Raw genomic sequence first — 72,089 nt, forward strand, 5'->3', positions numbered from 1 at the left:
TTAATTCCTCTTACAGTTATATGCTTTTTTTTTAATAGTTATGTCACAAGATGTTTCTCATTATCTAAAAAAAAATCATCATCAAAAGCCCTTCATTGGAAACCATAAGTCCAATCTCAACCGAAACTGTATCGTTTAACCATCTATTAAAAAAACAAACAAACACACGAAAAAACCAATTACATGTAATTCATACACCGGGGCTGTTTCACTAAGCTCTGAAATCAATTGTAAGTGCAATGCATGCAACTGATCTTAGGGACAAGTTTATAGTCCTCAGAGGTTAGGAACTGTACCACTAAGTCATTTTGGGAATAAATATTCATGTATTGCGCCTAAATTAGCCACGATGTTTTAGAAAACATCTTTAATGTGAGTTCCTCTTTTCCAATAATGCAATTATTTTGAACAATTTATTCCATAAAATATGCACATTTATTGTCATACTGTACATTGTACGTTTTGTTTTCTTTGAATCCGTATCGATAACAAACATGATTGTGTCATAGGAAATTAAATATTTCATTTGAATTTAATTAAATTGAGTGTCTATGTGTCCTTCGAAACTAGATCTGATCTGACTCTGTCCAAACTTTGAGTTTACTGCTCGGCTCGATATAGTTCCCATGTTGGTAAAACAGGGCCCAGAAGTTTAACAGACTAGAAAAAAAAAAAAAAAAAAACGAACCAAACCAAACGTAAATAATTGTGATACGCACAATCATGCACACACACAAACGCACATATCGTATACTCGCACTCAGATTTTTGCAAAGAAAACAATTATGTTTACTGGACCCAGATACTGGAATGACCTCTATCAAGATATTACTTCTTCCCTATCCTTGTTCACCTTCAAACTCAAATTAAAACAGTTATTACTTAGTGGCTACACACTAGGCTTTTAACAACTTTCTTTTAATATTTCCAGTCTTTTGTATTCATCCTCAGCACTAAGTAATTTAATGGTAGCTATATGATTATCATATAACATTCTTGTTTTCAAACATTTATGGCGAAATCTGTACCGTCCGGTCGGAGCAATATACATGTGGTCTATCATAGTTCATGCTTTGTATTGATTTTTGTACCGGAATAATTATAGTTGGTCAAGATATACATATCCGTTCTCCGTATAATTCCACGCCGATGAATTTGGGGACCTACAGTTTTACAAGCGTTATAACTTTTATGTAAAGGCCCCATCATATTTCTGTTATTTCCTTGTTGCACCTTTATATAAAATGATATGACCATATTATATTTATGTAATACTGTGTGTGTATATTCTCACTTTTGTAAAATCATTTGTAATTCAGCCTCAGGCTGCGATCAATGATTTGTTGAATAAAGATACCATTAATATTATATACATTTGTGTTCAGTGTGTTTTTTTTTCAATCAAAAGACATGGCTGTATATATTTTGTATTCTTACTTGTTGTATCATACTGTAATTTTATTGAGAAAGTGAAAATTGGACAAAAATTGAACTGAACTGACCTGAACAAGTACACAGAACACACTCAAACACACACGCACAGCTTGCACTCTTTATAGTTCTGCATTTCCTGGCTCTTAGTCTTGTCCTTCTTCCTGATCAATGTGGGGTCAAGGCAAGCGATTTTATTGTCTTAATTGGCCCGTCCATTGGTCAGTAATGTATGACGTAGCGTACGATGTCATAATAAAAGTCAATTTGTTTTGTGGAATTACATATACAGTGTATAACACACACACATGCACACACACGCAGACACACACATAAAACATGTACATACACACTTCTACGTACCTAAAAAGTCGCATTTTGAGATAATACATGAATATTGTTTCTGTTAGAATAAGACATACAATGTAATATACAATATATACATATATATGAAGAGTTTGTTCGCAAAAACCGATAAGTCCATATTTGCCAAATGGATATATTTGCGATTAAAGGTCAAGAAAAATAAAGAGAATAAAGAAATTTTTGCTTCTTTTGATCATAACTTCAAAAATGTACCTTTATATGTAGTGACCAATATATTATTTAAAAGGTATTATTTTATACTTTATGACAGAGACCGTACTTCAAAATCTTCAAAAATGGACTTATCGGTTTTTGCAAACTCTTCATATATATATATATATATATATATATATATATATATATATGAATACATATGTGTGTGTGTGTATACAGTATATTTATGCACCATATCGCAAATGCTTGATAGCTATCGTGAAAGGGGTACACAACCCCGCAACCTCCCCCTCTCCCACCTAACTTTACCTGTCTTATGCTTGTTCCTCCTATGAAAAACACACGTGTAAGGCAATACACTTGCATTCTATATTTTAATTTTCATTTCCATACAATAATTTATTAATTAGGGCACTCTTCTCAAAATTTTTTCTTTTATTTTTCATCCATTTCAACACAACTGTGACAGGAAATATGACGGCAAGCGCTGTTTTTGTCTCTCAATCATAAACACTTTTATTGCAATCTCCTACAAGGGCTGTAATGTATCTAACCTTGACAAAAATTTACTGAAACAATGTCATTCATGTTACTCAGTTGAGGACGTTGGCATGACAGGTGAATGGCCTGCACGTGTTCTTTATCTATGTCAAAACAGCACGATGCAGCGAAAAAAAAAATATGGTGAATACGACTTCTCTTTGTGAAACTAGTCAACTTCCTGTAAATCCAAAGTGACCAGAGAGAATAATTAGAGCTAAGGTGAATTAAAACTTTCATAATAGAATCACTGCATTTATACACCAACCAGGGTAGAATTTTTCATCAACTCAGCCAATTTGTTGACTTGTGGGGGCAACTGCAGGGGTGGGGAGAGGATGCAGGTGGGTAACGATCGGGGGGGGGGGGGGGGGGGGGGGGGGCATTTCATGAAGCGTTTTGGTTGGATATTTTTTTGACAAAATGTTACATCTGATTGGCCGAGACCAAATTTGTCCGACAACTTTGTCGGACAAAATGCTTCATGAAATGCCCCCCCCCCCCCCCCCCCCAGCCCATTCAGTGCTAAATAATGTGGTATGTACCCTAGAAATAGAAACTTATTATAAGTGCCGTAAATTATAAGAAAAACCGTGGGAAAGCAGTGCTTGAAATTATTAAAGTGTAGATCGTAGATTACGGTCCGGCAATATTTTTTTTTTTTCCGGGTCTCGTTAAGTAATGCACTCCCAGCCAGTACTCTTCCCTCTCATTCTCTCCTGTACCGTTGCACCCTTTATCTCTGTCCCTGAAAAAATATAATAAAATAAAGAAAGATAATACATATGTCTGTTGATGCTTCTTTATCAGAGACATTATCTACGATCTACACTTTAATCATTTCAAGCACTGCTTTCCAACGGTTTTTCTTATAATTTACGGCCACTAAGTAAGACCCCTTCACTCCAGCTTTCATTTGTGACATTGTGGTACTATATTCAAACAATGAAATACTATTAGTTATCCCCTGCTTGTTCACGAAATACGGGCAAATATCTACGGTCTGGTGCCATATTCCATGAGGCCGAAGGCCGAATGGAATATGGCACCAGACCGTAGATATTTCCCGTATTTCGTAAGAACAAGCAGGGGGTAACGATTTTATCTTTTAGTGTAAGTGCTAACCTTCTTCTCGCTGATTTCCCCTCGTGAATGATGTTGAAATCGCCGGCTGTCAGCCATTACCATGTTGACTTAGGCCTACCTAACGTCTCGCGAGCTGATTACTGTATGCGCGCATACAATGTACAAGCCATATACTGCAGTAGCCAGATACGTAAGTTGCTGTTGTCGTTTATCAAGCGTCTAGTGGTCTCAGGTTATGTGCGTAATACGCTTGAGGACCACGCGCTGTCCATTTGTTTTGTACAGGATTAGCGCGCACTTTCCTATAAGCGTCTTTGGTACACGCGCAGCTAGCTGTGTAATATGACGTCATATCACGGAATACGGAATATATTCAGTGGTGGATTTAGCGCATGCGCACAATATGACCTTATCACGGAATACGGGATATATTCAGTGGTTGATTGACCAATGAGATTACAGAATTCACGATCACTAAAAGATAAATACCATTACATTTTGTATGTCTGAGTGCATCTGTAGCGTTTGTGACTTAAAAACAAAAAGTAAAACAAAGTCCCCTTCTATATAAACTGATATTAAAATACAATTGTACCACACTGGGTACAGGAAAAGTTTCCCTATTTAGAGTAGTCTCTGTAGACTGCATGCATCTTTCTCATTTCAAAGCTATAACACAATCACAGCATTCCAAAAATCCACATGTACAAGTACTTGATTTAATAAGAGAAAGGACAGAGAAAACAGGTGGGGATGTGAAAACGAGAGGGAAAATCAAATGAAATCAACCCCGAGGAGCAAAAGAAGCAAGTTACTTTCAAAAAAGCAGTGGCAGAGACCTCTCAACCTTTCTGACTGCATGAAAATTAAGGGATGATTTGGCTTGTAAGTAGGAAAGAGCAGTTCCCATAGGAGGGAGTTGTAGAATTATCAAAGAAAAGACACCAAATGGGTACTAACATTGGAAAAAAAAGAAACCACAACAAACAAACACACACACACAAACTAATATGAATACAAATATTAATTCAAACACATGATCAATCACTTTGAGAAATTTCACTCAAACTGTCTGTTTATTATTCTGTGACACACAGAGCGCAACCCTTTCAAACCAACAATCTAACTTTCCTCGCCGAGTGCCATTCCACGCCTCACACTGAGATACCAGAACATATACAGTACCAGGTATACAATGTCATATCTACAGTACCGGTACATCAAATGAAAACAGTGAAACAAGTAAACATTGTAGTTTCACCTACACGATACGAAATGGACAACTTCCTTCCTGAGGTTAATCTATTTTGACCTTGCCAATGTTTACTACAAATAGCTTAATCTTTTCAGCTACATTGTACCAGATTTTGGTATTACCACCTTTTTTTTTTTTTTCATTTATTCATTCAAAGAGTTTATTGTAGCATTTCTAAGGAGCCAATCAAGATGACAAAAGGTTATAGGTCAATGGTTGAAACACGCCACAGATGAAATTATTCACCATGTATCTACATAAACCAATGGGAGAATACAATGTACATGTATTAGGACATGTATGTCACAATGAGACACATACTAACCCTTGCGTGTGAATGGATAGTCAAACTACCTTTGTATCTTTCAAGCAACAGTGGTAAAACAAGCAACCCCAAACTAGAAAAGCACTTGGAGGGCAAAGACCTCCGCCAAGATGCTAATTTCTGCCAATATTGTGAATTTCATCCTATAATATACATGTAGTCCTACATTCATATCATCTGCATTATTATATTTCTTGACCATCAACACATACCCTCAATGCTGCCTTGTCCAGCTGTTGCTGCCTTTGCCATACTTCCTGGCCAACCGTGCAATGGTCGAGGATCACAAAAGCAAGTGTTCTATCCAGTGTTCCTTATGATGGACCCTTCCAATGATAAAGACCCCTTCAAAAATTTGAACACATTCCTGTTTCATAAAGCTGTTATTAAAGTTACGAACGACTTGAGAACGACTGGTGATCAGTTCTTGTGCTGAATTATTGAACTTCTGATAAGTATAGCATATCAGCACATGTTCCAGTCAATCTTAAGTCGTTTGTAACTTTTAAGAACAGCTTTACGAAACACCCCCCTACATCCAGAGGATAATCTGGATCTTCACCAAAATTTAATCAAATGTTTCTCGTGTTACTACCAGCTTTTCCTGAAAATTTCATTCAAATACGTTCATAACTTTTGATTTAGTACACAAAGAGACAAACGATCAAACCAACGCCGGAAAAAATGTAACTATGGGCCATCTGTCACAGACAGTTGGTGGAATGACGTTGTGTTGGACAGATTACAGTACGAAGTCGAGCTGCAGGTACGTAAATATCTAATGCAGAAGAGCAAAAAGACCTTATACTGCTGTAGTATCTTTCACAGCATAACGGCAGCACATGCAGAACAAGAGCATGGATTTTTTTTTTTCAAGCCCTTTCAGATATGTGTAACCCATTCACAAACAGACTGCATAACTGCCGAATTCGAGAAATTGCAAGCATAGTAGTAATGAAAGTCTCTGAGATTGGTTAACTGCTCGAGATTTAGTAAGAATTCTTCTCTGCATACACCCTTACTTTCTACATAAAATACAGCACACACAAATATGGAACCTTTCCCCATTAATTGAAGACTTCTACAATGTATATATTACAGCAATGAAGCACACAGAGATGGGGGAAAAACCAAGGGGGGGGGGGGGGCGCTGGTGGGAGCAGGTGGCTGCAAGAGGAGAAACACAATACATTGTAATCTTCTATTCATGGTTGACTTTTTGTGCTAAAATAACGGAGTTTATCTTTTGCAAATCTTCTGTCACAAAATAATATCCAAGTTCTCGTGAAATCTGGCATCTGAGAAAGTTGAATGCTATCATTACAAAAAAAAAATCACTTGGTTACTCAAATAAAAAGCTACCAATATGGAGCACTGCAAGCAAATTCTGGACCACGGCCAAAACTCTTTCTACCCATCTCATTCTTTTGTCCATTCTACAACGATATAGTGAACATGATTACTACTTCTGCAGGGATTTTCAGGAATATTTGAAATTCTAGCCCTCACTTGGAAACAGAAGGGTAACACAGGACTGTCACAATAAACTGAAAAGGTGCAAAGTTCCACTCATGGCACATCTTGTGTAATATGGTTGTGCCAAGGTACACTGGCTGTCTGTCAATATTTTGGTCTTGTAAAAGATACATACAAAGCCTGTCTTGTGATTATACCCAATGGTACACCAATAGGCCCGTCTTGTGTATTATGGTTGAGCTGAAGACACACCAACAGCCCATGTCGTGTATTTCGGTTGAGGCAAAGGTACGCAAGACAGCCTGTCTTGCATATTATTGTTCTGTTATTAAAAGGTACATCGATAGGCCTGTCTTGTGTATTTCAGTTGTGCTAAAGGTACACCAACAGCCTGTCTTGTGTATTTCAGTTCTGCCAAGGGTACACAGAAAGTCTTGTCTTGTGTGTTATTGTTCCGCTAAAGGTACACCGATAAGCATGTCTCTCTGTATTTGGTTGCACTAAAGGAACACCGATAGTCCATCTCGTGTATTTTGAGTGTTTGTCGGCAAGAGAACTCTAGGCGGGATGAATAAGCAATGTTTCTGAGATATCCGCAACAGCACAGGGTTACAAAGTCCACATATGAAATTTTTAAAGATGATGTCCAAAGGAGTCCATGTTGCCTCCTATGCTCGGGAGGGAAATGTACGTCGCTGGATCGATACCGTCACTTCTCAGATGGCGTACTTCTTCTTGCCCTCTTCGTTGATGATGCATATGTGCTGAGAAGAGAACAAATACAACAATAAAAGATATATAAATAGATGCATCTACATGTATTAGAATAAAATGCTCTAATTTAACAATTCCACAGTTTACGATTTCGTGACTAACATGTTTAACATATATGACTTGACCAACCATCATGAAAGCCTTGTCAAATTTTGCAGTCCATTGATTTTTCTGACTCTGGAATTTTTACGGTGTTTTTTTTTTTTTTTCTATTTAGCTTTCAATGATAATTTGTCTCATTTTACTCGAAACACACACACAAAAAATGTGTATCACAGAAATGGTATTTCCAAAAGTGGGCCACCATACAGGCCTCGAATTACCCGGGAGGCAAAAGGCAATTTGCCGCAATGCCCCATCTACTTGCCGCAATGCCTCTCTCAAAGAATTACCATGCTTACTGCAACTTTTCCTTGCTGCCCATAAAAAATTTTGAGAGAGAGTGCCCCTAAAACCAAAAATTGCCATAGTTTTGGGAAAACAGTCTCTGCAGTCCAGAAGCAGTTTAGTGTGAGGGTAATGAGGGATTAAGACACAATGGATTTATTTGAAACACCAAAGTATTATGTTCCACAAAAGTTGAGGTGTTATCAATTTCAAAACATTCATAGACTTTGACATTTTGACATGATGTAGTAAGTCAATATATCAACCTTTTTTCTGTGTATTTATCAACCAAATGTTATCATTTTCCAGTTTTCTCAACATTGATGCCTATGACTTAAGGTATTGGGGCTATAGGCCACACGTGTAGTTGACTCTTACCATGGCAAACTACTTTGGACCATAGGAAATCACTTCATATCATAATTTGTGGGGATTAAAAAACAACAACAACCCCTCCCCCAAAAAACAAACAAACAAACAAAAACAATGAAAATGCTATAAAACTTTACTATGGAACTTTGAAATCTCCGGCCTTGAAGATGATTGTGATACTATCAGGGTTTGCTACATCAGTGCTCTACATACAAAGACCCCACTGTACATCAACTGGTCGATTTTCATCCTAAAACACATAACAAATCAACAAGCTGAACAAAGAGCTATCAAATACACGAATTCTCCTGCATTTTTCACTACCTTCTGCCGAAGCAATGAAATGAGAAATTAAGTACTATTCCTTTTCAGAAGAAAAGTAAGCAATTTCCCCACCTCTGACTACTATAATCATAAAGCACATTGTTATGATTGGAAATACCATGTGGTGTACTCACTCCCAAATCCCTGAAGTACTCATTGTAGTCCAGGGCATATCCAACCACAAACTTGTCTGGAATTTCAAATCCACAATCTGCAAAGAGGGAAAAGAAAAAAATACACAAAAATATGTCAATTAGACAGATAAACATAATAATTCATGTAGAGATCAGATTAATATAAATCCACAAGGTCTGATAATGCTAATGTTGCAATCTCTTTTTGGTACGGTACTCCTGTACAAAAACGGTAAAGAACTATCCTAAAATAAAACATCACCACAGAGTTTGATAAAAACTTGATAAAAGTTATAACATTTTTCATTTATCAATATTATCAATAAAGATATATCTTGCACTCCACTATGAAGTAAAGGCAACTTGTTCATGATATACAAAATTATATCTTTAACTCATCTTAGTTTTCTCAAAAAAAATGTTTACACAAAGCTATAATAGATATCATATGATGTCATATAACCACATACCAAAAGTGAAATAACAAAATATTTTGCTGGCAATTTCCCAAGACATACAGAAACTGTTTTTTTGAATGGGGAACTATTTTGTACAAAATGATGATAGTCTAGAGTTAGAGTAAAGATTAGGGTTAGGGTAAGGTTTAGGTTAGAGTTTGGGTTAGGGTTAGGGTTAGGATTAGGATTACGGTTAGGATAAGGACTAGGGTCAGGGGAAGGATCAGGGGTAACTGTCCCAGAACCAAGTTCAACTGTTATCCACTGCCAAAAAGTTGCTGGAGTCTGTAGGGCTGGCAAAAAATCTATTTCCATCAATATGATCCAGCATAGGTTAAAGGGATCGTATAGTTTTGGTTGAGACCTAATTTCATGATTCTATGATCTTTTGGCGAGATAATGAGAAACCTCTTATGAAATATGAAAGAGCATGTGATTCCATGAGGAATTCAATGTTTATTTGATGAAAATTGGTTTTGAAATGGCTGAGATATCCAAAACAGAGCGATTCTAATAAAGTTTGGGACCCACACTTCATTACGATCGCTTTGTTTTACTTTGTTTTTGGATGTTTCAATCATTCTAAACCCGATTTTCATCAAATAATCTTTGAATTCCTCTTAAAATGGTATGCTCTGTACTATTTCATAAGTGTTTTCTTGGTATCTTGCAAAAACTTAAAGGCCCAATTCTCATCTCCACTATACTGTACTATCCCTTTAACCCGTTGAGGACGAGTCATGAGTATACTAGGGCAGGTGTCTATGGGAAATGTGTGTTGTAGCAAAATCAGCCCATCCTGAAAAGGTTAAAGTTCATCCCCGAATGTATGGGACACTTGCATTTTCAATTCTGTCAATCGTACTTTTCTATTCTTTTTTTAATTACATGAGTCTAGGTGAAAGGAAAAAAAATGTGATTTACTGAGGAGTAGGTGTATGGGAATTCCTTGCTCGCAATTTTTGTTCTTGTTTTGAAAGCTTCACCACGGCTGTAGCTACATCAGGTCTTACTCACCCTGACTGAATTTACTCATGTTTGACCTTGGTCTTGAAATGGTCATAAGAAATACTACAACTAGACAGAAAGTGAGTAAGGAATTTCAAGTTTACTTTAAAAGCCAAACATTATATATGGGAAGTGTGACTTTGATACAATGAAGCAAACTTTATTTGCAGAAGACTACAGGTGCATCTAAATTGTATGTATTTAAACAACATTCAGACAGGAAAACTGCTTAAGCTTGACAGGTCAAAAAAACAGTGTCCTGAGTACCCATGTGCACTTGTAATCTTCTCTAAAATTTGTAATTTTCATTGGAGTTGATCATATTAAACCAATGAGCATACACTTAAACGCACATTTGCTAATCGGTGCTGTTCGTGATTTTTTAATATACCCCGGTGGGCAGTGAATGAATCGAGCCACCCATAAATCCCCACACTACCGGGTCTTTAAAGGGATGGTACAGTACTGGTGGACATGAGAATTGGGCTTTTAACTTTTTGCGAGATACCAAGAAAACACATATGATATAGTACAGAGCATACAATTATAAGAGGAATTCAAAGTTTATTTGATGAAAATCGGGTTTGGAATGACTGAAACATCCAAAAACAAAGTAAAACAACGTGATCTTAATACAGTGTGGGTCCCACACTTTATTAGAATCGCTCCTTTGTGGGTATCTCAGCCATTTCAAAACCAATTTTCATCAAATAAACGTTGAATTCCTCATAGAATTACATGCTCTTTCATATTTCATAAGAGGTTTCTCATTATCTCACCAAAAAACATGTTAGAAACCTGAAATTAGGTCTCAACCAAAACTATACGATCCCTTTAAGTCAGGGAGCTCATGACAGCTAGAAATTACTCAGCCAGCACAGGAGAACATGCATGTTTTGATCTGACTGAAGCCAACAGAACTACAAACAAAAAATGTTGCACTGTGTCTCAATCTTTGACAATGACTGTGAAGAAGAATGAGTGGAAGTTGGTAGGCTCGAGGGGTCAAGGTTAAGTCCTTATCATCCTTGCTACTCAAAATCTGAGTGACTGAAAACAAAACCTACATCAGATCTATATGTATAATACTGACTGACATGTCAATGACCCATGTGTTTTCTCAATAATTGGAGTGCATATCCTGTATCTACATGTACGGTTGTATTTTACCCGCTTTTTATTTCGATGGATGAAATGCTGTTGCCATAGAACCATTTATAGAAATATACTTGTAAGGTAAAATTCACTGATGCCATTTGCTGATAAATGAAACTGAACATAATGATCTGTTCGATTTCCCAATGCTTCTGTGGTTTTGTAAGAAGCACTAGACATTAAATTGTCAATATGATACCAAAAATGTACATGATTACTGTATTAGGCTAAATGACAGGAAAACAGAGATACTTCAGCACTTGGCTGGTAGTAACAATGAATTACTGAAGAAAGCAGTATCAAAAGCTACATGGTAATATTTTTTTAAAATCTAAATCAAGGTCCAGTTGCTGTGTGTGTTAAAACAATGACTGACTTATTTTACAAACTACTGTCTTTAAAGATAATAAAAAGTTTTGGTACCTCAAAAGCTTCCCTGAATTTCCTTGTCTTGGTTTGTGTTTCAAGTTAAAGTACGTTGTCTGTGAGAATTACTCGCCCCAAAGTGCTCTCATGTCTTAGTAATCATGCAATAATGGTTTCGTACCAGAGCCAACGCTGTACAGCGTCGATAAATATTGTACGAAACCACTGACTGCGACCAACAGCGTGCAGCCCATTGTACGCATAGCTAACTGCGACCAGCAGCCCCATACGCATAGCGTAATGGGGCTTCGCATTGTAGCATTCAGGATCATGACAGAATTAGTATCGCGGGTAAATGTCAACTTAAAATCCAAAAATTTCTTCGATTTGAAGACTTACCAATTAAGTTGAAGTATTGAAAACAGGCTTCGAATAACGTTTGGTTCTGCCAATAGCCCCTTTCTGTTCGAATTGATGACTGAATGTGACTCGGTCGAGAGGACCTTGGGAGAGCTACTAGTACATACACTGGATACCATGGCCAGCGCATGCGCACACAAACATCTTATCCGTTCATGGATTTGAAATTTGTGTGCATGTGATGTGTTCGCATGCACTGGCTGTAGTATTCAGTGTACTGTATGTAGCTCTCCTAAGGTCCTGTCGACCGACTCACATTCAGTCATCAATTCGAACAGAAAGGGATTATAGGCAGAACCAAACGTTGCCCGAAGCCTGTTTTCAATACTTCAACTTAATTGGTAAGTCTTCAAATTGAAGAATTTATGGGATTTTAAGTTGACATTTACCCTGCGATACTAAATCTGTCATGATCCTGAATGCTACAATGCGAAGCCCGATTACGCTATGCGTATGGGACCGCTGATCGCTATGCGTATGGGGCTGCTGGTCGCAGTTAATTGCATGATTACTAAGACATGAGAGCACTTTGGGGCGAGTAAGTCTCACAGTGTTAGTTATATGAAAGGTACTTTAACCTGAAACACAAACTAAGACAAGGAAATTCAAGGACACTTTTGAGGTACCAAAACTTTTTATTATCTTTAATACATACACTGTATTTATCATGCATGCTAGCTTTAATGGTCCAAGTATGGTGTCCTTATCATTAAGTACATGCAATCTAACTAAACGATTTCTTATGGTTAGGAGTGTCATGCTAACTTCAAAGTTAGCTACCTACAAATTACATTCATACAGTCCTTTAAATCTAAGTTACACGCATTTCAGGCACCGCTGTCATGAATATTAGCTCACTTTACATTCATACAGTCCTTTAAATCGAAGTTACATGTGTTTCAGGCACCGCTGTCATCAAAATTAGCTCACTAGAATTCATCCTTGTCAGCGTAACAACAGTTTAAAAAAACAAACAAACAAACAAACAAACAAAATCGCACATATGCATGTTAATCCAAGTGGAATCACATTACATATAAGTGTGCAAATATTAAAGCCCCACTACATTACTAAAGGCATTCCACGTGAATAGTAACGTGCGAGAGCTAACACTTACAGTCTGGCCGGTAGCCAATACTCCTGGGCGTTCGCTTGACGAGCAGGCTGCAGACTTTTATCATCTTCGGGTTGTAGCCCCCGACGATCTTGAGTAACCTCTGCATGGTGTGGCCCGTGTCGATAATGTCCTTCGGCGTAGACAAGGAAATGGTGGGAAGGAAGCGTCATGACTAAATGTGAGATTGAGGCTGTCACCACATTACTGATAAAAACCATGATAACCCGTTGTCACTTAGTCTTCACTTTTGTAATGTTGTTAGATTGTGCATATCTGGTTTTTTTACTCTTCAAATTTTGTTTTCTTTATTTTTTGTTTCCCCTAGGCTGTTAAATTTTCTGCTGGCAATACAGATTTGTACTCTTTAATGGTCCTCCTTACAACAAGTTTACCACAAAAAAAGAAAAAAAGAAGAAAAAAAGGCAAGTGCCAAAATGTGTCTCGCCCATTCGCGTATAAGAAATTAATGTTTTCCTAAAAGTTCATTGACCCCGCCTATTACCTTTGACCTTGTGGTGACCTTCAACTTCCCAAGGGACATTTCCCAGACAAGTTTGGTCACAAACGGACATATGGATCAAGTTTAGCCATAATCGAAACGCGCTGTAAAAAATTAACATTGGGCCCTAAAAGTTTGTTGACCCCTGCCTGTGACCTTTGACCTTGAGGTGACCTTCATGTTTTGTAAAATGTGTAACTTTGCATAACCACTCTTCCCTCCAAGCTTGATTGAAATTAAAGTCCTCAGTAGAGAGTTGTTCAAGTTTTTGTAGCGTTACGGACAGAAGGACGGACAGAGGGATGCAGGCGATCCCTTTGTCTCCCCGCACCTCAGGGAGACTAAGCCCTAAAAATAGCTGTCATCTATTCCAACCCCCCCCCCCCCCCCCCCCGCTCTAAAACCTCACAATGATTACATATCAACTTTGCAAAAAGTGACAGCATTGCATATTAAAGATCACTGCACTGCACAACATTGTTCTTGCGCTTACCTCTACAATAAGGACGTTCTTGCCCTCCAAGTCTGTGAGGTTGTCACCCCCGACGACACGAATCTCTCCTGTCGACTTGTCATTCTGTACAAAGCGTGGATGAAAAGGGGTGAGGGTAAAATATATTACATAATCTAGTTCCAAGTAGTGAAAAGATAGCATTTAGTGAGGTCCAAACTAATTTTCTTGCTAGCTCAGCAAAGATGCTCAGAGACCATAGTGTATATAGTACCTGTGAATTCCAACAATGTTCACAAATGTGGTGAGTGAATGAATACTTCACATAAAAAAAAAAAATGTGTGGTTTGCAGAGGGGAAGAATGAAGTCACACCTCCTATAAATGATGTACAGATTTTCCCAAACATCTTTATGAACACGGAAGTCATGTTGTTTGCCGATGCATATTTGCTTAAAATGATACCTGAAAAAAAAGAGAAGGTGTATTATGCATAAATCTGAATGCTATTTCAAGGAGAAGCTGGCAAAGGGCCAGGGAGCATCACAAACATTTGATATTTTGATGTCATTCTAGAACACCAACTGAATCCAGTGTTAGTTGATGAACTTTGCACTCTACATTAAGAGGCAATTGCAAAGGTAAACTAGAGAGGGGCCGTCAAAGGCGGCAGACCCACGCCTTGTACAAAGTCGGGGTAAACATACTGTGCATTCGGTCATCTACCAGAATTCGGTCACTTAATTGCCAGTGTCCTTTATCACCAGCCAGTGCGTTCTACCAAAGATCGTACACTGAAGTGTACGATCTTTGGTTCTACAGTCACATCACACGCAAATCACATCATTTCACATACGGTAACACTCATTCACCACAGGAAAGTCCTTTAGTCTCCTCCAAAAATCCATCGAAAATCCCAAATTCCACCGTCAAAAGTGCAGATTCGGAACTTTTCCAAGCGCGCGGGAATTAAGTCCAGTTTTAAGAGTATTGTCTACGCGACGGGTCGCCGAAAAAGCGCTAAAAATCGAGAAATACGCCGTTTTCTTGCGGGATATTTTGCTTATAGCAAGCCGAGAGTGTGTTGATATCAAAGGTCGTATGAGTGTACGATCTTTGATGGTATCCACAAAAGCGCAAAAGAAAAACAAAATTTACGTACCCCCTAGGCAATTACCCCTATGATTAGTGTCTACGGGAATTATTCAGTGCAAGGGTTAAATGCAAATGTCTACTGCACCAGTATTCGGTCACCAACGAGCGCCGCAACGTCCCCGATGCTATTTTGCACCAACAGGGTAGAGCGCGATGCATTTTCAGCGGCCTTGCACACGCATTGACATTGAGCGCGCATATCGTGCAGTGTGACTGCGACCAAGCAAATGCTCCTCCAACGAAAAAAACAATCAATTTTAATTTGAAAAATCATCAAAATACGGGCCAGTTTGTGACGACGGAGAACGAACTTTCATAAATCCAGAAGGACATAGTCCTTCAAATAGGCCTAAACGTAAATTTCGGAATTCTTACGAACATTTGAGCAGCGAAGTCCGATCGTTTGGGAGTTTATGTTTTCGTATGGTAGCGGAAAATCGCAAAGTGAGAAACGGAAAATTTTCGGAGTGGTCACTATACCATGGGGTCAAAACTTAAAGGTCGCACAGAATTTGCAAGGGTCAACCGATTATCACCAAAATCTAATCGATTCTTTCCTGTCATTTAAGTTACCAGGTTATTTGGTTGCAATTGATTTCGAAAAAGCCTTTGATTCCGTTGCTCACAGTTTTTTACAACAGGCCCTGTTATATTTTGGTTTTGGACCTGTATTCCGAAAATGGATTTCTACTCTTTATAATAATGCTCTTAGCTGTGTTTTTAACGGGGGTAAATCGACAGGGTATTTTAAGATAGAAAAGGGGGTTCGACAAGGGGATCCACTGTCACCATATCTGTTTATTTTATGTATCGAAGTGTTAGCGCATTCGATAAGAAAAGACAAGGAGATTTCAGGGTTATGTTTTGGAGGGAATGAAGTTAGACAAGTGCTTTATGCGGATGATATTACATTTTTGGTACAAGATTTTGAGTCAATCAAGAGGATTGAATTTATTTTTGATTGTTTTCAACGGGTCTCTGGACTTAAACTTAATAAAGATAAGATAAAAGTGTTAGAATTGGGAAGTAGTAAAGATAGTACTTATGATTTTTCTTTTGGACAAAAAGTGACGGAGTTAAAGATTTTAGGGGTATACTTTACTTTGGATCCAGAGGTGAAAGAAAAATTGAATTATAAAGAAATACTTAGTAAAATAAAGAAATTATTAATATGGTGGAAGCAACGAGATTTGACATTAGTTGGTAAAATTCAGTTATTGAAGACTTTTATTTATTCTAAATTGATATATGTGGGGTCTCTAACTCCTTTGCCAGAATGGGTATATAAAGAATTGGATTTGGTTGTTTGGGAATTTATTTGGCAAGGGAAACCAAAAATTAAAAAAACTGTGTTGGTATTAGATTATGAACACGTGGGAGTAAAATTTATGCATTTTTCATCATTGATAGACGCTCAAAGAGTAATGTGGGTTAAAAGGTTATTTTATGGTAAACAAGAAATGAAATGGAAACAATATTTTCAGTTTGTTACTTAACATATTGGAGGTAAATTTATATTTTGTTGCAACTACTTTATTTATCTTTTGAATTTGTCTATACCGGAATTTTACAGAGATCTGTTGAAAACATGGGTGAAAACAAGGGATTTCAGGGGTAATTATAATCAAATAAGGAAGGAAGTTTTGTTTAATAATAAAATGATTCGCATTGAGGGAAAATGCAGTTTTGATGAAAAATTGTTTTTGAAAAAATGTTTTAGATTGGAACATATAATGGATAGGAATGGTAAATTATTTTCGGTTGAATATTTTTATAATAAAGGATTTAATTATTTGAATATTTTGAGTATTCAAAAGATATATGAAGCGCTTCCAGTTGGTTGGAAAAGGAATACAGAGAACACAGAGGTAGAGAAGAATACAAATGTAGATGAAATGACTTTTATAAGAAATGGGAAGGAAATTCCTCTGGAAAAGATTACCTCTAAAGACATTTATGTTGAATTAGTGAAGAAAGTAAGTGATGATTCTTCGGTGATAGAAAAAATGAGAAATTTATATTTTTGTGATTTTTCTAATAGAGATATAAAATGTATATTTAGTAGGATAAGAAGTAGCACTTTGAGTTCTGTTTTGAGGGATTTTCAATATAGATTATTGCATGGAATAGTGTACACAAATTATCAATTATTTCAGTTTAAGTTCGTAAATGATAATTTATGTTCTTTTTGTCATAAAGAGGAAGAGACGTATAAACATATATTTTATACATGTGATTTTGCTAGGAAAGTTTGGGGAAAATGTAGTACTTTCTTTGAATATGTTGATTTGCAACAGTTGAGTTGGGAAGAGATCTTTTTTGGTATGGAGCTACCAGATAAAGGAAAAGCTCAGTTAGTTAACCATGTTATAATTTTGGTGAAGAAATTGCTTTTTTTAGGAAGGAAAAATAAGACACCCCCAACGGAATTTTTCATTAAAAGGTCTATAGAGCAGGATAGGTTAGAAGAAGAAAAATTAGCAGTTATACGTAATACGTTGTCAATACATTTACAAAAGTGGGAAAACTGGAAAAAGAATTGAGAATTTGCTTTGCGTTTATTTAACAGAGTATGGTCTGCCGTACATCCACCAGGAAATGCCTTTTCCACGCACTCGTATTAAATGTTATAATGTAAGTCAGGACACACAGGTTTCAGTTGCTTTTGAGGTTTTGTTGTGATGGGGGTTTTGGAAGGGGGAGGGGGGATGGGGTGGGGTAGTAAGAGGGAGAATGGACGGGGGTATTGAGTAGTGGGGGGGTGGCGAGGGGGGTTGTTTTGTTTTGTTTTATAACAAAAAACTTCAATCAATGGATATTGATATTTTAGGTTGGATTGTATGAAAGCTGAAAAGAAATTATTTTTGGGGCAAGTGATTCAGTTAATAGAATTTATTATGTAATGAAAGAAAAAAATTGTTAAGAGATTGAGGAATTAATAATGTAAAACTAGAAAAGAAGAGATGTTTATATATGGATTGTGTATATTGATTGTGAAAAAAATGTACCAGAGTGTATCAAAACATGTTAAATCAATGTTAAGTTTTGATATCAGTTTTGCATCCATTGATGAAAAGGACTATAAAATTGGTCCGGAGATTTCTGTATCAATTTATTTGTATATTATGTTTCCATTGATGAAGAATAAAATATTCTTTAAAACAAAACAAAACAAAACAAAAAAAAAATTATCCAGACATCCCCTGAACATTTCGTGCAAATCCGTTTACCCGTTCTCTTGTTATCTTGTACACAAACAAACAAACAAACAAACAAACAAACACACAAACAAACAAACAAAAAACAAACAAACAAACAAACAAACAAACAAACAAACATACGGAACCCTTTACATAACCCCCTGCCGATTTTCATCGGCGTGGGTAACTAGCCACTGCACTGGGCAGCCCTGCGTGACTTATCACCAGCCTGTGAGTTCTACCAAAGATCGTACACTTTTAGTGTACGATTGTTATCTTGTTCTAAAGTCACATCACACGCAAATCACATCATTTCACATACTAGAACACTCATTCACAACACGAAAGTCCTTTAGTCTATTCCAAAAATCCATCGAAAACCCCAAATTCCACTGTCAAAAGTGCAGAATCGGAACTTTTCCAAGCGCGCGTTTTAAGAGTAACATGTTAGGGTCTACGGGTCGCTGAAATAACGCTAAAAATCGGGAAATACGCCGTTTTCTTGCGGGTTATATAGCAAGCCGAGAGTGTGATGGTATCAAACGTCGTATGAGTGTACGATCTTTGATGGCATCCACAAAAGCGAAAAAGAAAAACAAAATTTACGTACCCCCTGGGCAATTACCCCCCTACGGCAATTATTCAATGCAAGGGTTGAATGCAAATATCTACTGCACCAGTATTCGGTCACCAACGAGCGCCGCAACGTCCGCGATGCAATTTTGCGCCAACAGGGTAGAGCGCGATGCATTTTCACCGGCCTTGAACACGCATTGACAATGAGTGCGCATATCGTGCAGTGTGACTGGGACCGAGCAAAATTATTTCATGATTGAGGAATGCTCCTCCAACAAACAAACAAAAAAAGAATCAATGTTAATTTGAAAAATCACCAAATACGGGACAGTTTGTGACGACGGAGAGCGAACCCCGAACTTTCATAAATCAAGAAGGACATAGTTCCTCAAATAAACGTAAATTTCGAAATTCTTACGAATGGTGTTGAGCAGCAAAGTTGGATCGTCTTACGAACAGAGTTGCATGCAGCGAAGTCGGATCGTTTGGGAGATACGCTTTTGTATATGGCGCGCCGATCGACCAACAACACTGTTTATCGGCGATAAACACTGTTTATCGAGCGATAAACACTGTTTATCGAGCGATAAACTCTGTTTATCAAGATGAAGCTCTGTTTATCACACCTTTATCAACTGATAAACAGAATTTTTCTCGATAAACACCGTTTATCGGCGGTCGATAAACAGTGTTTATCACAAAAAAACTCTGTTTATCGGTCAATCGATAAACATAGTTTTTCGTCGATAAACACTGTTTATCACTTGGTCGATAAACATAATTTTTCTCGATAAACACTTTATCACTTGGTCGATAAACATAGTTTTTCTCGATAAACACTGTTTATCACTTGATAAACAGTGTTTTTCGTTCGATAAACACTGTTTATCGCCGATAAACAGTGTTTTTTCAGTGTTTATCGCCGATAAACAGTGTTTTTTCAGTGTTTATCGCCGATAAAGTGTTTTTCGGCGATGAACAGTTAATCGGCATTATTGATCGAATGGCGCGCCATATTTGTATGGTAGCGGAAAATCGCAAAGAAACGGAAAATGTTTGGAGTGGTCACTATACCATGGGGTCAAAACTTCAAGGTCACACAGAATTTGCAAGGGTCAACCGATTATCACCAAAATCTAATCGATTCTTTCCTGTCATTATCCAAACATTCCCTGAACATTTCGTGCAAATCCGTTTACCCGTTCTCTTGTTATCTTGTACACAAACAAACAAACAAACAAACAAACATACAAACAAACAAACAAAAAACAAACAAACAAACAAACAAACAAACATACGGAACCCTTTACATAACCCCCTGCCGATTACATCGGCGTGGGTAAACATAGTTTGCATGTCTGCTGAAACTGTTGATTTTTGCTTTAAAATGGACACACACATGTACAATAGGTATAAGAAATGTGTGAAATAATGCTACGATAATACGTAAGTTGGGTATTAAACGTTTAAGTCATCTGCCTAAATATGACTTACTTCAGTTTTGGATTTATCACAGATAATACTGCTGCAGGGGTTTCCTTTCTTGCCATACTTCCTATAACTGAGCATAACTAACATGTGATGCCAAATTATTGTAATTGATACAGACAATAGACTGTTTGGCTCAATGTAACATTAGCTTGTGAAATGGGTCACTGGGAAGGAAAGATGTGCACATTTGCAAGGACTGTCAGAGCTGTTATTTTCACGAATGAGGAGGTTACAGTTTTGCGAGATGTTGTTTTTGCGATTTGACACCGCAGCTAATATAAGTGCACTTCTCTGTTCTGCCAGGCAATTTATTGTAAATGGCAATATACACTCAGCAAAAAAAGTAAGTTCCCCCCTAACATTTTTGGATGTATCTCAAAAAGTATTTTACGGATTTTCATAATTCAAACGGGAATGGATAGGGAATTTCATTACTCATAACATGAATGGCATATCATTGCCACCAGATATTATTATTGGTGTAAAAAAATGCATTTTATGTCAAAAAGCATGGGAAAAAAAGTTGCACTTCAGGCTGTATGAAGCATATTGTATACATTTCCTATGTAAGTTAGCAAATGACCTCTTTAAATTGTGCAATTCTCAGGAATTTCTTCAGGTTCAATGTGCTTCCCTATTCAACAGATATTATGCATACTTTTTAAACAATAGCCTTTTCAATATGAAAATGTTGGTAGAAGCCATGTGATTTGTAATTCCAATCTGGGTTGATCACATTAATGTGCCTATGGCCATTTTGCAGCATGCGCTCAAGTTGTAGATCAGTTTGTTGAGGGAAATGGCATCGAACGTATGGAGTGGCCTGCAAGATAGCCTGACTGTACAAAAGAGAATCTTTGGGATGTCATTAAGCGGAAAGCGAGCAAGAAGGTGAAAGATGACACTTCACTGCAAGAATTTAAGCGCATCTTGCAGAGAGCAAGGGCCAACATTGCAAAAACCAAACACTCACACACACAAAAAAAAATTCAGCTTTTACTCTACTCTTGCACCTCGGAGGGCTTGATCTCACCTCATAGCTCTTGAGGCGGATGAAGTCCACGCGCAGCTGGACCGAGCGGCCGGCGTTCTGGTTCAGCGCCTGAACGAAGTTCAGCAGGTCGGAGCAGAACTTGTAGCCTCCCTTCAAGACGCAGAGGACAACGAGCGAGGAAGCTTCGCCCATGTCATCCCAAATGTCCCTGGCAAGCCTCTCCGTCCTTTCCAGACAATTGAATGAAAGGTGATACCATCCGTAAAATCCATCACTTCTTTTACATATTGATGCAAGGGCATCTTAAAGGGAGGGTACAGTATTGGTGGAGATGAAAATTGGGCTTTTAAATTTTTGCGAAATACCAAGAAAACACTTATGATTTTATAGTACAGAGCATACCGTTTTAAGAGGAATTCAAAGTTTATTTGATGAAAATCGGGTTGGGAATGACTGAAACATCCAAAAACAAAGTAAAACAAAGCGATTTTAATAAAGTGTGGGTCCCATACTTTATTAGAATTGCTCTTTTTTGGATATCTCAGCCATTTCAAAACAAATTTTCATCAAATAAACGTTAATTCCTCATAGAATTACATGCTCTTTCATATTTCATAAGAGGTTTCTCACTATTTCACCAAAAATGTTAGAAACCTGAAATTAGGTCTCTACCAAAACTATACGATCCCTTTAATATCTTGCTTTGTGAATCATCTCTTTTGTTGTTGCTGTTCATTTTTTCCTGAAAGCACAAGGTCATTATGTGTGAAGTGCTGGAGCTGCATGAAGATAATCTTTAAAAATGTGCTAATTAACATTCTGATTTTGGCATTATCAGCAGGTTTTTCTTTCTTTCTTTCTTTTTGACATTCCACAGCTACAGTTGTACAAACATTACTCTCCAGTATTATGGCGATTTAATGTATCGTTGTATTGGCGCTCGAGAACCCCGTTCACAGAATAAGAAGTTTCATCCTACTTTTTGAGAGAAAAGTTTCTGATTTGCCAATTTGGAGATCAATGCATTTGTGTCTGTTTACAATTTCATGAATATTGGTCGACTCATGGAACTTTCCAATATAAACACTAAAATATACCATGTATACTAGTAAATACTATCATCTACAAAAAAAAAAGTGAAAATAGGGTATCAGCCCGAATATGGAGTAAGTACACAAATGTTCACAACACTACGGCCGAATGCATTCTTTTGGCGAAATGTAACACCAAAATCCTCACTACCTCAACCCACATTTCTCATTTAATAGAGGAAATCTCATGCCATATGATTTAGAAATAAGAGCGATGCATCGCACTTGCCTTTACAATATACATGACACAATAATATGACTAATTTTACAACTGACAGCTTCCATTCTTCATACTCCTCCTCATAAGTTAAATTGGTCTCTGATCTACCAAACACAACGACTATGTATTGTCAAAACTCGGTCATGCAACATCATAAAAAGAAATTCCCAACATTTCTCATTCCTGAACACAATAAAGAAAAGAGGTGTATTAGTTAAAGTATATCTGTAAGCTGACAATTAAGTCTGATGCATCTTTTAAGTATCATGTTTAAAACATATTAACAATATCTGAAAATTATGCGTAGGAAGCTGTAATTAGAAGAAATATTGGTGGAACTAGGTCTAGACATTCACATCTAATTAATTTTCTGTGATTGATAGCTATCCTTCTTTACCAATTGGGTTGCACACTAATGCACACACATGGCTTTAGACTTAACGTGAAAACATCTTTGTTTACTTTAAATAGGTAGCAAGACCATGACGCAGACTGATCCCGTGGCATTTTGTGCACTACTTTATCGATGTAATCTCATCTGCATTCAAATACTAACTATCCTTCACTTTCATCTTTACTGGCTCTGTCAGTTTTGATTTGTAGTTTGAATGTGGCATGTCAATCTCTTGATTCACTGAGGTGCTCAACTCCAGGGTGGGGGGGGGGGGGGGGGGGGGGGGGGGCAAGCAGCCCTGGATCTGCAATGAACAAACTTGGAACTACACGTAAAGTCATCAATGTACAAACTCATGGTATTAACTATGCTTTATCATTTCTGGTTCTAGAGTAGAAGATTTTAAATATTCCTTAATGTGGGAGGGGGGAGGGGGTGGGAGGTGGGCCCCATAGGGGCCCCCAAGAGGGACATGGCGCCCATTTGAAGGAATTGAGATTCTATCCCCCGAGGGATAATACCTGCTAAGTTTGGTCAAAATTCATCATGAGGTTTTTAAGAAGAAGATGAACGTGTACAATTCAGGCCCCATTACAACTGTAGTGTAGGACTTCTCTCCATCCCCTCTCCTGGGTCCCAAGGGAGGGGGGGTGGTACCCCTGATTCCGCCAATCCCATGAACAAACTTGAAACTACAGTCATCAATGTACTAACTCATAGTGTTATCTAAGCCCTATCACTTCTGGTTCTAGAAGATTTTTAAAGATTCCTTAATTTTAGGGGGTTTGGGTCCCCCTGGGGGCCCTCCAGGTGGGCCATGGTGCCCATTCGAACAAATTGAGATCCTATCCCCCTAGGGATGCTACCTACCAAGTTTGGTGGATATCAGACATGGGGATATCAAAGTGAATATGAAAATGTACGATTTAGGCCCCATTAGGACCCCTCCCCATCCCCCTCCCCTGGGTCCCAAGGGGGGCACCCCTGATTCCCCCATGAACAAACTTGAAACTACAGTCATCAATGTACTAACTCATAGTATTAACTAAGCTCTATTACTTCTGGTTCTAGAGAAGAAGATTTTTAAAGATTCCTTAATTTTAGGGTGTTTGGGCCCCCCTGGGGCCCCCCAGGTGGGCCATGGTGCCCATTTGAACAAATTGAGATCCTATCCCCCTAGGGATGCTACCTGCCAAGTTTGGTGAAAATCGGTCATGGGGTTCTCAAGAAGAAGATGAAAATGTAAAAAGTTTACGCACGACGGACGACGCACGACGGACGACACACGACGGACGCCGGACGAAGAGCGATCGCAATAGCCCACTTGAGCCTTCGGCTCAGGTGAGCTAAAAATTAAAAAAATGAATAAATAAAAGAAAGTCAAAGTTTGAAACTTCCTGTAGTCCCAGAGGAAGTGTTGTTTGTTTGTTTGTTTTGCTTTGTTTTATTTTGTTTTTTGTTATTTTTAGCAACCATATTGTTCCAGAGGCACAGGCCTGTCCTCATAGTTTTACCTGTCTGCGATGACTCCCTGTGGGACCAGGATCCGGTCCAGGTCCTGCTCATAATGTCTAGGGACACAGAACGTGTTCAGACTGTAGCCTTCGTAGTCATCAGGAATCTGGCAACAATCAAAAGAGGGATGAATACAAATGATGCATTCTGATAAAGAAATGCTTGATATACATGTAGACTGTGATGTGATGTGTCAAACAGTGTAATTAAATAGAATACAAAAATATATATTTGTACATACAGGGGCGGAAAACGGGAATCCCGTAAAGGAGAGGCGCCTTTGCGAAATTAAAGCGGGAAGGGGGGGGGGGGTGCACCCCCATTTTCTCTTTTTTTTTCTCCCTTTTATTTTAACCAAAAATAAATAGGGGGCGCGTGCCTGGTGCGCCCACCTCTGGACCCGCCACTGAGATTGATGGATACTCCCTGACAACACTTCATTATTGGCCAATTTCAAAATTAAGTTAGCCATCAAAATATGTCACAAGGTTACGACCTAAGAGAAAGCAGCAGTAATTCTTGTTCATGTACGGGGGGGGGGGGGGGGGGGGGGGGGGGGGATTATTTTCATGTTCATCTGTTTGTTGCATCTGCAGAGTATAAACAACCTGTCCTTCCAACTATTGCAGGTTTAGAGTTAGGTGACATACTGTCATCTTGGTATCTCTGCACTGTGGCTAACCCCAGCCAGGGCGCTGTAACTATAGTAACACAGTAGGATGTGTTTGGGTCACCGAGGCGGTTTACACCCTGACCAGCTGAGGGAAACAGTTTTGTGAATACTGCACATGGACACATTTCATTTGTCATTGTATTTGTATGAAATAATCATTCCACTTGCACTAACCGCAGCAGCGACCCCATACGGACAAATACGTACCGTAAAGTTGTGTTACGTGTACAGCGCCCCGCGACGGGGTTACACTTGCACATGCATGGCATGAAGCTTGAAAATAAAAGAACAAATGAACAAACCCCTGCAACAAACACACATGGATCGATGCACATCAATTACAAACATGAACCTTTTTGTAATCTTACTGATACTAAATCATACAAATTAAAAAAAAAGATATTCAGAGATAAAAACTAGTACGTTGTAGCAGTCGTTCATACACACACACACAACAATTAATACAGGGGAAACTCGATATAACGAACACTGCTATAACGAGATATCGGTTATAACGAGGAAATTTTCTCGGTCCCAAATTTCCTTCCACACAAGTCTATGGGCAAGTCCAAGATAACACGCGCGTTACGTATGGGACATTCAGAGACTTTTATGACCTGAAAAATAGTGTTAATGGCTTTTGATCATATCAAACTTTATCATGGTGATTGATATCTAGGAGTAGTATAATCATGCAAAAAATGGAGAAAAATGACCTTCACAATTATATTCTAGAAGAGAAAATATGTGCCGTTACGTATGGGACCAGAAAAATGTTTTTTTTTTTGAACATTTTTTTCAACCTCAAAACTCTCTGAAAGTATTTCATTCTACAACTTGTAACTCACTGTGATGAAAGTCACAACACTCAAGATTATCATAGGTAAGTTTCGTGTCATTAGGTAAAAAGCTCTAATTACAGGTTCTAATTAAAGACAGACATGACGTGTTACGTATGGGACAGTTACGTATGGGACAGTTTGTCCCCCATTCATTTAGTGTGTGAAGAACCATGTTTATGGGTATTTTGCATAATTATCGAAGTAAAATCAGTTGAAACTACTCAAATACTGAGCCAGATTGTCAAGGAAACAATATTCCCCAAATATTCACCATCCTAATCATATTCAATCATATTTTTATATTTTTATGACCAACCTGAGTATGCATGCCCTTTGTCCCCCATTCGTTTAGTGTGTGGAGAGACACTTACAATGTATGGGTATTTTGCAAAATAATTTTGCAAAATACCCATTAAACAAATTTTTGCATAATTATTGAAATGGAATCAGTTGAAACTACTCAAATACTGATCCAGATTGACGAGGGAACAATGTTCCCCAAATATTTACCATCATAATCATATTCAATCATATTCTATATTTTCATGACCAACCTGAGTATGGGGTATGCCCTATTTTTATCAGGATAGTTACTACTGAAAAATTGAATAGTTTAAAGTGTGTACTTCCATTGATGAAGGGCAGTTTGCCATTTCATTTCAATAAAAAACAACTTGACACAAGAAATATTAATTTTTATAAATAAGCAATACCTGCTGCGTGGAACCCCAGTGATCGAGTAGATATATGATGTCTGTCTAGCAGTCAGGTCATTGATTCGAGTCACACCTCAGTATGTATACCCATGAATTTTGTCGTGGCTGTTATTGAAACCTGAATAAGGACAATTTGTGTATCACTTGCAATAAAAAAAAAATCGTTTCACTTTATATTCTTTTTATATATTTATATCACAACCATTTCAAATTGGATCTCCATCACTAAACTTTGAATTCCTCTAGTCTTAGGATTGTATGCTCTTTAGTAATTCATATAATTGGTTTCCAATCATCTCATTAAATGTTGAAAACTGAATCCCCATTTCTACAAAAAAAACTATACCATCCCTTTAATGCTGTTTTTTCATTGTGTATTTTGCCATTTTCCCCTCCCCCTTTCTGAAAATTGTTCAGTCAAGTTCATGTATTGTTTAAAGTGTCCATAACTCAAAAAGTAGCGACAATGTTGGGATGCTTTCTTCAGGATGATTGACCATTTGTGTACTGAGAGACCTTCCCAGCTAGCTACATGCATTCACATGCATTATGTATGAGGATGTCCCATACGTAACGCATTTGTCCCATACGTAATATTATTTCAATGCCTTATAAAAAATATTCCTTTTACTGTTTTTTCTTTTTTCTATGGTATTTAATTTCTCTAAACAATAAATTAGAACTTTCCAAAAGGGCATTAATATAACCTTAGCAATTTCAGAAAAAACCTAAAAAAATGACCTCAATTTGTTACGTATGGGACATCTCATGATAGGACACGAGCTAATTTGCATAATCATTTGCATAATCCCTAAATTTTCATACCAAGTTAAACTATTTGATGAACTTCTTATGTCCACATATTAATCAAATATCATTTGCTTTCCTTTGAATTAATATGAATTTTTATAAATGTCCCATACGTAACGCTGTGTTTCACATTTATGCAAATGAAGCCCTTGAAATTTGCATAAATTTACGTAATATAATTTTTTCCTCCATGGAAATCAAAACTTCAACTCATAAGCTTCAAAATGATACCAAACATGTCAATATTGAGCAAAGATGAAATTTTGCCTTCTGAGGGGACCTTATCTTGGACTTGCCCCTATGTAAAATGCTACTCTTATAGCGAGATCGGCTATAACGAAATAACTGCTATAACGAGATAAATTTTGTGACTTCCAAACAAAGAAAAACATAGTAAATCAAACCTGCTATAGCGAGGTAAAGCAAAATGCCTTCGGTAAAGCTTTACTTCGCCTGTGCTATCATCTTCCGAGATTGTAAAGCTTGGATGCGCCAAAAACTGTCTTGTACACACATAATCATTTTCTTCAGTGCACTCCAGCTAGCTCTGCATGTTGTACGTGTGAAGTGTGTGTGTGCACGCACACTGATACATGCAGAAAATGTGGTGGGACGGCCATATGTATACATGACATCATCATGACGTTTGGCAGGTGTGAGGCAATCTGATGCTGTGATTGGCCTTCTACTTTTGGGGAATTCCCCGTCTTCACACACGCAGTCATAATGTACATACAGAATGTGTCACATATACACACAGCATTGTGCAGACCATATTCAAGCTTTCCACACAACACACACCCATACGATAACCACATACCAATCCACAGACGATCTTGATACAATCGCAAGCTATATAAATTTACAAATTCAAACATCTAAAATTAATAAGAAAAACATTCTTGATATTGGATTTCCTTGGCGAAAAACATCTTCTTACCCATAAAGGTGAGTAATTCCCTCACACACAATATCAAGTTATCGGTATTGATTGAAATATGATGGGTAGTCCCACATGTGCAAATTAATGTCTTTATTTTATGCCTTCTTTTATGCCTACTGATATAACGAGATATCGGCTATAACGAGGAAAATGACTCGGTCCCGACCATCTCGTTATATCGAGTTTCCACTGTACTGAAATTTGAGAATCCTATGGTGAGATTGATTTCATATCAGTATATTGCATTTTCATATGAGAAAATGTGGAATCTGTAACACTGTTAACCTTCTGCATTTTGACTTCAAATGATCATCCATCACTCAAAGAACGCATACACTGCAGGTTGACCATGCCTAGATCTATGGATAATTAGTTCTCCTGTGTAGGTCACGTGACAGATTGCAGCGCAGGCACGCATGCTCAATCATCATGTAAACTTTCTACCTACCAACTTATGATTTCTATGGCTGGGGGGAGGGCTTCATGAATAAAAGTCTTATGCATATGAGAAAAATTATTTTATTCTACGTCTAGATTTCTATGCACCATTGTCTTGAAGTCTTGAGTCTTGTAAAATTTTCTTGTTTGTACTTGTAGGTTGTTGTAGACTCCAAAACAACTCATTTTTCATTATCTCAGGCTTTCAAGCGGGATAATGTAAAAAAGTAGGAATAAAGTAGGAACAGAATCTCTAAAAAAGTAGGAAAAAGTAGGACATGAGAGGGAAAAAGTAGGACATTTGAACAAAAAAGTAGGAATAAATCAGGACATGTGCAGGCAATTTGGAGTAGTTTTCGTCGAGACTCACCAGAACCCTTGATGTTACATGTAAATCTTAATTTGTACTCACAACCCTGCTGCCTCAGCCTCACTTTTGCTCCTAGGAGAGCCTGAAAAATACAACAAAGGCAGACATTCCTTAGAACAATGTCAGGAAACAAACAGAAATGCATGTTCAATCGTACAGGCAGTATGAATCTTGATCACTTACTTTAATACTTGCATAGAAAACACATCATTCTGTGATTGACATGAACACCTACCATTGTGACCCTGCATCGCAACACCAACAAAAGTCGCTACACATGGATTTTTAGTTAAGAGAAGATTCTAAAAGAGCAAACTTTAAGCTTAAAAATGATGTATAACTCGATATAACTGGACTCTCCTAACCTATCCTAATACTGGAATGAAGCACACACTCTGGAAAATGTGAACTGAGTAAAGGGGCTCTGAAGTATAGCGTCTATTCAAGCGCTTAATCTTTATCAAGCCGTGCTAGCTCTGCAATGAATGGAACAAATAACAGGATGTTAACCAATGGAGCAGCAACAATGAAGAGATTAGCAGATTAAGCTTTGCAAGCTTTATTAACACATTCTGTAGATGATCAATGCCCACTTTCAGAGTAGTAGCATCATCCTTCCTAAAGTTATTGGAGTTGAAAGTTAAGAGTATGGACAGTTTTTTTTTTAAAGAAATGAAAAGAGGACTCTATGAGAAACACCTAATCACACTATTCTACCAAAAAAGTGTTCCAGAAAAAGATTGCTAAAAACACAATTTCCTTTTCGTTTTATGATCCCAAACTTTAGTATAATATAGAAGAAGACTTGCTCTTTCAGAAAATATGAAAAACTCAAGATTGGCTGGGTTGGCCCATATTTCAGTCCTAACACAAAATCAGTGTGTAAGACTTATTGTTGGTTTTGTGATGCACGGTCACATAATCTTATCATCCCACAAAATATGTCATAAACATTCCATGATGTGTAAGTTATACACTAATGCCAAAGGTATGTTGTACACTTCCATAATTAAAAGATGACATCTTTTATCTACAGTTATTTGAATGTTTTGAAGTTGTGAAGACGTGCTTCATTTCAAAATGTGAAAATGAGTGGAAATAAGGATATTTGACACAATCAATAAAAAAATATGACACTTTTATCTCCATTCATTTAAAGTTGTGAAGATATGTTTCACTTCAAAGTGTGAAGAAGACTGGAAATAAGGATGTTTGACAAAGCTATTCAAGTAATGCTCAAGACTACTATGCTTTCAAGTTCCAGCTGAATGACCATGAGATAAGCAATAGATTAACTTTCCAAGAGACCTTCAATTTCAAATCCATGTAAGCACGTAACATGTGTTCAAACATTTTTAAATAACAGGAGAATTTAAACTACTTATATGTAGCAGTCAGTATTAGTTTCTGAGAGCATGTGTTATCATAATTTCTGGCAAGACATGCATGAAGAATGGATTGTCTCATGACAGTGAGGCCTTACGAAGTGAAATTATACCTACCAATGCATTAACATCTTTATTTTGCAAATCCTGGCCCACTACAAATCTACACACTCAAATACTGTGAGTTCATGGCACAGTGTCCACCACTGAATTTCCAGAGATATAGATTATCTTGGTACTATCATATGATATAGATGGAAGTATATTAAAGGCAAGCTCAATTTGAAACACTTTAACCAATAGGACACAAAACATCCAAAGAGAGAGAGAAAAAAAATCAAATACTTTTACATTTCAGTATCAATCAGGGAAATGTAGTATTGTCACATGTAGAGTAACAGAAGACTAAATATAACCAAATGACTCCACTTTACAAAAGTGAGGAGCATATATGCACATCTGCTTTTTGCTTCTTATTGTCTGTAGTCTTACTGACTTTATAGGTAGCAAAATGACCATTTTTGATAATTTTCTGTAGATAACGAATATAAATCAGTTTTCATTTCTTTGGCGTTCTGTAGATGATAGATTCCATGTATTCTTGAATGAACTTACATTTGTTAATCTAGAAAGAATGGTTGAAACTTATCATTCCGTACTTTCCAATGACTTCTTACTGTTTGCAATTTCTGCCAAATTCACCGCGGATAATTAATAATTCTTTACATTCAACTTCTTTTCAGCTCATCATGACCCTTTTTGTTGAATATACATACAGCTGTTTGATCTTTTTAGGAAGTTTCTCCATTTTGCAATATAACATCATTCCAGGCACTTTTAAGCTCATTCAATATTCTTGAAATCAAATTTCTTCATACAATTTTGAGAATATCGTATCCTTCAGCCTTTGAAATTTTACAAGGTTGAGGTTCTGCTTTTCATTCTCCAGATATGTTGCTGGCTCAGTATTTCAGCTTGTCAATTTTATAAACTACTCTTTACAAGATCTGGGGAATAAACAGTGACTGTTATTATCATTTAAGTCCTTATTTAAGCAAATACACACTAGATGATCTGTATATTTACCATGCAGTTCTCACCCCCCCCCCCCCTTAAATAGAGTGTATTTGTGTCCTTTCAATTTTGATATTCTCCATTGTTCTTTTGGTTTTCACCTTCAACTTACAGCTTTGTATGTTGACACAACTGACATGTTACACATCCATCCATTCACTTTTTTCTTCTTTAAGAAATTTCCTTGTCTCACATTTTACCAAGACTCTTTCACATGGTTCAATATTTTGGGTATGTCACTTCAAACGATACATCACACTTTAACCACTTTCATTAAGGGATTTCTGTTCTACCATTTTCTTGCATCTTGTTCAAACTAGCTGGATAATAAAAAGATTTTCAGCCTTAACTAAAATTTGCAAGATCTGTGGAATAAAAAGTTGTCATGGCTTCTAATTTTTCTGCAAGTTGCTTCCACCAAACTTAACAAACTGCTCTTGGCGGTTCAATTTAAAACATTCACACACTTGCTCTTCTTTGTGGAATTAACATTCATTAGCTTTCCTGCTTGTTTGGGGTTTTTTTCAGGTATGCTTCAGATGGCTTTTCTCTCTATATATTCCTGTTAGTTCTGTGTCTTCAGGAAGTGGAATTCAACGTCTCATGGTTTCAACTTCGATCAATCTTTAAACGATAGTGAAATATTGTTTTTACCTCCGCCAAGGGAGGAGGTTATGTTTTCGTTACCGTTGGTTTGTTCGTTAGTTAGTTCGTTAGTTAGTTAGCTAGTTTGTCCGTGTGCAAAATAACTCAAAAAGTAGATAACGGATTGGGATGAAACTTGCAGGAAAGGTTGAGAATGACACATGTACCAAACGATTAACTTTTGGTAGTGATCCGAGAATTTTGGGGGAATTTATGAAGGCTTTTTGACATTTTGGCAGGTAGGGTCAATGAACTTGGGAGTTCAGGCTACGTGTATTTGAGGTTTGCCTGCGCGCATTTGAGGTTTGCATGCGCGCACTACAGTGCGTGCTCTAGTTTCTGCTGGGGTGAGGCGTGCCGTACAGCTGAGTGTTAATGACGTAACAAAGGCTTCTATATTGGGAAATCTGGCAACTTTCAGCACACAATGCTATAAGTACATATGGATGGAAATCACTGATATCTCTACGGAAGAACAAGATCAGTGGCGAAAATGATTTGTCTGCTTGGCGGAGGTCTGCGCTCTCAGAGTGCTTTTCTAGTTGTGTTTGCTTTCCTTGAAGTTCCTCCATCCTCTGCTTTCTTCTAAGTTCTTCGAGGTAATGTATGTCTCACCTGTGATACAATTCAACCTCTTAAACAATACTTGTAAGATGTAAAAAGCCATCAACTTTTAAGATTGTCCATAAAGAGGTTTTAGCTCTCCTATTAGTCTGTCTTTACCTTTCAAGATGGCTAAGTAATTACTGTTGTTCTCATTCCTTGTTCACAATTTGTGGGATCTGTTAATTACACATTTCTCCCTGTTCATCTGATTTGATGTCAAATTCTACTTTTAAGTGTATGGCAAGCTTACCTGGTAATTTTGAGCGATGATGACAGCTGGTTCAGAACTGCTCCAAGTCCTAGGCTGCAAAATCAGTGGTATCAATCACATAAAGGTCTTCACAGGAGCAAAAGCTGAGGCTGGCAGCAGTCTTGTGGTTGATTGGATTGTGTTGTCCCTCTTTCATGTTGAAGATAGAGGCTCTCCCCATCGGTAAGAATCTGCAACTAGAGTCTACTCATCATTTCTGAATATCAACTATTCAAGTAGCCTTGCACATTTTTTTTTGCGGGTTTTTTCACCAAAAAAGTAGGAAAAAGTAGGAAAAAGTAGGATTTTGAGCAGAAAAGTAGGAAAAGTAGGACAAGCAGTGAAAAAGTAGGAAAAAGTAGGAAAAGTAGGAACACTTGAAAGCCTGTTATCTTGGCATATCGGCATCAACCAGACAAGTTTCTTGCTTGGTACTTATTATGGCTATTATAGTAATTTGTCTAGTCAAATTTTTGGTAGGCCCCCCTAATGCATAATGGAGCGGTTCAATAACCTTGGGACCTGAACGCATCAACCATTATAGTGTCATGTGACATTGGATAACATTAAATGGGTTAGTCAAATACCGGTTAGTGATTGGCTCAACAGAGTCACGTGATGGAGGTACATTCGTTATGTTCGCCCATGGGCGCTGGGCGAACATTCTTGGTAATGTTCTCCCATGGCCATGGGGAAAACATTTTCACGTAAGGCCTAGGACCGCACGCGCACAGTGAATTTGGCTCTGCGCGAGCGAGCGATCGAGTGCAGAGACTCCAACTCTCCTGTTTTCGACGGGAGATCTCCCGCCGAAAGCCCATTTTTGCAAAATCTCCCGTTCTCCCGCTTGAGATTACATTTATCCCGCCCTGGCTCTGTGTCTCCCGCTTGAAATGATTTCTTACTTTAATATCATTGTTTGTTGAAAAATAAGCCTTAGATAACATGAGAGAGCATCTAGGACCGAGCTTCCAGGGCCCTTAAGCGGGCCCTGGACCCCGGCCGCAAGGAACTTCGCGCTTTGCGCTCGTGATGTGCGCTTCGCACACATCAAATTGGAGTCTCCCGTTTGATATGGGTTTCAGGCGGGAGAATCTTCCGATCAGAAGGTGCTTGGGGTTGGAGTCTCTGCGAGTGCGTTGTGCTGCATGCAGGTACAGTGGTCGCAAAGATCGATTGTACACTGAATCTCTACGATCTGTGGTGGTTGACGTTGACATATTTTACTAACCCATATGATATAACAGATGATGACTTTTGTTGTCGGGAACATGTATCAAACATTCCAACCTCAGGGTTTGAAAATGCTATTTCAGGAGGTTATAGTATAAGTCCCTCGACTTCGTTTCGGGACTTATAACCTCCCTCAATAGCATTTCAAACCCTTCGGAAGGGACATTCGGTATGTTCCCTCCCCAGAGCTACCAAGTCTCATGCATTGTGAGTGAGATTCAAGCATTTAGGGCCTGTCTCACGATCTCACGCATGACACCCATTTTTCCCACACATTGGGAGCATACACTAATATTCCTATAGCTTAAAGGATTAAAGTGAGAGTTGCAATTAGAAGGCATATTTCCCTTTTGTCTTTCAAAATAAGTAAAAAATAGTCACGTAAGTATGCACTAGCTGGCACTAATAAGACTAACACGTTACAACTAGTTACAAGAGGCTAAAACTTAAAAGAGCTAAAAATTGAAAGCTCCCTACCGTGGGAGGGCGGACACCCCCTCCCACACCCTCCCCTCGCTCAGTCGCTTCGCTCCTTCGCTCGAGATCATGCACATGTGCACGCGCCGAGATACCGAGTCATGAAAATCTCACTCATAAAATTTTTTTGAACTTGACTCTATGCCTCCCCCGCCAGTCATCATCTAATGATCTATGACTATCTAATATGTTACCCATGTAATGTCATTCATTTTCCATGTAACGTTACCGGTAATGTTTACTCAGGGCGGTAGATATTTTTTTAATGTGAATATACAAAACCGTTGAGAAGTGTCATTATGACATTACTGTCACGACCAACTTGCTGGTTACAGAATCCCCACATCTATCCCTTCTTGTTGTATAAAATGCGTTACTTGTCAACAACATTACACTAATAATATAACGTTTCTCTACAAATACTAAACATACCACACCATTGCATTGCACAAACAATACACGCCTTCCCGAACCATTAACAATGCGTTGGCGATGATGCGCCATTTGGCATTGTCATTCATTCGCAAGCACATGCCAAAAATAAAGCTGCTTTGCAAACCTCCGTCCCACGCCTGGTGCTCTGTGGACGCACATACTGGATTCAAAGAATGTAGAAAAGCTAAACAATGTTTCGACGTTTCAAAAATAAACTTACGGAAATTATGGTCGACATTTTCCTCGATTTCGTTGGAGGCTCACAGTCTGTCCTATCGCGCGTTTGCCCGTTCATGTCAGCGCTATGCGTGTGTTCGTCGCAGAAGTAAGTACAAAGTGCACTGTGCACGTGAAGTATGGTAGCGCGGCAAACTCGGGTACTGTAAGTACATCGATCGGACAGCTGATCTACGAGTAGGGGAAATAGAACGTAGGTTATTTATCTATAAATCAAATAATTTCATACATACCTCCAACAAATCAATATTGTAGAATTTAGAATTAAAATTTAGGTAGAATGTATATTAAAGTAAACTTTTTGAATCTAAGAGATAAAATTATTGTTAGTTAATCTTTACCATCATACCTACATGATAATAGTACCGTCTACACTGAAAGGAAGTGAATTGCGCGCGCTTTTTCTTTTTCTTTGCTGTTAGATCCCAGTGATCGTATTCAAACGTACTGTATTGCAGCAGCTTCTCTCACAAGAGACCTCGGTCCATGTTTTCACCGACTGTAAAGGTCCAAGGCTTTCTCTAGCTCTCTGGCCTTCCTCTCCACCCACCTCCCTGTTTTTAAACACACCTGTACTATAGCACTATCTTTTGTGTGTGTGTGTTACCACAGTAACTCTAACCCCTCTGTCGTGACTTTCAAGGCCTCGCTCTCAAAAGGACAAATTCAGTGGCGGATCCAGGAGGGGGCGTATCGGGCGCGCCCCCTCTTTATTTATTTATTGTGTGCGTGTGCAGTTGTGTGTGTGGTAACAAAAGAAAAAAAAAATAGGGGGGGGGGGCGTGCGCCCCCTTTAATTTTGTAAAGGCGTCCCTCTTTACGGAATACCTGGATCCGCCCCTGCAAACCCCCTGCAGAATCTGGACAAAACCCAAACAAGAGCGTTACTAGGCCCTACTTGATAAACGTGTTTTTCATTCCCGTTTTGCGACCTTATGAAAAACTACGGCGAGCAAACAACTAAACAATTAAACAATAAAAACAGACAAATAGAAAAACAAACATATACTAACAACAGCAACAAAAATAACAACAACAACAACAACAACAACAACCGTCTCGACGATTCCCATGTTCCCACATCAGTGGAGGCACACAGGGCGTTATAATATGCACCTCCTCTTTATTCGTTGTTTGAACAAGAGAAAAAAAAATGGCAAAAAAAAAGAGAGAAATGAAACCCGGAAGTTGCACCAGAAATATTGTTTGCGCCCCCCCCCCCCTCCTTTACAGAATTCCTGGATCTGCCCCTGGACCCTGCAAGGTAGGCCTATACTTACGGCTTCTGAAAGTGAGAGCCCTCCATGGAGATTCTTCCAATCGAAAGGGGGGGGGGGATTGATGCTGTGACCAATGAGCTCTCAAGTATATAATTGTTCAAAATTGATACCCCCTCCCTCCTCCCCCTCCTCCCCCTCCCCCCCCCCCCCCCAAAAAAAAAAAAAAAAAAAATCGGGCTCGGAAATCACACTCTATTCTGACGTGAACCAATAATGAACAAAAATGTTATAAGAATATAAGTGCCTCCCTGAAATTCAGCTTCTTAATACTACCATAATGAATAGCACAACTATCTAAAACAGGGATCACAACACTAATTTAGCCCAATAAGAATGATAGAGGTGAAAGAGGCCCCCCACCCAAAAAAAAAAAAATCAAATCTTTAATCTTCTTAAAGTCATGAGAGTTGCAATTTTAGTCCGATTTTTTTTTTGTCAGACTCAAGAATGTGTTAATGGAAAGTGAGGCTATTACATAATAGTATAGGCCTATATAGGTGTTTGCGCCATTATTGTTCATAGGCTTTATTTGCGATTTATGGTGCCAACAACACAAACAATCATATTTAAGAAGAAATGTAGAATATGTTTAATCCCATGCAATCTAAAGAATGTCTTTGATTGTTATGACAAGTGGTGAGTATAATCACGGGGTCATTCGTTTTGCTCTATACATATCTGATCATGAATTTACTTTTAATGTGCAGGTGCTTAACCCGTTTTTGCGATTAAACTCTTCAGAATGATCAGATACAGAGAGACAGACAGCAGAGAGAGAGAGAGAGAGAAAGAAAGAGAGAGAGAGAAAGATGGAATATTATATCGTTGTGAACTGCCCTCTGATTTCACATCCTTGATGTGCATGGCGTATAAGTGAAATGAACTTACAGTAACGGCATCTAAAAATATAAGACACTCATAAATATTTCACATTTAGCCTTGGACAAATTTTCACGGTCTGTTCAGTGTCAGTTTCTGACATTGATTATTAAAGAAGAAATCCACCTCAAAAAATAAACTGCAAAAGAAAGAGAAAAATATTCCCCACAGAATGACACAAAAATGAAAAAAAAAATCGGATAAGAAATAAGGAAGATATGACATTTTGAAATGTCACATTTTCTCGGAAAATAATCATTTCTTGACTAGTCCTTATGTCTATATGTTATAATAATAATAATAATAATAATAATAATAATAATAATAATAGTGGCTACTTGTATAGCGCACAGGTCCACTTTTCAGTGCTCATGGCGCTTCAAAGGTATTATATAGTTACATGCATATACATATTCAAACACTTCAACAAATAAGAAAATGATAAACAAAGACAAATATATACCAAATAAAGAATACAACATATACCAATTAAAAATACAATATTGATTCAATATTAATGACATACAGCAATTACAGTCCTCAGTATGAAAGGAACAGATAAGTTTTAAGTTTGGATTTGAATGACTCTGTCGATGACAGTTCCCTTAACTGAAGAGGCAACTGATTCCACAATTTTGGTCCCATAACGGAAAAAGCACGATCACCATACCCATGTTTTACTCTGGGTGTTTGGAGTAAGAATGCATCTGATGATGAACGTAGCCTTCGTGTCGGATTGTATTTTTGAACAGAATTACTTATGTATATTGGGGAAAAAGAATGAACTGAATGATGTACTAATAACAGAATCTTGAAAATAATCCTTTTTTCTACAGGTAACCAATGTAAGGAACGGAGAACTGGTGACATGGAATCAAACTTATTAGTAAAAGTTAACAAACGGGCAGCAGAATTTTGCAACCGTTGAAGTTTTGTGACATCTTTTTTTGAAAGATTCTACACAACAATGAATTCGAAAAATCCAACCGAGAAGAAATCAAAGCATGAATAAGTATCTCAGCTGCAGATTTAGACAAATATTTCCTTACGAAACTTAAATTACGCAACTGATATCGAACATTCCGCTGAATATGAGTTACATGACTTCGAAATGACATTTCCTGATCATCGGATGACACCTAAATTACGGGCTGTTTTCGACGGAGTAATGCAAGTGCTACCGATGTTGACATGACATGACTGATAATCAACTTTGCTTAACATATGCTTTGATCCCAATAACAGAAACTCAGATTTATCATCATTTAGTTTAAGGCCATTGGATGTAAGCCAGATTTTCAGATCTTGCAAACATGCGTCGAGTTTTGCAATGGCGGATGACAATGAAGACACAGTGGGTTTAAAAGACAAATATAGTTGTATATCATCCGCATAACAATGATAACTAATACAATGCTTGCGAAATACTTCACTAATTGGTTGCATATACAGAGAAAAAAGCAGCGGGCCTCCAACAGAACCTTGAGGTACACCAAACTTTGTCATAGTTTTACAAGAGGTAGAATCACCAATTCTGACATAATGAGATCGATCACATAAGTAGGACATAAACCAATCAAGAACAGCTCCTTTGATGCCCAAATGTCTCAGTCGTTGAATCAGAATAGCATGATCGACTGTGTCAAAAGCTGAGCTCATATCAAGCATGATAAGAGCTGTCTGCAGTGATGTTACCACTATCTAATTCTCTGAACACAATATCTGATAAGTTGACTAGCAGTGTTTCTACACTATGACCAGGCTTGTACGCAGATTGAAATGAATCAAGCAATTCATTATCTTGCAGATACATTGTCAGTTGTGAGAAAACAACCTTTTCAAGCAATTTACTTAAATAAGGTAAATTTGAAATTGGGCGGTAATTTTTTAGACACTCCTGATCTAAGCCTGCTTTTTTCAAAGTTGGATGAATAACTGCTTTTTTACACACCTGTGGAACTACACCTAATCTCAGGCTAGCATTTATGATTCTTGTGATAACGGGTGCTAAAACTCTGCCACACTTCTTAACCAAATCTGTTGGGATTGGATCAAGTTCACATGATTTGTTAGGTGAGTTCTTAAATAAGCTTTTCTATCTCATTAACAGTGACATACTGAAACTCACTCAATTCTGACTTGACTTCACATACAATGTCATTTGGCTGTTCACAACGAGTTGGGAAACTCCGTTGGATTGCCACAATTTTATCAATGAAATATTGATTAAAACAATTGGCTAACTCAACTTGATCACCATGAGTGAGGTGTTCTGGCAAAGGTGATTGCTGTTTTCGGTAAAGTAAAGCATTAGCAACTTTGTACAACTTCTTTGTATCTTTCCCACAATCCGTAACCTTTTTTGAATGATATTGTAACTTAGCATCTTTAATCAAGGCATTTACACATCGCCTTTGCGCATGTCATCTGCTTGTGAATCTCCAGTTTTGTGGACCTTGACTTCCTTTCTAACTGTCTACGAAGCAGTTTTGCTTGCAGGATGAGCTATTTCTGGGGTATACCATTCCGTATTGGGGTGTATATAATTGTGACCTTGATTCGTTTCTCAGGTGCCAACTTATCAAGGGTGGCAGTGAGTAAGGTGTTATACAAATTCACTTCATCATCAACATTATTAACTTGAGATTCAGCTGATAAAAGAGACTTAACATGAGTATCAGCAACAAACTCTTGTGGGTTTACAGATTTCAAATTCCGTGTCACAACAAATGTTTTTTTGATACAACGTTTAGGAAGGTTCAATTCACACATCATTGCTGAATGATCTGATATACCTTCCACAACACCGGTATTACAAAGTTGTACAGTGTTACCTTTGTGAGTTATAAGCAGATCTAATACATGGCCTCGATTATGAGTTGGCTCATTAATATGTTGAATCATATTAAAGGCTGACAATAATTCAGAGAACAACTTCGAATTCGAAGTTGATGAGTCCACAGGTATATTGAAATCACCTGCAATCAACAAGTCAGACGAGCAGAGAAGCTGTCTATCGAGCACATTAGAAAACTCATCCAAGAAAATCTGAAACTGTACTGAACTGGGTGGACGATATACATTAATGAAATGCAACGATTTCTGCATATAATTCAGAGTCATCTGAATCATTTCAAATGTTGTAACATTTGGGGAATCTAAGATTCTGACATCTAATTGACTTTTAAACAACACAGCTATTCCTCCTCCTCGTTTGCCAACTCTGGGAATGTGCTTTACATGTGAAGCCATGTGGTGTCAATATTGACCAATCGGAGCAGCATCATTAGGCGTAAGCCATGTTTCACAAAATTTAATAGCAACAATGTCTAATTCATGATCAAGAATATAATCTACAAATTCAGCGGTTTTGTTCTTCAGCGATCTGGCATTTAACATAGCAAATTTCAAATTCATACATGAAATATCAGAATTCACAAATTTTCTTTCGTGTAACAACTTCACAGTTTGATCCCTATTTTGTCTTACTGTGGTAAATGGAAATATGCGGTATGTTATTGTTGCGTCAATGCGTTGAGGCGCGTTGTGTCCATGCCAATGGCGCAGTGTGCGTGTGGTTGGCATGGGCACAACGGAACTTTTATTTTTCATGTGAATATAATGACGCAGATTTGATTGATTCTGGATTCTTCACTTTTCACTTGAGAGAGAATGGACATACAGTGTATTCTCTACGAGCTCTGCTATGTTGAATAGTTAATAGGCCTGTATTTGTTATTCACTCTGTATGCGACATGTAGCTGAGGATAGTGCGGAGTTTAGACTGTCTGTTTGATTTGCTCAATAAATCATTGCAATTTCAACTCATGGAGACTGGCATCGTCAGCGTCATCATTAACCCGGTTTACAACAAATGGTGTCAGGAGTGGGATGATGACAGCCTGGCGGATTGAGACGTTCTGACGGTTCATCGAGTTGAAGAACCCTGATCAACGAATAACAGCCTCGAGTATGACGGAAGAACGATCCACGTTTCGCTCCGAGGAGACCTGCTGTTTTGATGACACTTTGGTAGCGGACAGGAGAATGCAGGAGTGAGGGAGTGATCTTGATGGTGTACGTTGATCAGCTCTGGTAGAGCAATGCTATTCTGTGAAGCAACTTCAAGATGATCAGGCTCGTCGGTAGCAGATTGAAGACTGGAGCAAATGGTGCATCGAGAGTTTGCCGTAGATGTCTATCAGCGCGAGTGTACCACAGGAGCAGCAGGACATCGATCAGGATGTGACGGTTGGAGCTGATGGCATCTCACGCTCTGAACAAGTATTTGATAACTTTCGTTTAAACCGATTGGACTTCAGGCAGATTTTGACCTATGATGCCATTTGGGCATTACGTTTCATGTTTGAAAATGATGTGTCTTAATTGGTCAGTTTAACTGCGTAATTACTTACTTACTACTACTTACTTATTCGAGGGCATGTACTTGCTATAATATGTACTTGCTTCAGCCGATGCCAACTCGGGTTCCATAAACAAAGTTGCGCCTCCAAACCTCTCTATTTAACATGACTGTCCGCAGGTCATTAATGCTTTCAAGGCCTGCATCCTTCTTCAGGACACTGATTAAAGTGGCCTTACGTCTTCCTCGTTTTGCAGTTCCCTGTTTAGGTTCCCAGAGTACGAGGGAATTCGCAGACAGCTCAGGGTGTCGCACACAGTGTCCCGCTAATCGCATCCTTCTCTCACGCACTTTGTCAGACACCTTTGGCAATGTACCATACAAGTCATCATTTCTAACGTAGTCACTCCATGACACATTAAGGGCTATCCTGAGCATGCGTGTGTACACTCCGTCCAATGCTTTCTCTTGTCTGGCTGTAAGTGTCCACGTCTCTGCTCCATACAGTAATACAGACTCAACTGTTGTGACAAAAAGTCGCCGTTTTATGTCGTCGCTAAGCTGAGATTTCCACACTTTCCTCATACTGTGCAAAGCATTCCATGCGTGGCCACGTCTGATCCTGATGTCTTGTTCTGTCGAGGCAATCCAGGAGCCCAGATACTTGAAGTCGTTCTTCACATCGAGTACTGCGCCGTCTAAGGTTGTGATAGTGGTATCGTCGATATTAAATGCCATCACCTTTGTCTTCTTTGCATTGAGCCGTAGACCAATCTTCTTGCACTCCTTTTCCACTGCAAATAGCAGCTCCCTTGCCTTTTCAGTCGTATCTGATATTAAGGCAATATCGTCAGCAAAATCAAGGTCAGTGACCATTACGGGCGGAACACGACGGCTTTGGCGGGGCACCAATGTAAATCCAAGCTCCTCCTCCTTGCCATTGATGGCAAGCCTCAAAGCATAGTCAAGGGCTACGATAAACAGAAAGGGTGCCAATGTGTCTCCTTGAAGTACCCCAGCCAGTATTTCAAAATACTCTGTCTCTCCATCAGGCGAGCACACCTTTGCATGCGTCTTGGAGTAAATGACATCAATCGCACGAACTAGTTTCTCAGGAATGCCATAAGCGTTGAGAATCTCTAGGAGCTTCCCCCGATGGATGCTGTCAAAGGCCTTCTTGAAATCGATAAATGTGATCACTGCAGGGAGGCTCCTATCTCTCACTCCTTCAAGTATTCTTCTAAGTGCTAGGATCTGTCCTACAGTCGATCGTTCCTGTCGGAAGCCATTCTGGGAGTCCCTAAGCAGTGGATCAATAGGGTCTGATACGGTTCAAGATCATTCTGTTATATGTTTTGGATACTACTGAGCTCAGACAAATCCCACGGTAGTTGTCAGTCTGGGAGAGATCCCCTGACTTTGGTACTGGGATGATGTTAAGTGTAGACCACTGTTCCGGCTGGTCCCCATCCTCATATGAGCGGTTGATAAATTCTAAGATAATATCATCCACAGGAACATATTTCAGAACTTCAGGGGCTACCCCATCCTCCCCACTGCTTTTGTTGTTCTTCATTTCTGCTTTAGCCTTCGTGTACTCACTCATCGTAAACGGACCATCTGGTATGGGAAGGTCACTAAAAATAGGTGTTATTGGTTCATTACTTTCTAGAAGCTCAGGAGGGTTGCCCAAGAGGTTCTTGAAGTGTGAGTACCAGGTCGCAACTCTCTTTTCTGCACTTTCACCTCGAATCCTGACAGACTGAGATGCCTTTCGTCCGGAGATGTTATTGATGAGCTTCCAGCTCAGTCCATATTTTCTATTTTCATGTGCTTGCTCTACTTCAGCTATTTGCCTACGCAATTTTTCCTGATCCAGAATTGCATATGTTCTGTACAAGTTTTCCCTTGTCCTTGCATATTCTTCTCTGCTCTTGCCATCTTCACCCTTGTCTGCGATGAACGCCCTATATGCAGCTTTCGTCTTCTTCCTGGCAACAGTAACTTTAGGGTTTAAGCTTTGCGCCTCCCTCCGAGCCTTTTTGATCTGCTTGAGACATGTTTCTGCTGCTTGTTGATTTGCATTAATAAAGCGTTGGTACGTTTCTGTGGCAGACTCATTCTCCTCCTGGAGTACATGAAATCTGTTTCTTATTTCCACTGCGTATTGCTCCTGTAATTGACGGTCGGTTGATAGATCCTCCCAAGCATATTTCACTCTTTTTAATTAGCGTAATTAGTCATGTGTGAACAGTTTGTTTATAAGGATGTGCAAAGTGATAATTGCTCTTGGTCATCATATCGACAGGCAATAGGGTTGTGTGTAAATCTCGCTCTAGGCCATGCTCAGATTGAAAAGTTTAGTGGGTATTGTGAAGATGGCACTGAAACACCTTTTTCTAACTGGATGGAAGGATTCAATTTTATTATTGAACCTTTCCATTTTAGTGATGAGGAGAAGGCTTGGGTTTTGGTGAGTAACCTTACGGGGCCAGCAAGAGAGGAGATTCTTTATTGTCTGTCTGACGAGAAGCGGAGGAGTTTCATAGAGATTGTAAAAGCTCTCCGTCTGCGTTTTAGTCGAGAGAATTCTCACTATTTGCGATGCTTGTTCTATAATCGTGTTCAACATGATAGTGAAGACTTGGCAGACTTCAGTAGGGCTCTCATGCGTCTTTATGCCAAATTGGTAGATGCTGCAGACGATGAGAAGGAAGCTGCGGCTCTGAGGCAGCTTAGGGATGAAGCTCTGTCAAATCAGTTTGTCAGTGGAACACGAGATGAGAGGGAACGAATTTTGTTGAGGCGTTTGCACATGAAAAATAGGGGAGGCCGATTTGAAGTGCTGAGGAGAGAAGCACTGTTAGTTCTCCGTGAAGATTGTATGCTAGAGGGATATGGGCTGAAAACTGGGAGTGCTGATGCTGGAACACAAGGAGTGTTCACTGACCCGGTTGCTCAGCAGCTAGATCTTTCCTCAGATACAGCTGGACAGGAGAAGAAGGATATTTTGGATGGGGGATCGCAAATCCTGGGTTGCGTTGATGTAGATGAGGGTGGTGCAGAAATTGATGCTGGGGGACATGGACGTGAGTCATGTGATGAACAGGTTGATGCAAAGGATTTAGATGCTGGGGTGCTTCTAATTGCACAACCTGTAGGAGAGGGTACCAAGAGGGTTCCCGAATTATCACTTGAAGGTCAGGATGTCCAAAAGCATGCAAACGTGCAGCCACAAAGAACTAACGTAGCGCCAAAGGAGCGGTCAATTCCAAAAGGGGAGAACATTTCTCATGGTGACATTGTTGTCAATAATGTAACAACAAGGGAGGCATGCATACCTAACTGTAACATGTGGAAGCATGGATGTCATGTTCAGGGAACGGTATGGGGGCCCTGGGAGTCAAATTGGAGACCGTATTTGGGGTTGGTCGCTGCAGGTTAGAAATCCGCTGTCCGTTCATGGAATTTGTTGTGAGTTGATTCGCTTACAGTGTATACGTTCATGACTGCAGCTGAAACTTGTGTACCATCTCAAGTAGCAATGGATTTAGGAACTATGCGCATTTAGAGATGCGATATCAATGCGAGAAATGATTATCAAGATATGGTTGTCTTAATTGATATGTGATTGATAAGAAGTTTTTAATGAGATATTGGAATAGTGATATGAAAGTATTTGAAATCACTATTACGTGGAAAAACGAAGGAACTATTATTGTTTTAATTGTTTTGTTGGACGCTGAACAACATGGCATTCTGACAATATTTAGTGGTTGTTCAGTGATTCAGGAACGTTTGATAATGAGATATAGTTGGTCGAGAATTCATGCTTTGAATGATCCCTTAATTTGTGTGAAGTTTTGTAAATGAGCAAATTGTCGACTGTGACGATAATTTTATGACACATAAAGCGGGGAAGTTATCTTTATCATTCGCTTGCTGAAGCGGGGAAGCTCATATTTGTTATTAGTGAATTCTAACATTCCGTGACTTCACTTTGTTTTAACTGTTGCATTTCCTGATATGATTGTGTTATATTGAGTAATTGAGAAATATTACTCTTAGAAAATAGATTATCATCATACGGGTCGTATGATATAATCGCGGGGAAGTTGTCGTGTTGTATGTACAATTTGCATAGTGTATTAAGAGACCTGTCTATGTTGTGCCTCGATATAAATCTTAATTGATACAGACATTAATGTATGGTTTTATATACGACGCAGAACATGTTCTGTTACGGCACGTTTGACGTTATTCTGGGCTTATATAGACCATTTTCTCGGAGAATCTGTACATAACTGACAATGTGGAACAACTGAGCTTTACATTGAAGCGGAACTGCAGATGACGTATTGATGTGTTATTCTCTTCGCCCGAACCTTTATGCCATGTATCTGAATTTGTATGATTTACTGTAAATTTGGAAGGTTCAAGAGTTTCAGCTTTTGGCAGATTTCAAAAATAATGTTCGATTTTGTAGTATTTCCGCGTTTGTATATTTGACTGGAAAAGCGGGGAACACACGCTTTCCTGAAATATATTTTTGTAATTATCTACTGTTAATCCGCTCTGTATGGAATTGCTGTAAAGTGTAATGATTTGATGTGAAGAGCGGGGAATTTTTCGTTATGTATTATTGTGTGTAATGGTATGAAAATAATATGATGTAATTGGGATTATATAACACATGGTTGTGTTATATAATCGCGGGAAAGTTTGTGGTAAATGGAAATATGCGGTATGTTATTGTTGCGTCAATGCGTTGAGGCGCGTTGTGTCCATGCCAATGGCGCAGTGTGCGTGTGGTTGGCATGGGCACAACGGAACTTTTATTTTTCATGTGAATATAATGACGCAGATTTGATTGATTCTGGATTCTTCACTTTTCACTTGAGAGAGAATGGACATACAGTGTATTCTCTACGAGCTCTGCTATGTTGAATAGTTAACAGGCCTGTATTTGTTATTCACTCTGTATGCGACATGTAGCTGAGGATAGTGCGGAGTTTAGACTGTCTGTTTGATTTGCTCAATAAATCATTGCAATTTCAACTCATGGAGACTGGCATCGTCAGCGTCATCATTAACCCGGTTTACAACATTACTACTCTTTTACCTCTGTGAGTCTTTTTCACTCTGTTAATCTGTAGTGCTGTTATTCGTTGCCATGTCACTTCATTAATCCTAAGGCACTTACAAGAAGGTTTAGTGGAGTAAACATTGTAAGGGTTCAGCTGTAAAAGGTCCGAAATACTATATGAACGTCTTGTATTGTTATCAACAGCATGATCTTTGGTAGCTGACACACTAAATGACGGACCTGGGTTGATTTCAACATCTCCACTGGTAAGCAGTGACATGTGAAAAGTAGAGCTTGCATTCTTATAATACAAAATGCATGCTTTTGAGTAGCCTTTTACTCTGATACCGGTACTAGACATGTTCTTATCATTCTTCACAGTTGGTAGTATAGACCTACTAAAAGTGCATGTGGCTGTACAACAATACATACATGGCAAAAGAGTCAGTATTAGACTCACAACAAACATATACCTCATTCGTTCCATTATACTGATCATTATCACTGCATTGTGCAAAAGTACATAAAAATTTAAAAAAGCTACAGCTCATTCAAGTACAACAGTTGAGCGCATGAACACAAACGCGTATGACTTCTACGCGCTTAACAGTTCTAGGCTCGCATGAGCGCATAAACACATACCTGAATATGAAGGCTGTAGTGTGGCTCCCGTACAAACGATATCAAACCCCAAATCCAGTTTGCCGATTTTCAGCCAAATCCTCGAATTACTTAACACAAAAATGGTCCAGGAGATTCACAAAGCACATACAATACAGTTGGCACAGTGACACAAAAATAATATCACAGAACAACACAAAAATCATAAACAACTCAGAGCACAGAAAAGAGGCAACCACGCAGGGCGCTCTCTACAATTGAATTATGAAATTCGGAAAATTGTTATTTTGAGCTATAATACAAGTAAAAGAGTGTTCCCATACCAAGATATACTCTCTAAAAAAAATCGAGTGAAAGTATTCACTGTTGAAGGAGTGAATACAAAAAAGAGTGAATTTAGAGTGAAATTGAAGTGAATTTTGAGTGAAAATGTTTTAGAGTGACCTTAGGGATCACTCCAAAATTTTCGAGTGATCCCTGAGGTCACTCCAAAATGAGTGAAAATGAACATTTTCACTCAAAATTCACTCCAATTTCACTCTAAATTCACTCTTTTTTTTTAAATTCACTCCTTCAAGAGTGAATATTTTCACTCGATTTTTTTTTTAGAGAGTTTTATCAGAGTTAACTTGATCATTTCTATTTTGGGTGATTTTTAAGACAAGTTTTATAAAACAGCTGCGAGATTTTTGTCATTTCTGTATAATATGAAATGAATAAGAAATTGTGAGAGCATGACATCGTCAACTTGCTGATTTGAACATTCATAAGTATACCGGTCAAGATATGTTTTCTGAAAAAAAAAAAATCAAATTTCAAAATGTCATATCTTCCTTAATTCTTATTCGATTTTTGTCATTTTTGTATCATTCTGTATAGGGAATATTTGTCTCTTTCTTTTGAAGTTTATTCAGTTTTGGGTGGATTTCCTTGGTTTTGATTGACTGAGATGCTTTGGTCACTAACTGTTACTGTGGTGATTGTTAGAAACTGACAACTTGTCAGAGCTGACAACATCCATGAAACGGTGCCCTTCTGGCGACTCGCTCGAGTCTAGTCCACTGGTTGAGGAGACGTCTCCGCGACTTCTCCACGACGTTCCCCTTTTACTTGCGAGCACCTTATTCGCCGACCTAACTGATTACTATATGGCGACGATGTGAATGAAGGAAACGTCGCAAAGACGTCTCCGCAACTGAGAAGACGTCTCGATCGGAAAAAGTCACTGCTATAATAATGGACTACTGGGGACGTCACGGCGACGTCCTCGTCGCAAAGTTGTCACTTTGCTTGGAGACGTCTAGGACGGATCTCATTAAACAATAACCATGCACATTGTTAAAGGGGAAATCCAGTCCAAAGTATACGTTAGTCTCATGAAAAAGAGTAAAATCTTCATGATCTTGTGCACAAGTTCAACGGGTAAAAATTTGACGGAAATCGGATGAAAAGTAAGGAAGTTAGGTCTATGACAATCTGAAGTTTTGCTAATTTCTGTGTACAGTGGATACGAATATGCAAATGAGTGAAATAACCATTGTCATAACCTCACAATTTTCTATTAATCTTGTACAAAAACATGAAGAAAATTCAATGTTCCTATTATTGAAGTCTTAGGATGTTATGCCTGGCTGGTTGAATAACTTCAGAATAGTGAGCAGTTAGATATTATGAGGATTTCAGCATCGCGCATAATTGCGTGTTTATGAAAGACTGGACATTTCAAAATTTTATGCAAAAAAAAATAACTATAATGTGGTAAGTGTTGTGAGGGGATGACATGCTCACTTTGCCATTTGCATATTCACATTGACCGTTCGAAAAATATATAGCGAAACTTCAAAACTTGTCATAATTTCCTTATTTTTCATCTGATTTCGATCAAAATTGTACAGTTGAACTTGTAATTTTTACTCTTTCTTATCAGGCGAGCTTATATTTGGACTGGATTTCCCCTTTAATTGGAGAGCCTCGTGTGGTGAGAGAGCGAAAATTATCATAGATTTTTCGAGTCACACTGAGTTGCTGCGACTGATTAATCGGTTGCGGCAATCGCGGCGACATCTCTTCGCGATGGTAAACCCTGATTTATTTTTCTTCAATAAGTAAGAATGAGCGATCAGGCGTGTGCTCCGAAGTGCTTTGTCAGTGTTGGATTATTACACCTTTAAAGAGAACATTAATGGACATAAGAATTTAGAAGAGAGCTCCAGGCATCTTCATTTGGGAATTAGCATTCTTCGTTGTGTCATTTTTAAAGCACTCATCCTACATCTTGCAGACAACAGCATTATGTTATCCATGCAGACCACGGGATAAAAAAACACACCCGAAGATACTAACAAACAAAAAAAAAAATTTCTTATTACACTATATCGTTTATGCTATGGACATTATTGCGGTCCAGGGTTGCTCCTATCCCATACAGGACGAGGACAATCAGACGAGACTCCCTGCCCGATAACGTTCGCCAAACCATCTTTATGTGCCGGTTGTTATAATAGGTTATACTAACCCCCATTCAGCTCCAGCTGAATGGTTCATATCAAACAATACATTTTCGCACATAGACAGCATGCAACATTCTGCACAATTTCATACTGACAGTACGAGTATTCATTGCTATCATGCCAGTTTTAGTTACGGACTAAATAATATTGACTGATGGCACGGGTCTGTGAACTCGATGAAAAGCAAAGTCGTTTACGGCCTCGAGACGCAAGGAAAATGAGATAAAGGCTGAAGATTCAGGAAGAGCTTCCAATTCGGACTGACGTCGACTGCTTGAATCGCATGCAGTATTTAGAGTGTATCTATTTATAGGGTCCTAACCATATCATGCTATACGTTCTTGGAAAATTAACTTCATATAATATAGCCCATAAGACATAAGCATCTTCTTTTAGACCTTTGCATTTTACTAACAAACAATAAATGCCCCACGAAGATTATAGGCCTAATTTATATGGTTAGTAACTATCATTATAGGGTACGCTTACAGAAAAATGGGAGGAGCAGGCATAATGCAGAGAGAAATGAAACTCGGAGGACCAAACACAAAATGTTAAACCAGAAACACCAGACTAAGTCAATGGTATAATGAGATATCCATGACTCACGGATGTATCGATTATTTGCTATGCCAGGACATAAATGCAGGCCTATTATAGGCCTACATGACTAAGTAAATGCTACTATCACTACTACTATATGCTACTCGATCTGTACAACGACTGCTAAGTACTACTACTACTACTACTACTACTATACCACTACGACCACTACTACTATATGCTACTACTATACTATGACTATACTATACTACTATTACTGCTATAATTACGACTACTATATAGTACTACTATATACTACTCTACTGATAATGATGATTACAATGATTGTGTATAATAACGATGCATGGTGATAATAATAATGATAATAACAATAAGAACAATGATTACAATAATAACGAAAGGTTACCTAATCAAATGATGATAACAACAACGCTAATGATTATAATCATCTTAATAAATGAGAGTCCTTAGCTAATGGTAGCAATGATAACTATAACTTAATGACATGAACACACAAAAAGGAGAACTTCCCAGATCGCCGTGGTAACTTAATTATGTAATTCATCAGAAATGTATGGGATGGGGCAGTTGTATCATGCAGATATCATGTTTGCGCTCTTCGTCTGAAATGATAAATTTATAGATTGCCAATACAAGCATCTAGACCTACACACGCTTGTAATAATTTTCAAATCTGAAGGACGCAGGACTACCAGAGGAAGAAATAACCGCGTACACTAGTATATTTCTACGCCTTATATTATGAAATTGAACCATGCACACGACCGTGTTTGCGTATAATTATATTATACCAAGGAGGTGCGTATACGTATTTATACACACAGCTACATCAAAGCTGAAGAGCTCATCACGTTCAAGGGTGGAGGGAACTCACACTGGTATAACGATACAGTCATAGAATACAATGTATCGAATCCTTTTAGGCTAAATTAGTCGGGAGATTCATCAGGCACCACCATAATGACCTCGGAGTGCTTGATGCTTGCATGAGCTGCAAATAATTATCGCGTACACGACATGCATCTACTGGTGCAATGACAGTCGGTTATCATAATTATTGATATACTTCAGTAAGCCTAAGTGATAACTATAGCAAACGTACCTTTATATGCGGTATGTCATTCATGTTCTCTGATACCAGCTATATCTCCGCATGCAGAAGGGCCAGGAAGCGAACAGATCCAGCTTTGCTTTGGTGTCACATGCAGTGCGCAGTCTATCCTACTCTGAAGATTATTTTGGAAGCTTGGTGCGCGACTAAAGCTGTCCAAATAAAAGTGGGGCGTTATCTGCGATTATTGTATATAGGAAATTCCAGTGGGTCCTTTTAAAACGGTCGATGTGCTTAACACAAAGGGTAAGGAAGTTAATTCGTAGACCCACACCTCGAGCTATAAAAACTCCAGCTTCCGAACCTGACAACTTTAGCTGTTCCGCCAGAACGAATTTTAAGAAAAAAAAGTAGTTCCCCCCCCCCCCCCATCCGAAAAGAAAACCGGAATGCTGCTTTGATGCCCTAAGTATAACCTTTCATACCATGAAGCACACGTTGCAGAAGGGTTAACGTCCTCTCTATACTTTGCCGCATGTTCCCGAGACCATTATGGCCGATCTTTCCCCAAAGTAATAACTTAAAGACCCTTTAATTCCAACTGCGATGTTTGTGGTAATTATAATCACCGTTCGTTGTTGTTGTTGTTGTTGTGGGGTTTTATTTTTATTTTTATTTTTATTTATTTTTTTTTTGGGGGGAGGGGTAGTTTTCCTTCTGATTATAATAACTCCACGTATAATGTTAAAGGGTATTTGTGTTGGTCAGTGATATGCTACGTGCTTCATTGAAACCTTACTTATGATTGAGTAGTTCCCATCTGTATACAAAGGTTACGGATTTTTTTTCCCCGAGTGCCCGTTACGCTTATCATTATTTTCACCTTGCTCTGTGTCAACAAATTATAGCCGATCGGACTTTGCCCGCAGAAAGGTAATGGCAGTTAAAGAAATACACCTTTTGCACTAAGAGAAACAGAAAGGTAAAAAAAAACCGAAAAACAAGAAGCATGCCTCTGACCCTCCAAGAAAATCGTGTTTATTATTTTAAGCCAAAGCCATCGAATGCACGGAATAAGCTCGACACCCACGTATACAGCCTACTACACTATTAAAGTGCACAAAGCATAATAATGAGCTCGACATCAAGTAAAATAGGCCCTGAGATGGTCCACCAGCTCGACACTAGGCATATTATAAGGCCCATGAGCTCGACACTATAAGACAAACAAGGCCCACGTGATCGACACTAATAGGCAAAAGCCCCACGAGACCGGCATTATTAGGGCCTGGGAGTATACATCACAGCAGAGTCGTGCAAGACCGAGTGTCGGTCTCGTGCCATGGGCCTTTTTTGCTTAGTGTGGGCTAGCTTATGGGCCTTACCTATACCTATAGGGTCTAGCAGGCGGGATCTTTTTTTTTTTATGGGGGGGGGGGGCTGATGGTGTAGAGCTCGAGGACTGTATGACTCGTGAGCTGTATGACTCATCTCTCATTATTTTTTTTTTTTTCGATGTCGAGCTCGTGGGCTGTAAGACTCGTGGGTGGCGAGTTCATGGGATGACCCCAAGCCATCAATCATTCTCAGGTATAATGGATGAAATTTGGATAGATCAATCTTAACTGTAATTTGATTCAATCTCAGATGAAAGTTAAAAAAAGAAGAGCCTCGATAAGCTAATTACTGTCATTCGTGAATAAACTGGCCTTCACTTAAAAAAAAAAAAAACATGTTTGATTTACGATCTATTTCAGGTACATTGTATAATAATCATTCTATGGACTTTTAGTAACAGAATCATGTCTACGCTTTTAAAATAACTTTAATAAAACTGTAAAATGTTCACCATGAATAAGTATCAATCCATCAGCACCTATATACACACGTACACTACATACACACACACCTACACACACTGAATGCTTCACTATTACTATCTGCTTTCTGCGCATTGACGCTTTTTATTATTGAGGTATTTGTACTTAATGCAATATAGTTGACTTGAACCAGGGAGGTGACTGCTTGAACTGAGTCATGATACCCTCAACATCACTTCTGTATCAGCCAAATGATTATCTAAATACATGTCATTTTCTTGTAACAATTTTCCATCATTTTTCTTCAGGTTATCTGGATACGTCAACAAAAATAAACAAACAAACAAACGAACAAACAAACAAACAAACAAGAAACCTTCCAACCCAAGATTTTGTCGGTGACTAAGTCTTCATCTGTCAATCATTGCTAAAGTACACTAACATGATTTCAAAAAGACATTGGAATGTATACCTTTCACTATATAGACCGAGCATGTTTCCCTGCATTGTTTAGTTTGCTTGCTTGTTTGTTTGTTTGTTTGTTTTGTTCATGGAGTCATAATGAGTGATATAACTCACGGAGGCATGCACATTATGCTCAGCCTAGGGAAAGGTGCATCCGAATGCCTTTTATTAATCATGTTTAGTATACTTTAGCAATGATTTATAGGATGTCAATGGCAGAATCCTGGTTTGAGTGATTGTTTGTTTGTTTGTTTTATGACTGTGGGCGTATCCAAGTAATTTGAAAATAAATAGTACACTGTTTAGAAACACTATGAAGATATAATCATGGCACAAGTAGTTATTCTTTCGGCCGCAATATGGGAAATGATCAGTGTATTATCAATCAACATTGGCGGATCCAGAGGGAGGCGCAACCGGGGCACGCCCCCTTTATTTTTCGTTAAAAACAAAAGAAATAAAAAGAAAAAAAAATGAAATTGAACCCGGAAGTGGCCCCAGAAATATTAGTTGCGCCCCCCCCCCCCTTTACAGAATTCCTGGATCTGCCCCTGAATCAATACAAGTCAAAATGCATTTTTGTTGAGTTGCATACGAGTAGTTTCTTTAAAGGGACATTCCAGACGATTTTCAGAATTTCACATCATGTACATAATACAAAGCATAAATCGACAACTCCATGTATAGATCTGTGGAATTTATTGTGGTTCTTGAGCAGAGATACAATACTTTGAAAAAACCTTAAACAAATAACACTGAACAAGGATTATGACATATAGGAGATTCACAATATATTTCAGAAACGTAGCAGTGTAATTCCATGACAATACCGCCTGCTTGCGAGTTCACCTGTGTATAAACTATGCATGAATTCTTCTTTTACTCTGCTTCTTGAGCCCCAACTCATGCATTCTTACGGTGACTCTGCCATTATTGTCATCATCCTTGTTCATTGCAATTTGTCCTAAATTTTGAAAATATTCTTAGTCTTCATCCCAATCAAGAATCTGTCCTCAGTATAACTATAGTAGTTCAAAATGTAAAAATCTTAAAATCATCCGGAGGTCTCCTTTAAATGGAAACGTTTATCATGCTCAAGATTTGGCGCCTTTACTCGTCACCATACTCAAACCGTGTTGGGACTGTTAATCAAGTATTACAGTGGAAATCATTGCTGTCTGAATTTAATAAAAAAGGTTCTTTGTTCAGTTGATTTTATTATAGCTTTGCATTACTGAAGACATATTCATAAATGCTAATGTCCTATACTTTACATGATCTGAATATAAACAAAAATATTAAGCTAACTAAAAAGTTAACTAAAATCATTTTCTTTTCATCCAGTGCGCCATAATGTATACACTATACGTTACTTGCCATAAAACTGGCGAGCTACAATGCGACTCATTATGAATAACGCAGAACACATGAAATAGCTGCAGATAATGGCATAAATTGCCAAATTCATAGTCCCTTTCTCAAATTGCATGACATTTTGGGCAAGATGATGACAGCCACTGCAACTAGCATTTTGCTCCAAAGATGAATGTTGTGGCTAGGTCTATACGTTCAACGTTATGTTTGCATAGTATCACTTAAACTCAATAAACGCTTATTCTAATCTTGTTTGTCACGCTAAAATACATCACACTCCAAAACAAGTCGTGCCCAAACTCTGTCAGCACACTATGAACATTTTGAATTGATCAGAGGGAAAAGATGAGTAAAGCAGACCGCTTAAATCCACACATTTCTTTTTGTTCGCTCATAAAGGGACAAAATATAGTTTCATAATATCTTTACTTAATTCTTTCTTACAACGTCAAAGCATCCACCAACAAATCACATAGTTTTCTCGAATGATAATAAGCCCTATTATGACACTTGAATACGTTGTTGATCCTTACGAACAAAAAGGTTTTTATGCAACATGTCAATAATTTCATAGGCCTGCGACACAAGATTTATTTCTTACTTTTGAATAGTGGCTGCTGGTCATACCACATTCTTGTTTTTTGTTTAATTCCGTCAAAAACATTATAGCCTCACTGCCATGGCCTGGCCATAAGCCTTTTCCTTCGGAGAGAGGATTTAACGTATTATGGCTACTTCCTGACGAACATCCAGAGAAGATATACAACAAATAATGATTAAAATTCAATCAAATTTGAACATAATCACGTGATTGTTTGGATCGTAACGAATACGAATACTGGTGATTACAATAACCTCTCATCATGCGATAGAACGAACAACGATATCGTGTGGCGGATCCAGGGGACCGGGCGCGCGCCCCCTTTAATTCTTGTTAAAACAAAAGAAATACAACGGAAAACGGGGGGGGGGGGGGGGGAGGCGTGTGTCCCCTTTAATTTTGAAAAGGCGCCCCTCCTTAACGGAATTCTTGGAACCGCCCCTGTGTGGTAGCTATCCTCTCTTTCGATTCTTCAAAATACCTATCAAGTTCCACTGTTGTCTTAAGTGGCGTCATCTTATACATACTGTCCTGAAATACACAAGATGGCGTTACAGGAATATAGAATTTTCAATTTCACATAAAGTTGTCACCGAACATGGTTAAAAACCAATCAACAGCCGAAGCAAGCACGATGGCTAACCACATACAGGTGGTTACAAGTCATGATGGCACTCAAATCTCACAAGAAGGCTACACGAAGATGTGAATCTTTATTAAGAAGTTTACCCAATGTGAACAATCACAGGAATGAAACGCGATGGTGCATGAAAATTTTGCCACCTGACGAAGTTGCTGTTGGAGCCTCAGAATGGCGGTCGTACAATGACCCTATACTGAATGACCCGATGTTAATACGATCATCAGCCAGATAAAGATTTTTATGAACATTATTTCCCTTCGTCATTTGTCCATGTTTGCTCAATATTTCCGGACAGTGGACAGTGCATTATGATGACCTTCGGCAACCAAAAAGCATTCGGATGGGGAGAAATTTGAAAACTGCTATAGCACGTTTAATTTGGTCGTATAACACATTTTCTCTAATATAAGAAGTTCAAATATTATCTCTATGCAGAATAGCCTTCGCATTGGATTCAGCACGAACCATGCTCCATTGGTCGTTTCATGCAGACTTCTCAGGGGCTATCACGCTGACAAAATGCTGCTGTGTAAATAGTTAGTCAGCCTTGTATCTCATACAACCATTCGATATCTGAAAGTGCTACCAATCTATGATGAAATCCATTATGATGATTGAGAAATAATCGAATTTTTATTTTTTGTTTGTCATGTCACGTGTCTTGATCTTCTAGTGCATGCTTTCTATAAAATATTCCGTATTTTCTATTGGTCCAATCTGACGAAAAGAAAATATAGCACAAATCAGAAACGAAATTCAATGGCACGAAAAACTTTCTTTTATATAATAATTGGGAATTTATGTAACTTCTTGTGGTCACTATAAGGTAAGGAAATACTTTTGAGAATAAAGAATATCATAATACAAAGTAACTTTGCGAGGTGATCATTGATGTAGAAACCCCATTGCATTATTTCATTCTTTTTGAGCGCACATGAGCTCAGTTGCAAAAGTCTTTTTGTACAGTTTGTTGACGACATAATATCGAAAATGATAGGAGTGAAGATAGTGGAATCAACAAATGAGTATCTAAGTATGGTTATTACTTCTAAATCAATTGCCAGGGTGCCATGATAATGTACTGGGCAGAGATAATAATCTCATTACAGTACCGTCAAAATTTCATCACAAATATCACACGTAAACTTGCATATTCAAAAATATGTATGCAAAGAAACCGAACGATAATACTGCTCAAGCATTTCACACAACGGATGAAAAGTTTTGACTGATGTATAGCAGCCAGGTTAAATCACCACTAAGGCATTATACTGTATACACTATAATCTGTCCTCTAATGCAGCATAAAGAATGTAATTTTGAGTAACAAATGAAAACACAGGGACGGACTTCAACGTGGATTGATATCAGATGAATTAAAATATGTTGATTGTGTACGCAAATTCGTGGATTCATGAATAAAATCGGCGTAATGAGACAAGTATGAAGCTCATATACTTTTTATTGTAAAGCCGCGTTAATTGAAATAATTCGTGTTGAATACGAGAGCAAGTTTTGCCCTACAGCAAGGCAATGTTGACATATAGAAAACATCTATACATGTACCACAATATATGATCAGGGGCAACCTCAAAAAAAAATATTTAACAAACTGGAGGATTTTTATTTGGTCCCCCGGGATACCATTTATGTCATAAATGCGTAATTGTTATTTTCATTGATGATTAGATTCGATAAGACACGTTGCGGATCACAAGAAAAGTTGTGCAATAAAGCTCAAGTTACCCTCAAGAGAAATTATTGCTGTGTATTGATATATTTTCTAGTTTAGAATTGAGGTAGCCGACTTGCTTTGATATTGGTATTGCTTTTTATTCTCCAGCTGCTGATGAAGCTTTCCTAGCATTGTACATGAATGTCAATGACGTTTTCCCAGCCCTATCATAAGGCAGCAGTATACACAATACAGCTGGGAGGTTATACAATGTTCGTTCTTCATTTCCATTTTTTGTTCCAGTATGACTGGACAAAACCAGTTTGCATCATCATGACAGTTCGTGGGGACAAAAAAAAAAGAGTTTCTTTCTAAAACATGTATGCAGAATATCAACAAGAATGGACAGTTTGTGTCATTTTGCCAAAGCCATTATAGCGGTACACACGACAAACTACATTAATCCAGTTTTGTTAGAGTGCCGTCACAACGCACATGATGTTACACAAAATTTGTGACACTGTAATGGCAGTAGACAAAAATAAAATACATGTAATTATCTCTTATCGCCTTGGTGTATCTGCTTCACAGCTTTTCCCATATAAACAGGCAGATCATTCGTGTGAATGACACTACACAGCACTCGAACAAAATGCACGTCTGACAAAGCGATACAATCCCCGCCCGTGCACTGGCGATGCTTGTAGCGTGACTTTCAGAATTTGAGCAGTCCAGGCAAATTCTCATCAAACAAACCTTTCTAGTTTTACTAAAACGGTGAACGGTAAGAGTCTTATCAATCGAGGAAGACTATATCCAGATGACTTCTTTCTCATCTGCCTTGTTGTTCACAGGGATCGAATCCTGTGAGGCTGCCGTTTCCGGATTTGATGAAGACTCAACATTTTCAGACGTTTTGGCTTGATTACTGGCATCGTTTTTCTGTCCTTTTGCAGCTTTCTCGTCATTAATGATCTCGACTACCTGTTGGCAGTCGTCTTCATCAACAGCGTTCACATCAAACGACTTCAGGTCGCCAATGCTGATGGTTCTCAATCTACGATTGACCTCCGTCTTCGATTTTTGGGTGTCAGTATCACTGTCATCATCATCATCGTCAGAATTCTCTTCAATAAAAATGTCTGCATCGTCGTCATCATCCTCATCATCGTCTTCGTCATATCCATAGCTGTGTAGTTTCCCATGGGGCGACGCCCTGGCGATATCCGCACCATCCGTGTCCGAGATGGACGAAGCGCCCTCAACGGAGACTCTGCTGTGTCTTGGAGGTAAGGCGCCATCGATTTCGTTTACAGATGGCAGGCTGGTCCCCGATACGGAACGACCGGCGTTTTTCAGCGCATAGACTGGCGGAGATCTGGCGGCTGTTGGCGAAGAGACACCCGATACGTCGGAGATGGCGCTATCCTGGTCGGTGCTCGAGATATCACTGAACTTGTCAGCTGCAAGATTAAAAACATTCATTGAAAATATTGATTTTTTTTTCCCCCGTCAGTATGGGTGCTAAAACTATCAACTATGCAAATCAAAGAACAAACCGTGTTTATTTTTGCTGCAAACCAACCTACAGCTTGAAGAAGTATACGTTGCGTTGTCGTAATTATCATCTTGGAATGATGTACCACCTTGAAGTGAAAATTTGGGACAATCATAATTTCTTTTTTTTTACGTGATAATATTGATGTTTAGTATTCATTTCATCCTATTTCTAATTTCAACATTACTCGGGGAAAGCATCTATATCCTCTGCATGAAAAGACATTTTCAAACAAGGGTTTATGGATTTCATTTGGTGATTGATTAGGTGATTATACTGCACAGTGGTTGGTCAGACTATTCTTTGTCTTAATTGCATTTCGCCAAGATGAAAGGATTGTATCTTTATGTTGTGATTTCATCATACCCAGATTGATAGACAAGTTGAATTGCTCCCCCTCAGGCTCACTGTCCGTAGTGCTATCGGCGCCCACTCCGCTCTGTCGGCTCTCCGCCAGGATGACTGCAACCTGCCGAGAGTGGTGGATGTCTTCCGAGATGCGTTCCAGGCTCTTGAGAGCGCTGCGATACTTTTCCTTGCTGTCGTGGAGGGCGGTCTGCAGAGCTTCGATGCGGATTTTCAGGTCGTTGAGGTCGTAGAAGAAGGACTTCTTCAAGTCGTAGTATTCGCTGTCCATGCCAAGAGGAGTTAAGAGAACAAGACAGAGACTTTGATTAACTTACTGAGGAAAATGCGTTTTTCCCCTATTTCAGGACCAACCACGTCATGTTTTAACCATTATTGCGCAAATCATGTTGCAGTCAAAAGCATGCAGTTTTCACATCTCCACGATTGACTTGAAGGTCATGGTCTTTGCTTTCCTTTGACGGTGTCATAGGAGAAATGTATTTGGTTTTTTGTTTCTATTTTATTAGAATATATACCAGTGAATAGAGTAGGAACAGTTGCCATTGCTGGTGTAGTATAAGTGCGTTGAAATGTGATGAAGCGCGATTTGTGTTGTAACAAAATAACGAGTGTGTTTTCTATAACCCACTGCAGAAAGCTGTGTGGGGAATGCGATGAGACAAAAGCGATGCGACAAAAGGGTGGAATTTCCACAGGTGCCAGATTCCGCGGGCGAGCCGTCCAGGGTTTCTATGTAGTACATTGTGTAGTTTTGTACATGATAGGGTAAGAATATTTTAAGTGTGTGACAGACTGAGCAGGGATGTGGTCGAAGGAGGAGTCGTAGCAGAACCTCGCCAGTTATTAATCCTTTTAAGCCAGTCTGGACCACTTGAAGCCAGGGTTCTTTTTCCTCTCCACGGAGAAGAATACTATCCATACAACCAGCAGTAAGTACTCTCGGTTATTTGTGTATTTCTTTGTTTTTTTTTTATACAGGAACAATAATGATGTGACATGAAACGCATTATTTGTCATGTATGCCGTGTGAGATTGAATATCACTAACGTGATGGTAAAAACAGCGTTATAACAACATGATATTATTGAAGTTAGGTATGAATAAGACTGATACATTGATGTGTACTGTTTAGAGTACATGTTACATCGTGATATTATACGAAATTGAGTATTTAAGCATCAAGATTTATGTACAAAAAAAGTCAGCTGCCCGTAGTATGTAAGGTTTCGTGATACTGCTTTGATAATTTAGATGGCAGCTGGGTTTCGGGACTTCGCCCCAAAGTCGACAATGCCATTCAAGATGCGGTGAAGGCTGCTGTCAACTACGATACCGGCCAGTGGAAAACCAGTTCACTGGATGTGCTGAACGTTGGCAAAACTACGCTCTTCAATCCGCCTGTCGACACTTCTGTATGCTTTTTCGCGTCCAGCAACATTGGTGATGTACACTGACAATTGAACACTGGATATTTCATGTACGGTACTAGGACCAGTGGCCAAACAAGTTACCTGGCGATGTTATACTCCCGATTATATTTGAGTTGGCTCATCACGTTGCAATTTGGAGAGGAGTGAGATGTTCATTAGTGCCTATGATACACGTCAACAATATTTTTTTTTTCATCATATATGGTGCGACCGTGAGGTGTTCTGTTTTTTTGTGTGTGCATGACTGACAAGATAAAGGGATAAGAAGCCCGAATGATTATTAGCTCAGCAAGAGCTTGTTGAGTTTATGTCCCTTACACGTACACGCCTTCCTATGGCGAATTGTGAGTGATGTACCTGGAAGTTTGTTTGAGGAACCGTGTATAGTGAGCTCGAGCATTTGATGCTCCATTGTGATGCTCTTTTCGTAGCATTTGGAGAAGGTTGAGTGAATATGTATTTTTTGTTGTTCGATAACATAGATAACTTACAAGTTAAACACTTAATGATATATCAGTAGGAGGATATTTAGTCGCTTCATGTGTACCACTAGGACCATATAAGTGGGGGTGGTATATAGATGTTAATGGAGTAACGATTACCCGCGTGTATAGTTACAATTATAATTTCTACACCCCCCCTTTTTTTTGAGGAAGTGTTACAAGTGTTATCGAATCGTGTTAAACATGAGTATACTAGCCCATGTTACTTAGCTAGGTCCCATACTCGCCCTAAGTGAAAGATGAGTTGCAGAAGTGGTGTAACAACGTACTGCAACAGTTGTAACAGTAGTAAGGGCGACGGAGTGGTTATTGATGTAAAGATATCACGACAGGTTCATATCAGGAACCTGAGATATCCCATAAGGTACTTGTGTATGGATTTGAGAATCAAAATTCGTGTACACGAATGTGCAACTCAGTTGATGAGATATAAGTTAACGATATTTTGAAGTTGTGAAGTCCTGAGGGTTGTTGTGTTCGAATAAACACTACAGATTGGTTGAGATACTAGATCAGTAAGTGGCATGTGTGATTATATCCGACTCTGGTTTAACCCATGTGACAATTACTGGGGGCTTGTCCGGGAGATAGTGTAGCATGCCATTTACTGTCGCATGGGTGTGATATAGAACCCGAGAGTCGTTTTTTTTTTTCTTTCTCGTGGAGGGAACAGTAACTTGGCTTCACTTTGAAAAAAAAAACAGGACAAAACAACGAATAAAGTATCAAAATGGATGTAACCAAGCTCGCGGAAACTGGTGAGAAATTAGGATTTAGTGGATCTGAATTAAGAGCGTTTGTCAAAGAACAACAAGACATAGCGAGAGACGAACGAGCAGAACAATTAGAAATAAAACGAGCTGAAAAGGCAACTGCCGAGTTAAGGTTGAAAATTGTAGAAACTCAAGAAAACGCAAATGCATCCACTTCCACCCCGGAAGTGAACAGGCCGAAGGCTAGGACCCCTAAGCTGCCACCATTCCACGCAGAGAAAGACGATCTAGATGCATATTTACAACGCTATGAAAGGTATGCGCGGAGCCAAGAGTGGCCCCAAGAAGAGTGGGCTATAAATCTGAACGCGTTGTTAACTGGTAGTGCGCTGGAAGTGTATGCACGATTGTCGGCGGCAGATGCAGACAACTATAAGGTGCTCAAAGCCGCGCTATTAAAGCGATTCCAGTTAACCGCAGAGTCTTTCCGTCAAAAATTCCTCACTTGTAGACCAGAAAATGGTGAGTCAGGGCATCAATACGCTACCCGCCTTGAAAGTTAGAGAGATGGATTGAATTATCAGGGACTTCCTTCACGTTTGATGGGCTGAAAGATCTACTCCTTCGGGGACAATTTGTAGAAGGCTGCCCACGAGAACTAGCTTTATTTGTAAAAGAACGGCAGCCATGCACGCTAGATGAAGCTACTTCTATTGCTGAACAGTATCTGGAGGCGAGGGGCGGTACCTTCAAGCCTTCCCCTGCTCCGCGAGCTAACGCTCCTAGAATGCTACCTGGAGAGACGAAGAGGGCTCCAGGTAAGGCAAATGCTAACGCGCGATCACTGTTTCCCCCTCAGACGCAGAACCAGCGACAGTGCTTTTTGTGTGGTAGACCAGGTCACCTCGCTAGAGACTGTCCAAAGCCAGGAAACACTCAATCCCCACCAACATGTTTTGTGTGTAAGAAACCGGCACAAAATGCTAGGGACTGTAGATTAAATCCCAAGAATGTCGCAGGGATGGTTGCCCATGGTATGTGGTCTGAGATGCCCCGTGAAGAATCTAACTCCTTTCCGGGTGAGTATTACTCTTCACCCCCCTTCAACCCCAACGACAACTTACAGGGAATGATGAGCGGAGACCCTACTGTAAGTAACGCCGTCATCCCTCCAGAGGTAAGTTCCTCAAATAGAGTAGAAGTAAAACTGGACCTTGTCTATCAACCCGGCTGGAGCCGTGGAAACTAGAGGTCAGAAGAAACAGTTGGGTAAGCCATTCCGTCCGCTGAAGGTACCTGCACCTCTCGAGGAAACTGTCACACCAGCATTGTTGAAACAAGCCCAAGCAGATGATGACAGTCTTCGAAAGCTCAGGGAATTAGGGAAATCACAAACAGAAAAGGTGAGTGACCACTGTGCAGTATCATCTTTCTTCTATGAAAATGGCATCCTGTACAGAAAATTTCATTCACCCAAAGTCGAGTCAGATACTCTTTTCACACAAGTCGTAGTCCCAAAGCCCTATCGTGCCCAAGTCATGAGAGCGGCTCATGAAACCCTGCTTGGAGGACACCAAGGCGCAAAGAAGACCCTAGACAAAATACTCTCGAACTTCTTATGGCCAGGAATTACTGGAGATGTTTCGCGATATTGTAGGTCATGCGATGTTTGTCAACGCACACTTCACAAGGGTAGGGTTCCAAAAGCCCCTCTAGGAAGAATGCCCCTCATTGAAGTACCCTTTGAGCGCATTGCTGTCGATATCGTGGGCCCAATACACCCGATGACTGAGCGTAAGAATAGGTATATACTCACCATCATTGACTATGCGTCGCGATACCCCGAGGCCATTCCACTGCCTAGCATAGAAACAGAAAGAGTTGCTGAGGCCCTTGTCAGTGTTTTTACTAGAGTAGGGATTCCTAAAGAGATGCTAACAGATCAGGGTTCGCAGTTTACCTCTGAGGTAATGAAGCAGGTAAGTAATCTCCTGTGTGTAAGGCAAATTACCACTTCACCCTACCATCCCGCCGCAAACGGCCTAGTGGAGCGGTTTAATGGAACCCTGAAACAGATGCTCAAGCGTATGTGTTCAGAACGACCCGCTTAGGCTTCTCTCCCTTTGAACTCTTATATGGTAGGAAGGTGAGGGGCCCAATGACCATCCTTCGAGAACTCTGGACGGGGAACATAGAGACAGGTGAGACCAAAACAACATGCCAATACATGTTCGACCTGCGAAACAGACTCGAAGAGACATGTCATGCAGCCCGAGATCAACTTCAAAGGTCAGCATCTAGGTATAAACGCTACTACGACAGAAAGTCTCGACAGAGACAGCTGGAAGTGGGGGATTTAGTCCTCCTTCTTCTCCCCACGGACAGGAACAAGTTGCTCCTCCAGTGGAAGGGTCCGTTTGCGGTAACAGCCAAGGTGAGTGACACAGACTATCGAATGGATGTAAAGGGCAAGTCAAAAGTGTTCCATATCAACCTGCTCAAGAAGTATAACGAGAGAGAAAGTTCCCTTCTCATTTCAGATCCCTCAGCTGACGTGGCGTGCACAGCGGTTCTTGAACCAGATGAAAACGAGATGACCAGCCCCAACCTCCTTCCGGAGATGTCAAACTCAGCCCTACTCCAGCCCTACCCAATGGAGGCCAAAGAATCACTGGGTGATGTGGACGTAAACAACGACCTGACCCCGAGTCAACAAGCACAGGTACGTGAACTCATGGGAAAGTATGAGGATATTTTCACTGATATTCCTGGCCATACCTCCCTTGGTGAACATGGCATCGAACTCACCGTAAAGGAGATCCCAAGATCAAAACCCTATCCAATTCCCCATGCCCTAAGAGAGACGGTTCAAGAAGAGGTGAGGACAATGCTGTCACTAGGGGTTATTGAACGTTCAAATAGTCCGACCGCTGCGCCTATTGTTTTGGTGAAAAAACCAGACGGAAGCAACCGCTTCTGTGTGGATTTCCGACGACTTAACAAGGTGACTAAGTTCGACTCAGAGCCAATACCAGATCAAGAAGAGCTGTTCACTAGGCTAGCATCCGACAAATTCTTCACCAAAATCGACCTTAGCAAAGGTTACTGGCAGGTCCCAATGTCTGAGAAATCTAAAGAGCTAACAGCATTCATAACACCTGATGGTTTGTATCATTTCAAGGTAATGCCGTTCGGCCTAGTGAACGCGCCGGCCACCTTCAGCCGGCTGATGAGAACCCTTCTCAGTGGACTGAAGGGAGTTGTCAACTACATTGATGACATCCTTGTACATTCGGACACATGGGAACAGCACCTCGACACCCTGGGCCTACTGTTCCAGAGGCTGAGGGACGCGAACCTCACCGCAAGGCCAAGTAAGTGTTCAGTAGGTCATTCTCAGGTCGAGTTCCTCGGTCACGTGGTTGGACTCGGCCAGGTCTCACCTCGACCAGGAAAGGTGGAGTCGATCATGAAGGTAAGTCGACCAGAGACCAAGAAACAACTCGGATCTTTGTTGGGAATGACGAACTACTACCGTAAGTTCATCCCGAATTATGCAGCCATCGCGGCACCCCTCACAGACAAAACAAAAAAGGCGGAACCAAACAAACTGGAATGGGGGGTCCCTCAGGAGGTTGCGTTCAACACTCTCAAAAACAAACTTGACAATGCACCTATCCTCCACCTGCCTGACCTAAGCCTTCCGTTTGTGTTGAGAACAGACGCCTCAGAGATCGGTGTGGGCGCGGTCCTACTCCAAGCCCACGGGGATACGAAGTTCCCAGTAGCCTACATTAGCAGGAAACTCCTACCAAGGGAGAGAAACTATTCGACCATCGAGCGCGAATGTCTAGCGATTGTGTGGGCCGTTAGAAAACTTGAACCATATCTCTACGGCAAGGAGTTCGTGCTAGAAACTGATCATCACCCTCTCACGTACATGCAAAGTGCAAAGGTGATCAATGGACGAATCATGCGATGGGCGCTTGCCCTACAACCATATAGGTTTAAGATGGAGGCGATCAAGGGTACCGACAATGTCGGAGTAGATCTCCTGAGCCGCATGTAGTCAGTGAAAAGAAAACAAAAAGTGGAAGTGTAAATACATTTCTTGAAGGGGGAGTAAAATGTCACAGGAGAAATGTATTTGGTTTTTTGTTTCTATTTTATTAGAATATATACCAGTGAATAGAGTAGGAACAGTTGCCATTGCTGGTGTAGTATAAGTGCGTTGAAATGTGATGAAGCGCGATTTGTGTTGTAACAAAATAACGAGTGTGTTTTCTATAACCCACTGCAGAAAGCTGTGTGGGGAATGCGATGAGACAAAAGCGATGCGACAAAAGGGTGGAATTTCCACAGGTGCCAGATTCCGCGGGCGAGCCGTCCAGGGTTTCTATGTAGTACATTGCGTAGTTTTGTACATGATAGGGTAAGAATATTTTAAGTGTGTGACAGACTGAGCAGGGATGTGGTCGAAGGAGGAGTCGTAGCAGAACCTCGCCAGTTATTAATCCTTTTAAGCCAGTCTGGACCACTTGAAGCCAGGGTTCTTTTTCCTCTCCACGGAGAAGAATACTATCCATACAACCAGCAGTAAGTACTCTCGGTTATTTGTGTATTTCTTTGGTTTTTTTTTTATACAGGAACAATAATGATGTGACATGAAACGCATTATTTGTCGTGTATGCCGTGTGAGATTGAATATCACTAACGTGATGGTAAAAACAGCGTTATAACAACATGATATTATTGAAGTTAGGTATGAATAAGACTGATACATTGATGTGTACTGTTTAGAGTACATGTTACATCGTGATATTATACGAAATTGAGTATTTAAGCATCAAGATTTATGTACAAAAAAAAAGTCAGCTGCCCGTAGTATGTAAGGTTTCGTGATACTGCTTTGATAATTTAGATGGCAACTGGGTTTCGGGACTTCGCCCCAAAGTCGACAATGCCATTCAAGATGCGGTGAAGGCTGCTGTCAACTACGATACCGGCCAGTGGAAAACCAGTTCACTGGATGTGCTGAACGTTGGCAAAACTACGCTCTTCAATCCGCCTGTCGACACTTCTGTATGCTTTTTCGCGTCCAGCAACATTGGTGATGTACACTGACAATTGAACACTGGATATTTCATGTACGGTACTAGGACCAGTGGCCAAACAAGTTACCTGGCGATGTTATACTCCCGATTATATTTGAGTTGGCTCATCACGTTGCAATTTGGAGAGGAGTGAGATGTTCATTAGTGCCTATGATACACGTCAACAATATTTTTTTTCCATCATATATGGTGCGACCGTGAGGTGTTCTTTTTTGTGTGTGTGTGCATGACTGACAAGAGCGTTAAAGGGATAAGAAGCCCGAATGATTATTAGCTCAGCAAGAGCTTGTTGAGTTTATGTCCCTTACACGTACACGCCTTCCTATGGCGAATTGTGAGTGATGTACCTGGAAGTTTGTTTGAGGAACCGTGTATAGTGAGCTCGAGCATTTGATGCTCCATTGTGATGCTCTTTTCGTAGCATTTGGAGAAGGTTGAGTGAATATATATATTTTTTGTTGTTCGATAACATAAATAACTTACAAGTTAAACACTTAATGATATATCAGTAGGAGGATATATTAGTCGCTTCATGTGTACCACTAGGACCATATAAGTGGGGGTGGTATATAGATGTTAATGGAGTAACGATTACCCGCGTGTATAGTTACAATTATAATTTCTACACCCCCTTTTTTTTGAGGAAGTGTTACAAGTGTTATCGAATCGTGTTAAACATGAGTATACTAGCCCATGTTACTTAGCTACGTCCCATACTCGCCCTAAAAAGTGAAAGGTGAGTTGCAGAAGTGGTGTAACAACGTACTGCAACAGTTGTAACAGTAGTAAGGGCGACGGAGTGGTTATTGATGTAAAGATATCACGGCAGGTTCATATCAGGAACCTGAGATATCCCATAAGGTACTTGTGTATGGATTTGAGAATCAAAATTCGTGTACACGAATGTGCAACTCAGTTGATGAGATATAAGTTAACGATATTTTGAAGTTGTGAAGTCCTGAGGGTTGTTGTGTTCGAATAAACACTACAGATTGGTTGAGATACTAGATCAGTAAGTGGCATGTGTGATTATATCCGACTCTGGTTTAACCCATGTGACAGACGGTAATTTGAATTTATCTGGAGGATAAAAATCGGGCGACAGTCTACGCTAAAAAGCGAATTTCTGAAATGCTGACATGGATCTTTTGCGGTTCAAAGTTGTGAAATCAATCATAATCATTTGGTCTAGTGATCAGGAAGAACATCTGAAAATGATTTACAAATTGTGTTCAGATCTAAAGTAGACGTACCAGGTGTCTACACCATCATCGAACTGCTATTCCTGTCTATACATCCACTGGATCAAGAAACTGAAATAGACAATACATAATTATTATCATTATTTGGGAATAAAAGAATACTTACGCCGACTTTGCGATCGATCTCTTGAATTTCTTAGAGAGTTGGTCAACTTTCTGCTGTGCGGCGATGTACCGTTGAGAGCGCTCTTCATGCTCCTGCTGACTTTCTATTCTTTCTCTCTCGGCTGCGTTCAGCTAAAACAAGGACAAAATGTAACGAATGTTATCGGATGTTCGTCAGCAACAACGATCAAAGATCACCGATAACGACATAACCCTGTTGCATGCGTTGATATGTAATGTAGCATCACCAGACTGATGAAATGGGATAAACAACATACATAATAGGCCCTAATTTATTCCCAGTATTGTGATCTTTCTTCGACAACAGATACTGTGTGCAATGATAACAGAGCGTCACATAATTCACTTTCATTTATTGCAAGAAGGATTGCAGCATGAATTATCCATATCGAATCGAGTCATGGCTGCTTGTCACGCAGTTTGTTGGTGAGAAGTCAGTACATGTATTAATGCTTTGTGAACTTCATTTGACGGCGTCCTAGTATACAAGCAACATCAGTGGCATGTACTGGGTAAATAGCTGTGATGACTTGAAATAAACTGTTTGCGTTATTTCATAGATTATGCAGATCGATTTTATTTGTCATCCTTCTCCTTTTCATAAGTTTCAAGATTACAAGGATAAAGAATACAATATTAGCTGCATATTATTATGTTCTAAAGCACAAAAAACAATCGAGTATACGTTGTCAATGAATAAACTCAGCTGAATTCCGTATTGGAAGTTAAGTTGCCTAAATGCACAGAGGAAACACGATAAGCATCATGGATCACGTTCAGGAATTTAAGGTGGTGTTAAGGTATTTCCTGGATATAGGCGTGTTTTTCCATAGTCACATAAGCAAGATGAAAATGTGTTTTGAATGGAAGAATGAAATATCTAATTCATATCTTTTGACTCCAGATATCACGCTTGCCTTCTATTTACTTCTTTTCCACCGACTTGTCAGCACGAATTTGTAATTATCAATTAATTGGATTATTATCATCATTCTTACAATGACTACATTAATCGATCTACTATATACCATGACTACGATGCCGATGATTGCTATTGTGATTACCGTTATCTTGATATTAGATGCGGTAATGACATTATCAACTCACAACTCTATCTTCCGTTTGAACACCATGCAAATTACATTTTGGTAGACAGAGACGACCTTTCACTCTTATGAATTGCTAGATTCCGAAAGGTCATTGCAAAAGACTTTTTGAAGCCTCATTATGACGACATCTAATTGATGATGATCATTTTTTATGGTTGTTGCTAACAATTATCACTCTTTCATCAAACAAAATGAAACTGAACTTCCATAACTTTCCTATTTCAAATCTGAGGTTCTTGAAACTCCTACTATAACATTATTTCGTTTGATTTTGTTCACTGTTTTAAGACTTTCTTCATTCATTCGCGTCTGTTGGAACACACACGTAACACGACTAAATCGTACTTTAACCCTTAACCCTTTGGCCTGAATTCACGAAGTTGGTACAAAATAAACATAATGAAACAATGGTTTAAACCATGCATGGACAAAAACCATGGAGCGCCAAGTGTCGCATAGAATATTTCGTTACGAAATCAGTCATTTCGTCGATGAAAAATTATTATTTTGTAACGAACTGACAAAATTTTGTAACTAAATGAACATTTCATCCATGAAATGATAATTTCGATAACGAAACGGTCATTTTGTCGACGAAATGACCAATTTCGTAACGAAATATTCCGTGCGATACTTGGCGCTCCATGGTTTTTGTCCATGGTTTAAACCATGGTTTCATTATTTTGTACCACCTTCGTGAATTCGGGCCGTTATGAGCAAGGAAATTTGGACAGTGTGTTCAAAGCTGCAGGGTTTACTCTGTGCCAAATCGGCACTCCAAGCTCCCGAAGGATCAAGAAATTAGTGCTCCTTTCCGTATTTTGAGAGGGTTTCATACTTAGGATTGAGGCAAGCGAGGCATAGTTGACGTACCTTCATGGTTGATAGGTTCAGCATTTCCTGGAGAGCCGAGTCGAATCGTCTCCGTCGCTCTGTCGTCCCGTCCGTGGAGGTGATCGCCGCTTCCTCGGCAATGGCTATCGTCTCCTTGGCCGCGCTGAACATTCCCACGGCGCGCTTGTAGCGCAGCGCTGCCTCCTGGGCGCTCTCTTGGGCCTGCAGGAA

The 72,089-nt window shown here is 39.1% G+C and overlaps 2 protein-coding genes across 2 annotated transcripts in view; both read right to left on the reverse strand.

Moving 5' to 3' along the window:
- Positions 1 to 6,532: 6,532 nt before the first annotated feature.
- On the reverse strand, positions 6,533 to 35,957 carry LOC139716724 (hypoxanthine-guanine phosphoribosyltransferase-like). Its single transcript, XM_071628253.1, has 7 exons — positions 35,871 to 35,957; positions 24,753 to 24,859; positions 21,573 to 21,759; positions 14,161 to 14,244; positions 13,169 to 13,298; positions 8,645 to 8,721; positions 6,533 to 7,417 (listed from the first exon to the last, which is right to left on the reverse strand). The coding sequence occupies exons 1-7, from the start codon at positions 35,943 to 35,945 to the stop codon at positions 7,370 to 7,372; spliced, it is 708 nt and encodes a 235-aa protein (XP_071484354.1). The 5' UTR covers positions 35,946 to 35,957; the 3' UTR covers positions 6,533 to 7,369.
- A 23,582-nt stretch (positions 35,958 to 59,539) lies between these two features.
- Positions 59,540 to 72,089, reverse strand: part of LOC139716674 (SH3 domain-binding protein 5-like) — a 24,371-nt gene continuing 11,821 nt past the window's right edge. The window contains exons 4-7 of the mRNA XM_071628204.1: positions 71,898 to 72,080; positions 69,896 to 70,026; positions 60,765 to 61,027; positions 59,540 to 60,303 (exon numbers count right to left, since the gene is read on the reverse strand). Coding sequence (XP_071484305.1) covers positions 59,651 to 60,303; positions 60,765 to 61,027; positions 69,896 to 70,026; positions 71,898 to 72,080 — 1,230 coding nt within the window. The 3' untranslated portion in view covers positions 59,540 to 59,650. The remainder of the gene's footprint in view (positions 60,304 to 60,764; positions 61,028 to 69,895; positions 70,027 to 71,897; positions 72,081 to 72,089) is intronic.

Source organism: Diadema antillarum, unplaced genomic scaffold (assembly GCF_040938485.1).
Source record: "Diadema antillarum isolate AM-2024a unplaced genomic scaffold, OU_Dant_1.0 scf00000069, whole genome shotgun sequence".
NCBI classification, from domain to species: domain Eukaryota; kingdom Metazoa; phylum Echinodermata; class Echinoidea; order Diadematoida; family Diadematidae; genus Diadema; species Diadema antillarum.

Excerpts from the sequence above, each read along its gene's own strand:
- LOC139716724 (XM_071628253.1), bottom strand. The coding sequence starts at position 35,945 with ATGAACGGGCAAACGCGCGATAGGACAGACTGTGAGCCTCCAACGAAA. Across the intron at positions 24,860-35,870 it reads AAATGTCGACCATAATTTCC|ATTCCTGATGACTACGAAGG; the intron begins GTAAGTTTATTT and ends GATTGTTGCCAG. Across the intron at positions 7,418-8,644 it reads AGTACTTCAGGGATTTGGGA|CACATATGCATCATCAACGA; the intron begins GTGAGTACACCA and ends TTCTCTTCTCAG.